The 72,089-nt window shown below is 42.8% G+C and overlaps 1 protein-coding gene across 3 annotated transcripts; it reads left to right on the top strand.

The window, feature by feature from the left end:
- The first annotated feature begins 27,837 nt into the window (after positions 1–27,837).
- LOC112250522 (leucine-rich repeat transmembrane protein FLRT2-like) lies at positions 27,838–61,637 on the top strand. Of its 3 annotated transcripts, none has more exons than XM_024420741.2 (2): positions 27,838–28,185; positions 55,653–61,637. In XM_024420741.2, exon 2 carries the CDS (start codon positions 56,164–56,166, stop codon positions 58,177–58,179), a length of 2,016 nt encoding a protein of 671 aa, XP_024276509.1. In that variant the 5' UTR covers positions 27,838–28,185; positions 55,653–56,163; the 3' UTR covers positions 58,180–61,637. The 3 variants fall into 3 exon arrangements, with proteins under 3 accessions (XP_024276509.1, XP_024276511.1, XP_024276510.1); XM_024420743.2 differs by lacking the exon at positions 27,838–28,185 and adding an exon at positions 52,571–52,930; XM_024420742.2 differs by lacking the exon at positions 27,838–28,185 and adding an exon at positions 52,937–53,414.
- Positions 61,638–72,089: the final 10,452 nt, after the last annotated feature.

The raw sequence follows: 72,089 nt of genomic DNA, 5'->3' as shown, positions 1-72,089 counted from the left end.
AATTGGTGGCTGACTAAATACTTTTCCCCCCCCCCACTGTATATACAGTACCAGTCAAAATGTTGGACACACTTACTCATTCAAGGGCATTTCTTTATATTTACTATTTTATATGTTGTAGAATAATAATGAAAAAACACATATGCTGAGCACTTGTTGGCTGCTTTTCCTTCACTCTGTGGTCCAACTCATCCCAAACCATCTCAATTGAGTTGAGGTCAGGTGATTGTGGAGGCCAGTTCAACTGATGCAGGACCCCATCACTCTCCTTCTTGGTCAAATAGCCCATACACAGCCTAGAAGTGGGTTGGGTCATTGTCCTGTTGAAAAACAAATGATAGTCCCACTAAGCACAAACCAGATGGAATGGCGTATCACTGCAGAATGCTGTGGAACACATGCTGGTTAAGTGTGCCTTGAATTCTAAATGAATCCCTGACAGTGTCCCCAGCAAAGCACCCCCACACCATCTCATCACCTCCTCCATGCTTGACGGTGGGAACCACACATGCGGAAATCATCCATTCACATACTCTGCATCTTACAAAGACAAGATGGTAGTAACAAAAATCTCAAATTTGGACTCATCAGACCAAAGGAGAGATTTCCACTGGTCTAATGTCCATTGCTCGTGGTTTTTGGACCAAGCAAGTCTCTTATTCTTATTGGTGTCCTTTTGTAGTGGTTTCTTCTGAGCAATTCGAACATGAAGGCCTCATTCACGCAGTCTCCTGTGAACAGTTGATGTTGAGATGTGTCTATAACTCTGTGAAGCATTTATTTGTGCTGAAATTTCTGAGGATGGTAACTCTATAATGAACTTATCCTCTGCAGCAGAGTTAACTATGGGTGTTCCTTTCCTGTGCTAGTCCGCATGAGAGCCAGTTTTTTGCGACTGCACCTGAAGAAACTTTAAAAGTTCTTGACATTTTTTACATTTTTCAGGGTACTAGCTCATGGCGCTGGTTGAGAGAATGTCAAGAGTGTGCAAAGCTGTCATCAAGGCAAAGGGTGGCTACTTTGAAGAATGATCAAATATAAAAATTATTTTGATTTGTTTAACACTTGTTTGTTTACTACATCTTATTTCATAGTTTTGATGTCTTCACTATTATTCTACAATGTATAAAATAGTACAAATAAAGAATCCTTGAATGAGTAGGTGTGTCCAAAGGTTTGTGGACGTGCGGCAAGTGTGTGTGTCAGAGCTGTGTGTAAGTTGACTATGCAAACGATCTGGAATTTTCAACAAATTTAAGGTTTCTTGTACAAATAAGTGATGCAGTCAGTCTCTGCTCATCACTTAGCCAAGAGAAACTGGCATGCACAGTATTTATATTAGCCCTCTGTTTACAATGAAGAGCAAGACGTGCCACTTTGTTCTGGGCCAGCTGCAGCTTGATGACTACAGTGCCTTGCGAAAGTATTTGGCCCCCTTGAACTTTGCAACCTTTTGCCACATTTCAGGCTTCAAACATAAAGATATAAAACTGTATTTTTTTGTGAAGAATCAACAACAAGTGGGACACAATCATGAAGTGGAACGACATTTATTGGATATTTCAAACTTTTTTAACAAATCAAAAACTGAAAAATTGGGCGTGCAAAATTATTCAGCCCCCTTAAGTTAATACTTTGTAGCGCCACCTTTTGCTGCGATTACAGCTGTAAGTTGCTTGGGGTATGTCTCTATCAGTTTTGCACATCGAGAGACTGAATTTTTTTCCCATTCCTCCTTGCAAAACAGCTCGAGCTCAGTGAGGTTGGGTGGAGAGCATTTGTGAACAGCAGTTTTCAGTTCTTTCCACAGATTCTCGATTGGATTCAGGTCTGGACTTTGACTTGGCCATTCTAACACCTGGATATGTTTATTTTTGAACCATTCCATTGTAGATTTTGCTTTATGTTTTGGATCATTGTCTTGTTGGAAGACAAATCTCCATCCCAGTCTCAGGTCTTTTGCAGACTCCATCAGGTTTTGTTCCAGAATGGTCCTGTATTTGGCTCCATCCATCTTCCCATCAATTTTAACCATCTTCCCTGTCCCTGCTGAAGAAAAGCAGGCCCAAACCATGATGCTGCCACCACCATGTTTGACAGTGGGGATGGTGTGTTCAGGGTGATGAGCTGTGTTGCTTTTACGCCAAACATAATGTTTTGCATTGTTGCCAAAAAGTTCAATTTTGGTTTCATCTGACAAGAGCACCTTCTTCCACATGTTTGGTGTGTCTCCCAGGTGGCTTGTGGCAAACTTTAAACTACACTTTTTATGGATATCTTTAAGAAATGGCTTTCTTCTTGCCACTCTTCCATAAAGGCCAGATTTGTGCAATATACGACTGATTGTTGTCCTATGGACAGAGTCTCCCACCTCAGCTGTAGATCTCTGCAGTTCATCCAGAGTGATCATGGGCCTCTTGGCTGCATCTCTGATCAGTCTTCTCCTTGTATGAGCTGAAAGTTTAGAGGGACGGCCAGGTCTTGGTAGATTTGCAGTGGTCTGATACTCCTTCCATTTCAATATTATCGCTTGCACAGTGCTCCTTGGGATGTTTAAAGCTTGGGAAATCTTTTTGTATCCAAATCCGGCTTTAAACTTCTTCACAACAGTATCTCGGACCTGCCTGGTGTGTTCCTTGTTCTTCATGATGCTCTCTGTGCTTTTAACGGACCTCTGAGACTATCACAGTGCAGGTGCATTTATACGGAGACTTGATTACATTACATTATTGTATTTATCATCATTAGTCATTTAGGTCAACATTGGATCATTCAGAGATCCTCACTGAACTTCTGGAGAGAGTTTGCTGCACTGAAAGTAAAGGGGCTGAATAATTTTGCACGCCCAATTTTTCAGTTTTTGATTTGTTAAAAAAGTTTGAAATATCCAATAAATGTCGATCCACTTCATGATTGTGTCCCACTTGTTGTTGATTCTTCACAAAAAAATACAGTTTTATATCTTTATGTTTGAAGCCTGAAATGTGGCAAAAGGTCGCAAAGTTCAAGGGGGCCGAATACTTTCGCAAGGCACTGTAGGTCTTTCTTTGCAGCCCTTGAGAATAATGAAGATTAGACAAAACTAGAACCTCTGGACTTTCTTTTTGGAGTGTGTTGTCAAGAAATCAGAGCATCTCTTTAATATGGATATACCTCTCCCCATCTTTGCAACCATTTAATCAGTTTACAATCTAAGGTAACACCGAGTAATTTAGTCTCCTCAACTTGTTTAACAACTCATTTATTACTGGCCACCTATCCCAAAACTGACTCCAACTCCTTGTTAAGGTTTTCAGTGACATCATTACCTGTGGCTGCTGACACGTATATGGTTGAGTCATTAGCATACATGGACACACAGGCTTTGTTTAATACCTATCATTGGTAAAAATAGAAAAGATTTGAGGGCCTAGAGTGCTGCCCTGCGGTACACCACACCCTACATGTTCGACATTACAGAGGCTTCCGTTATAGAAAACCCTCTGAATTCTGTTCGATAGATAGCTCTGAATCCACAATATGGCAGAGGTTAAAAAGCCATAAAACATACATTTTCTCAACAACAGGTCATGGTCAATAATATCAAAGGCTGCACTGAAATCTAACAGTACAGTTCCCACAATCTTCATATTATCAATGTATTCCATCCAATAATCAGTCATTTGTGTCAGTGCAGTACATGTTGAGTGCCCTTCTCTATAAGCATGCTGAAAGTCTGTTGTCAATTTGTTTACAGAGAAATAGCATTGTATTTGGTCAAACACTATTTTTTCCAACAGTTTGCTAAGACCTAACAGTAAGCTGATTGGTCAGCTGTTAGAACCAGTAAAGGACACTTTACCTCTCTTGGGTAGCGGAATGGCTTTGATTTCCCTCCAGGCCTGAAGACAAACATCTTCCTCCAGACTAAGATGAACCATTCTTTATGACAGATAGGAGTGGCCACATCCTCAGTATCTTTCCATCCAAGTTGTTAATACCAGGAGGATTGTCATTATTGATCAATAACAATACTTGTTCCACCTCACACACTAACTATTAAATTCATAATTACAATGTTTTTCTTTCATTATAATTTGGAATTATAATGAAAATTATGTCTCACTGTTCATTGTTGGCATTTCCTGCCTACGTTTGTCCACTTTGCCAATGAAGTAATCATTAAAATATTTGGCAACATCAAATGGGTTAGTGATGAATAAGCCATCTGATTTGATGAAAGATGGAGTTGAATTTGTCTTTCTGCCCATAATTTCATTTAAAGTACTCCAAAGTATTTTTTTCCATAATTCTTGAAATCATTGATCTTGGTTCATTATACAGTTTACTCCTCTTTTTGTTGAGTTTAGTCACATCATTTCTCAATTTGCAGTAAGCCAGCCAGTCAGATGTGCAGCCAGATTTATTAGCCACTCCTTTTGTCCCATCTCTTTCAACCATAGAGTTTTTCATTTCTCATCAATCCATGGAGCCTTAACACTTCTAACAGACCGTTTCTTAGCAGGTACATGTTAATCAATAGTTAGAAGAAACAATTTCATAAATTCATCAAGTGCAGCGTCTGGATGCTCCTTATTAATCAAATTAGACCAATAAATATTTATAACAATCTTTACACACTATTTTAGGCCCAGTGAGTGAGGGATAATTCCATCACTCTCTCTGTTCCTCCCCAGGTCAACGGCTCTCTCTTCAAGAGCAGTGTAAGCTAACTAACACACTGCCCTTTCCCACCTGGACAAAAGGAACACCTATGTGAGAATGCTATTCATTGACTACAGCTCATCGTTCAACACCACAGTGCCCTCAAAGCTCATCAATAAGCTAAAGACCCTGGGAATAAACACCTCCCTCCGCAACTGGATCCTGGACTTCCTGACGTGCCGCCCCCAGGTGGCGTGCCGCGCTGACCCTCAACACAGGGGCCCATCAGGAGTGCGTGCTCAGCCTCCTCTTATACTCCCTGTTCATGACTGCATGGCCAGGCATGACTGCATGGCCAGGCACAAATCCAACACCATCATTAAATTTCCAGATGACACAACAGTGGTAGGCCTGATCAACGACAACAACGAGACAGCCTATAGGGAGGAGGTCAGAGACCTGGCCATGTTGTGCCAGAACAGCAACCTCTCCCTCAACGTGATCAAGACAAAACTGATGATTGTGGACTATAGGAAGAAGAAGACCGAGCATGCCCCCATTCTGCCGTGGAGTAGTTTGAAAGCTTCAAATTCCTTGGTGTCCACATCACCAACAAACTAACATGGTCCAAGCACACCATGACAGTCATGAAGTGGGCACGACAAAACCTATTCCCCCTCTGGAGACTGAAAATATTTGGCATGGGTCCTCAGATCCTCAAAAGGTTCTACAGCTGCACCATCGAGAACATCCTGACTGGTTGCATCGCTGCCTGGTACGGCAATTGCTCGGCCTCCGACCGCAAGGCACTACAGAGGGTCCAAGCTTCCTGCCATCCAGGACCTCTGTACCAGGTGGTGTCAGAGGAAGGCCCTAAAAATTGTCAAAGACTCCAACCACACTAGTCATAGACTGTTCTCGCTGCTACCACACAGCAAGTGGTACCGGAGCGCCAAGTCTAGGTTCAAGAGGCTTCTAAACAGCTTCTACCCCCAAGCCATAAGACTCCTGACCATCAAGTCAAATGGCTACCCAGACTACTCGCGTTGCCCCCCCTTCCCCTCTCCACACCACCACCACACTCTGTTGTCATCTATGCATAGTCACTTTAATTAACTTTACCTACATGTCCATACAACATCAACTAACCGGTGCCCCTGCAAATTGACTCTGTACTGGCACCCCCTGTATATATTGTTATTTTTTACTGCTGCTTTTTAATTACTTGTTACTTTTATCTCTTATTCCTATCCGTATTTTTTTTTAACTGCACTGTCTGTTAGGGGCTCGTAAATAAGCATTTTACTGTATTCGGCGTATGTGATTTGATTTGAACTAGATGTACTCTTCAATTGTGTATCACTGCGGAGGAAGAAGCCATGCAATAGAAACTGTTGTTTTAGCACAAGGACTCCCAGAGGGAATGTCCCTCAACAGTATACAATGAGAGGTTCACACTATAGCTCGCATTTACCTCTTCATTTAGTGAGGGATGAGTTCATCTCTCTCGCTCTCTCTCTCTCTCTATCTGCATAGGCTCCTTGCTGTGTTATAGGACAGCATAGTGCTATATAGATTTTTTTAAAGCTCTGCTAAATAGCCTTCACAGTTTATAAAACAGGTCATTGACCTAGCATGAGCTGAGCTTCAGGTGATATTCCTGAATGACATGCATTCAATGCTACAGTGCATTCGGAAAGTATTCAGGCCCTTTCACTTTTTCCACATGTTGTTACGTTACAGCCTTATTCTAAAATGGATTAAATACAAAACAATCCTCATCAGACTTCACAAAATACCCCAAAATGAAAAAGTGGAAACATGTTTTTCGATATATTTGCAAATGTTAAATAATGAAAACAGAAATACCTTATTTACATAAGTAATCAGACCTTTTCCTATGAGACTCGAAATTGAGCTCAGGTGCATCCTGTTTCCATTGATCATTGAGATGTTTGTACAACTTGAATGGAGTCCGCCTGTGGTAAATTCAATTGATTGGACATGATTTGGAAAGGCACACACCTGTCTATATAAGGTCCTACAGATGACAGTGCATGTCAGAACTAAAACTCCTGAGTCCTGAGGTCGACGGAATTGTCCATAGAGCTCCGAGACAGGATTGTGTCAAGGCACAGATCTGGGGAAGGGTACCAAAGCACTTCAGCAGCATTGGATGTCCCCAAGGACACAGTGGCCTCCATCATTCTTAAATGGAAGAAGTTTGGAACCACTAAGACTCTTCCTAGAGCTGGCTGCCTGGCCAAATTGAGCAATTGGGGGAGAAGGGCCTTATTCAGGGAGGTGACCAAGAACCTGATGGTCACTCTGACAGAGCTCCAGAGTTACTCTGTGGAGCTGGGAGAATCTTCCAGAAGGACAGCCATCTCTGCAGCACTCCACCAATCAGGCCTTTATGGTAGAGTGGCCAGACTGAAGCCACTCCTCGGTAAAAGGCACATGACAGCAAGCTTGGAGTTTGCCAAAAGGCACCTAAAGGACTCTCAGACCATTATAAACAAGATTATCTGGTCTGATGAAACCAAGATTGAACTCTTTGGCCTGAACGTCAAGCCTCACATCTGCAGGAAACCTGGCAACATCCCTACGGTGAAGGATGGTGGTGGCAGCATCATGTTGAGCTGATGTGTTTCAGAGGCAGGGACTATGAGACTTGTCAGGATCAAGGGAAAGATGAACAGAGCAAATTACATAGAGATCCTCGAGGAAAACCTGCTCCCAAGCCCTCGGGACCTCAGACTGGGATGAAGGTTCGTTACCTTCCAACAGGACAATGACCCTAAGTACACAGCCCAGACATCGCAGGAGTAGCTTTGGGAAAAATCTCTAAATGTCGTTGAGTGGCCCAGCCAACACCCAGACTTGAACCTGATCAAACATCTCTGGAGGGACCGGGAAATAGCTGTGCTGCAACGCTCCCCTTCCAACCTGGCAGGCTTGAGAGGATCTGCAGAGAAAAATGGGAGAAACTCCCCAAATACAGGTCTGCCAAGCTTGTAGCGTAATACCCACGAAGAGTCAAGGATGTAATCGCTGGCAAATGTACTTCAACAAAGTACTGAGTAAAGGGTCTGAATACTTGTGATATTTCTGTTTTTTATTTTAATACATTTGGAAACATTTCTACAAAACTGTTTTTGCTTTCTAATTAAGGGGTATTTTGTGTAGATTGATGAGAAGAAAAAACTATTTAATCAATTTTAGTATAAGGCTGTAATGTAACAAAATGTGGAAAAGATCAAAGTGTCTGAATACTTTCAGAATGCACTGTAAATACTCACTTCCATAGGGTTCAGTCTAGATAAAACCATAATGTATCTGTACCATTTGTTTGAAGAGAATCATATGTTATATTATTCTTTAAATGTGCATCATTGGCTCACATATCCCATATCTTCTGTGGCTTATCTCCTATGGCTTACACTTAAGATGTACTCATGTAGCTGTTAAACTCTACTTTCATAGGAAGCATATTATGCATGTAAGATACATTCTGCAGTATCTCTCTCTCTCTCTCTCTCTCTCCATTTGAGCCGAAAAATAGTAGAAAACGTCATGAGATTTCAATTGATTTTATACTGAAAACAAACAATTCATGGGAGGACTGACTGGGTCTTTTGTGTGTGATGTTCCCCACTCTAAATTTACATTATCTTTATATCCTAAAAAAGACATTGATATCAGGTCAAATATTTCATAGAGTATATAGGTATGTTGGCATCTCACATATTTTAGCCTGTTAGTTATGTCAAACCTGAGAGCATTTTAGTTCTCCTATCCATTCTGCCACATGGCTTGCGGTACTTGCATGATTCACATTCTAGGAAAAGTGCATAACATTTTCAACAGGTGGCTGGCTCTACGTGGTGATATAATGGCATAAAATCCAGCCCAAATCAATATGTTTTTAGAAAAATGTGTGTACTACAGAGGAATGTAATTGGTTCTATTTGAGACAGCGCCCACACCTCTCTCGCTTGCTCGCTCTCTCTCTCTCTCTCACAATCTCTCGCTCATTCTCTGTCTCTCTGCATGCAATTGTGTCTCAGTGTGGCAGATCAGTGCTTTCTAAATTGTTTATCCAAGTGAAAAAGCACAAATATTTTATATCATTTGAGAAGATACATGATAAGCCAATGAAGCATGACTCATATTACAGTGTGCAGAAATTAAACCCAAGCTTGACAAAACCAAAATAAGCAGCTTTGGGAACACTAATGTACCCCGTCGATAAACAAAATGGTAGATCATTACCTAGGATTCAATTTACATTTCTGTAACCCCCAAACTAATTTCCTGATTATCTTGATTAAGATGCACATAGTTTAGGATAATGTTTTGAATTAATATTTCATCAAATGTTTATAGAACAACATTTATAGCTACTGTAGTCCTTGGTGATACACAAAAGCAGAGATATTGTGTGTGTGTGTGTGTGCGTGGAAGTGTGTGTGTGTGTGTGTGTGTGTGTGTGTGTGTGTGTGTGTGTGTGTGTGTGTGTGTGTGTGTGTGTGTGTGTGTGTGTGTGTGTGTGCGTGCGAGTGTAGGAATGTGCAGACAGGAAAACCTGCAGGGCAGTTCTAATGCTCCCGAGACTAGTGTTGCTATGACTGAGGCAGGCAGGGGAGAGGGGGTATAGACTTGTCATACCTGAAATAGACCTGATATATTTGTCTCCTTCCTTAAATCCCAAGCTAACATCAAGACAAAGTATAATATAAACTGAAACACATGTTCAAATCAAACCCCCCTCTGTCTGCTCTCTAGATATAAATTGGGCAGAAAGATTTCACATACTGCTGGCAACTTGCACACCTGAGCGATATACTTAATCTACTCACCTGAAAATCAATGAAAGTGTATCAAGTCATCCCGAACGCAACATGAACTCTCAACCTATTCCCTCGATGGATGCTCTCCAATCAAACTGAATAGCGTGTGGTTTTCCCTGCAAACACATGTTACATGTTATAGTCGCAAATCCTAATAAATGTACATCTTTAATTTGCACAGTACTTCCACAAATATTCATATCTAAGAAATCCCAACCTTTGGGATGTTAAACGGCCTAGCTGTTAATCCGGAGTTAATTACAGTAGAGATGTGTTCACAAAGCTGCCTTTGTTGTACTTCAGGAGTTTACACAATCAGACTGACATGTCTGACTGTAAGTCACTTTGGATAAAAGCGTCTGCTAAATGGCATATATTATTATTTTGTTCAAGAGGTGAACTTGCCTAAGGCCGAGTCTTTGACAGCTTTAACTCTCACTGCTGTTAAAATGGCCGCTTTTTCCTAACAGTGAAACAACGAAACACAGTCAGCAGAGAAAAAAACACAATACAATAGCCAATAAAGTTATCACTTAACCCTTGGACCTTATAAACAAAAACACACATACAGTATGTAGCATCTTATTTTGATCACCCTGTTGCAGGAAAACTTTCCTGCAATGCAAGACATTTTAAACTTGTGGTGTACTTCAGGTTTAAAAAGGCTTCTGAAGCTTGCAATTTCCACAAAGATATCCATTACATTACCAAAGGAGCGTAAGGGAATCCAAATAAATAAATGAATGAATGGAACATGTGTGGTCTGTCTTTTCACATGGCTATTTAGGGTGTTAACCATATTTTCACTGAATAGACAGTGTATTTTTATAGTCATATCTTCTTTAGATTTCAATCTTTGAGATCAATGGCCAAATGATATCAGCTGGGAAACAAACCCAACATGTATAGAATATATCCATAGTTCTAAACACCATGAAGAATAGAGAGGGATCTTTTTGGATACATTGATAATTGGGATCAACCCTCTATCACTGGGTAACCGGAGACCCTTTATAGCTTATTGTCCTTCATATCCTCGGCTAAGAGAACAATGGACAAATTACATTAAATGACTTCATAGAATAGCCAAACAGACACCATTGATTGGCTTATTATATGGCAACTCCCTCTAACATGGGGTTGGTGGCACGTAGCTGTTGATGAGACCAAAACAGATTCCTGTTGCCATAGGGCAGGCATATGTGTGTAAACTGAAATGGAAGACCTGGTTTCAAATACTATTTGAAATCATTTCAAATGCCTTAGCTATGCTTGATTAAGCTTGCCTGTTTCAATGGCACCAATCGATGGCACCAATACAAATGCTTCCATCTGGCACTCCAGGCAGGTAAAAGCAAACACTCAAATGATTTGAAAGATTTCAAATAGTATTTACACCCAGGTCTGGTAGTATGCAGCCATGGTCCCCCAGCTGCCCATGCAGTCATCCTTGCCCTGCCTTTCCTCCGGCCGCCATCACAGCAGCTGAGGATCCATTTTTAAGAGTGATGCATTCAACAGCTGGTGTTGCCGAGCCCAGGTCTGGTAGAGGTGGATGAGGAGGAGAGGGGGAGGAGGAGAGGGGGAACTGTCTTTGGAAACACAGGACATGGCACATGTCTGACTGTAGGCAAGCAGCCAAATGGGAAAACAATGTTGAGGAAGGAACATGGAATCTCAATCTTCCTCTCCCTCTCCCTCTCTCTCTCTCTTTTCACATACAGTACATGAATAGATACCTGCCATCATTCACCCTTCGTGTAGAATAGGCTCCTGGAAGCCCTGAGAATAGTTGCGTGCTATACCCATGTGCTGAATGTTTTGGAAAACTGAGAAAGAATTTGGCCGGCGTTCACAGCGTACTGTCATTGCTGGCCAGGTGTGGACATGCTGAGACAATGCACCACTTGTGGTTTTGATACATGAACTGCTCCAAAAACAAGAAATGTGAAAACCAGTGAATGGTGGACGCAAATCCTTTTTTTGTTTTGTCCTGGGCCCATTTTCCCAAAAGTGATGGAACAAAGTCTTACGAGTGTTTTAAAGACGCATCGTTCTAACAACGGCCGAAGGTGGAACAACACCACACAGATAGTCGGATCAGCTATCTATATTCAATTATTACCTTAGCATTAGAATTATTTCACAATACTGATGATCAGCTCCTAGAGAGACACAGTTGAAGTCGGAAGTTTACATACACCTTAGCCAAATACATTTAAACATTTAAACTCATTTAAAGTTTTTCACAATTCCTAACATTTAATCCAAGTAAAACTGCCCTGTTTTAGGTCAGTTAGGATCATAACCTTATTTTAAGAATGTGAAATGTCAGAATTATTTAAAATCAAATCAAATGTATTTATATAGCCCTTCGTACATCAGCTGATATCTCAAAGTGCTGTACAGAAACCCAGCCTAAAACCCCAAACAGCAAGCAATGCAGGTGTAGAAGCACGGTGGCTAGGAAAAACTCCCTAGAAAGGCCAAAACCTAGGAAGAAACCTAGAGAGGAACCAGGCTATGTGGGGTGGCCAGTCCTCTTCTGGCTGTGCCGGGTGGAGATTATAACAGAACATGACCAAGATGTTAAAATGTTCATAAATGACCAGCATGGTCGTATAATAATAAGGCAGAACAGTTGAAACTGGAGCAGCAGCACGGTCAGGTGGACTGGGGACAGCAATGAGTCATCATGTCAGGTAGTCCTGGGGCATGGTCCTAGGGCTCAGGTCCTCCGAGAGAGAGAATTAGAGAGAGCATATGTGGGGTGGCCAGTCCTCTTCTGGCTGTGCCGGGTGGAGATTATAACAGAGCATGGCCAAGATGTTCAAATGTTCATAAATGACCAGCATGGTCAAATAATAATAAGGCAGAACAGTTGAAACTGGAGCAGCAGCACGGCCAGGTGGACTGGGGACAGCAAGGAGTCATCATGTCAGGTAGTCCTGGGGCATGGTCCTAGGGCTCAGGTCAGTTGAAACTGGAGCAGCAGCACGGCCTGGTGGACTGGGGACAGCAAGGAGTCATCATGTCATGTAGTCCTGGGGCATGGTCCTAGGGCTCAGGTCCTCCGAGAGAGAGAAAGAAAGAGAGAATTATGGAGAGCATATGTGGGGTGGCCAGTCCTCTTCTGGCTGTGCCGGGTGGAGATTATAACAGAGCATGGCCAAGATGTTCAAATGTTCATAAATGACCAGCATGGTCAAATAATAATAAGGCAGAACAGTTGAAACTGGAGCAGCAGCACGGCCAGGTGGACTGGGGACAGCAAGGAGTCATCATGTCAGGTAGTCCTGGGGCATGGTCCTAGGGCTCAGGTCCTCCGAGAGAAAGAGAGAATTAGAGAACGCACACTTAGATTCACACAGGACACCGAATTATTTCAGCTTTTATTTCTTTCATCACATTCCCAGTGGGGTCAGAAGTTTACATACACATACTGTCACGCCCTGACCATAGTTTGCTTTGTATGTTTCTATTGTTTTGTATAGTTTGTTCAAGTGTTCTCTGTTCATTAAATTCACGATGAGCACATACCACGCTGCATTTTGGTCCTCCGATCCTTCCAACTACTCCTCCTCAGACGAGGAGGACGACGATAGGACAGAATCACCCACCAACCAAGGACCAAGCGGTGTGGTAACGGGCAGCAGCGGCCAGCATCACAAGACTCCTGGACATGGGAGGAGATTTTGGATGGCAAAGGACCCTGGGAACTGCCAGGGGAATATCGCCGCCCCGAAGCAGAGCGGCAGCATTACGAGGAGCTAGCATGGCAGCGCGGCTGGAAGCCCGAGAGGCAGCCCCCCCCAAAAAAAAAAGTTATGAGGGAGGTGCAGTGTTGGCCTGTCGGGGAGTTGATGTCACCTGGGTCAGCACTCCATACTCGTCCTGAGGTGTGTGCTAGTCGTCTGGTGAAGACTGTGCAAGCCTCACGTAGCACCAGGCCTCCTGTGCACCTCCTTAGCCCTGCACGTCCTGTGCCAGCTTAGCGCTACAGCGCTCCTAGCCGTGCTAACCGTGGCGGGCGTTGTACTGGACTGGGAGATGTTTCGTATTGCGTCAGACAACAACATTGATGAATACGCTGATTCGGTGTGCGAGTTCATTAGAACGTGCGTTGAAGATGTCGTTCCCATAGCAACGATTAAAACATTCCCTAACCAGAAACCGTGGATTGATGGCAGCATTCGTGTGGAACTGAAGGCGCGAACCACTGCTTTTAATCAGGGCAAGGTGTCTGGTAACATGACTGAATACAAACAGTGCAGCTATTCCCTCCGCAAGGCTATCAAACAAGCTAAGCGCCAGTACAGAGACAAAGTAGAATCTCAATTCAACGGCTCAGACACAAGAGGCATGTGGCAGGGTCTACAGTCAATCACGGACTACAGGAAGAAACCCAGCCCAGTCACGGACCAGGATGTCTTGCTCCCAGGCAGACTAAATAACTTTTTTGCCCGCTTTGAGGACAATACAGTGCCACTGACACGGCCTGCAACGAAAACATGCGGTCTCTCCTTCACTGCAGCCGAAGTGAGTAAGACAATTAAACGTGTTAACCCTCGCAAGGCTGCAGGCCCAGACGGCATCCCCAGCCGCGCCCTCAGAGCATGCGCAGACCAGCTGGCCGGTGTGTTTACGGACATATTCAACCAATCCCTATACCAGTCTGCTGTTCCCACATGCTTCAAGAGGGCCACCATTGTTCCTGTTCCCAAGAAAGCTAAGGTAACTGAGCTAAACGACTACCGCCCCGTAGCACTCACATCCGTCATCATGAAGTGCTTTGAGAGACTAGTCAAGGACCATATCACCTCCACCCTACCTGACACCCTTGACCCACTCCAATTTGCTTACCGCCCAAATAGGTCCACAGACGATGCAATCTCAACCACACTGCACACTGCCCTAACCCATCTGGACAAGAGGAATACCTATGTGAGAATGCTGTTCATCGACTACAGCTCGGCATTCAACACCATAGTACCCTCCAAGCTCGTCATCAAGCTCGAGACCCTGGGTCTCGACCCCGCCCTGTGCAACTGGGTACTGGACTTCCTGACGGGCCGCCCCCAGGTGGTGAGGGTAGGCAACAACATCTCCTCCCCGCTGATCCTCAACACTGGGGCCCCACAAGGGTGCGTTCTGAGTCCTCTCCTGTACTCCCTGTTCACCCACGACTGCGTGGCCACGCACGCCTCCAACTCAATCATCAAGTTTGCGGACGACACAACAGTGGTAGGCTTGATTACCAACAACGACGAGACGGCCTACAGGGAGGAGGTGAGGGCCCTCGGAGTGTGGTGTCAGGAAAATAACCTCACACTCAACGTCAACAAAACTAAGGAGATGATTGTGGACTTCAGGAAACAGCAGAGGGAACACCCCCATCCACATCGATGGAACAGTAGTGGAGAGGGTAGCAAGTTTTAAGTTCCTCGGCATACACATCACTGACAAACTGAATTGGTCCACTCACACAGACAGCATCGTGAGGAAGGCGCAGCAGCGCCTCTTCAACCTCAGGAGGCTGAAGAAATTCGGCTTGTCACCAAAAGCACTCACAAACTTCTACAGATGCACAATCGAGAGCATCCTGGCGGGCTGTATCACCGCCTGGTATGGCAACTGCACCGCCCTCAACCGTAAGGCTCTCCAGAGGGTAGTGAGGTCTGCACAACGCATCACCGGGGGCAAACTACCTGCCCTCCAGGACACCTACACCACCCGATGCTACAGGAAGGCCATAAAGATCATCAAGGACATCAACCACCCGAGCCACTGCCTGTTCACCCCGCTGTCATCCAGAAGGCGAGGTCAGTACAGGTGCATCAAAGCTGGGACCGAGAGACTGAAAAACAGCTTCTATCTCAAGGCCATCAGACTGTTAAACAGCCACCACTAACATTGAGTGGCTACTGCCAACACACTGTCAATGACACTGACTCTACTCCAGCCACTTTAATAATGGGAATTGATGGGAAATGATGTAAATATATCACTGGCCACTTTAACCAATGCTACCTTATATAATGTTACTTACCCTACATTATTCATCTCATATGCATACGTAGATACTGTACTCTATATCATCGACTGCATCCTTATGTAATACATGTATCACTAGCCACTTTAACTATGCCACTTGGTTTACATACTCATCTCATATGTATATACTGTACTCGATATCATCTACTGTATCTTGCCTATGCTGCTCTGTACCATCACTCATTCATATATCCTTATGTACATATTCTTTATCCCCTTACACTGTGTATAAGACAGTAGTTTTTTTTTGGAATTGTTAGTTAGATTACTTGTTCGTTATTACTGCATTGTCGGAACTAGAAGCACAAGCATTTCGCTACACTCGCATTAACATCTGCTAACCATGTGTATGTGACAAATAAAATTTGATTTGATTTGATTTGACTGGTCAGGCACCGTGTTATGCGGTGGAACGCACGGTGTCCCCAGTACGCGTGCTTAGCCCGGTGCGCTACATCCCAGCTTCCCACATCTGCCGGGCTAGGGTGAAGATCCAGCCAGGGCGGATGGTGCCAGCCCTGCTCTCAAGATCTCGAGTGCGCCTTCACGGTCCGGTCTATTCAGTGCCACCTCCACGCACCAGCCTTCCGGTGGCAGCCTCCCACACCAGGCTGTCTCTCCGTCTTTTGCCTACAGGTGCTCCCGCCTGTCCAGCGCTGCTAGAGCCTTCCTCCTCTCCAGCGCCGCCAGAGTCTCCCGTCTGACCAGAGCTGCAAGAGTCTCCCGTCTGTCCTGAGCTGCCAGAGTCTCCCGTCTGTCCTGAGCCACCGGAGCCTCCTGTCTGTCCTGAGCTGCCGGAGCCGCCAGTCTGTCCTGAGCCGCCGGAGCCGCAAGTCTGTCCTGAGCCGCCGGAGCCGCCAGTCTGTCCTGAGCCGCCGGAGCCGCCAGTCTGTCCTGAGTCGCCAGTCTGTCCTGAGCCACCACTCAGCCAGGAGCTGCCAGAGCCGCCAGTCAGCCAGGAGCCGCCAGAGCTGTCAGCCAGCTAGGAGCCACCAGAGCCGTCAGCCAGCAGGAGCCGCCCTTCGGTCCGGAGCCGCCCTTCAGTCCTGAGCCGCCCCTCAGTCCGGAGCTGCCCCTCAGTCCTCAGGGTTGCCGCTCAAAGGACGCTACTAAGGTGGACTAAGACTATGGTGGAGTGGGGCCACGTCAAGCGCCAGAGCCGCCACCGCGGACAGATGCCCACCCAGACCCTCCCCTATAAGTTCAGGTTGGGGGGGGATACTGTCACGCCCTGACCATAGTTTGCTTTGTATGTTTCTACGTTTTGTTTGGTCAGGGTGTGATCTGAGTGGGCATTCTATGCTGGATGTCTAGTTTGTCTGTTTCTGTGTTTGGCCTGATATGGTTCCCAATCAGAGGCAGGTGTTAGTCGTTGTCTCTGATTGGGAACCATATTTAGGTAGCCTGTTTTGTCATTGTGGGTTGTGGGTGATTGTCTATGTTAGTTGCTTGTGTCAGCACAGTTCTTATTATAGCTTCACGGTCGTTATTCGTTTATTGTTTTGTATAGTTTGTTCAAGTGTTCTCTGTTCATTAAATTCACGATGAGCACATACCACAATGCATTTTGGTCCTCCGATCCTTCCAACTATTCTTCCTCAGACAAGGAGGACGACGATCGTGACACATACTGAATTCGTATTTGGTAGCAATGCCTTTAAATTGTTTAAGTTGGTTCAAATGTTTTGGGTAGCATTCCACAACATTCCCACAATAAGTTGGGTGAATTTTGGCCCATTCCTCCTGACCGAGCTGGTGTAACTGAGTCAGGTTTGTAGGCCACCCTGCTCGCACACGCTTTTTCAGTTGTGCCCATAAATCTTCCATGGGATTGAGGTCAAGGCTTTGTGATGGCCACTCCAATACCCTGACTTTGTTGTCCTTAAGCCATTTTGCTACAACTTTGGAAGTATGCTTGGGGTCATTGTACATTTGGAAGACTCATTTGCAATCAAGCTTTAACTTCCTGACTGATGTCTTGAGATGTTTCTTCAATACATCCACGTAAAAATGTTCATCCCTTGAGACGCCATCTAGTTTGTGAAGTGCACCAATGCCTCCTGCAGCAAAGCACCCCCACAACATGATGCTGCCACTCCCGTGCTTCAGGGTTGGGATGGTGTTCTTCGGCTTGCAAGCATCCCCCTTTTTCCTCCAAATATAATGATGGTCATTATGGCCAAACAGTTCTATTTTTGTTTCATCAGATCAGAGAACATTTCTCCAAAAAGTATGATATTTGGCCCCATGTGCAGTTGCAAACCATAGTCTTGCTTTTTATGGCAGTTTAATTAAGAGCAGTGGCTTCTTCCTTGCTGAGCAGCCTTTCAGGTTATGTCAATATAGGACTCGTTTTGCTGTGGATGTGGATACATTTGTGCCTGTTTCCTCCAGCATCTTCACAAGGTCCTTTGCTGTTGTTCTGGGATTGATTTGCACTTTTTGCACCAAAGTACGTTCATCTCTAGGAGACAGAACGCGTCTCCTTCCTGAGCGGTATGACTGCTGCATGGTCCAATGGTGTTTATACTTGGGTACTATTGTTTGTACAGATGAAAGTGGTACTTTCAGGCATTTGGAAATTGCTCCCAGGAATGAACCAGATTCTGGAGGTCTACAAGTTCTTGGCTGATTTGATTTTCCCATGATGTCAAGCAAAGAGGCACTGGGTTTGAAAGTAGGTCTTGAAATACATCCACAGGTATACCTCCTGTAAACTTCTGACCCACTGGAATTATAAGTGAAATAATCTGTCTATATGTCACGACTTCCACCGTTGGCTCCTCTCCCTGTTCGGCGGTGCTCGTCGTCGCCAGTCTACTAGCTGCCACTGATCCTTTTTCCTTTTGTCTGTTTTGTGTTTCACCTGGTTTATTAGGGGGTGTATTTAAATCTTGCCATTTCCTCTGGGATTTGTGCGGGATTGTTTCGGTTGCATTTTCTTGGGTTTTGTTCAACTTCTTGACGCTACCCATCCCTGTCGCGGGATCATTTTCGTCAGCAACCGCTGAATAGCATAGCGCCACAGTCAAATAATATTACAAAAAAATATTCATGTTCATGAAATCACAAGTTTAATATTGCAAAACACAGTTTAGCCTTTTTTTAATTCACCTGTCGTCTCAGATTTTGAAATTATGCTTTACAGCGAAAGCAATCCAAGTGTTTATGTAAGTTTATCGATAGCCTAGCATAGCATTATGTACACTTAGCATCAGGAAGCTTGGTCACAAAAATCAGAAAAGCAATCAAATTAACCGTTTACCTTTGATGATCTTCGGATGTTTTCACTCACGAGACTCCCAGTTACACAACAAATGTTCCTTTTGTTCCATAAAGATTATTTTTATACCCAAAATACCTCTGTTTGTTTGTCGTGTTATGTTCAGAAATCCACAGGAAAGAGCGGTCACGACAACGCAGACGGAAATTCCAAATATTCTCCATAATGTCCACAGAAACATGTCAAACGTTTTTTTTATAATGATTCCTCAGGTTGTTTTTCAAATATATATTCGATAATATATCAACCGAGTGTGTAGGTTTTTCAATAACACCTGCCGCTTTACTCTGTAGCGCAAAACTCACTCTGAGAGCCCCCACCGATCCCACTTACGCAATGTGATCTTTCACGCTCATTTTTCAAAATAAAAGCCTGAAACTATGTCTAAAGACTGTTGACACGTTAGCCATAGAAAAAGGAATCTGGTTGATATCCCTTGATTTCAATATGATTGAAATATAAATGCCTAGACTGTTTTATTATTCAACTTCGTTCTTAAGTTATCAGAGGTTACAGGGAGACAGATAAACATATTGTTTCTACGTTTAGCAGATATCTTCTGTGTACAAAGTGACACGCAGGGCAAACAAAAAATAATCTAACATCACACTCAGCTGTTCTGCGAGTGGTCTGAGGCAGTCTGTAAATAACGAGTGTTTTCAAGTGCAACTTTACTAATGATGGTTTTGGGAAAAAGCTCAGAGATTTAACAATGTTCCTGCAAAGGGTCTAACAGTGAGCTTAGCCTTCAAATGCTTTTGGAATACAGAACCCAGTTGTGTTTACATAGGATTAGCCAGGGTGGTGTCAGGTAGCTGAAAAATATGCCTGTCTGTCTGTTTCTAGTGTTTATGGACACAGAATTAAGGAAATGGGTGAAAGAGAAAGAGCGATGCAGAGCGAGAGATGTGAGGGAGCATGCTTAAGTTAACCCTAACACAGAACACGAGGTCGATAACATTTCCGGCCTTAAAACAATCTCAAAACTTTCACTTCAGATCTCCATCGCAACTCAATCACCCCTCTACCAATGCTCTTCAGAAGCTGTGTGCAAGGTGCCCAATTTCAACAAGTGAGGTTGTAGATACTATGTAAGGTATAAAGTGGGTGCATGCCTCATGAAGGTGTGGCTACGGAAAATATTTGTCAAATGGAAGTAAATCACAGGGTGCTTCTGAACAGGAACAGGAACATTGGGGACAACCTCTGTATCACTGCCAGCTAGCATTCAACTCAGTGAGAGAGAGAGAGAGAGAGAGAGAGAGAGAGAGAGAGAGGGAGGGAGAAAGAGAGATAGGTGAGAAGGAGAGAGAGACTAGGTGGAGGGAGGGGGAGAGGGAAATAGAAACAGATTGGTGTGAGGGAGAGAGAGAGAGAGATGGGGTGAACAGGGGAAAACAGAAAGAGAGAGAGGAATAGAGATAGACATAGATAGATAGAGATAGATAGAGAGAGAGGGAGACAGAAGGGGGGAGGTACAGATGGGTGGCTAGCTAGAGGTGATGGTTATTCATATCTCAGGCCTCCATCTTTTCATATTTCTATTTTTTCCTTCTCTCTCTCTCACTTTGCCTCTCTCTGGTCTGCAGACTACAGACAATCTCAAAAGCTTATGTATTAAATCTATTGCAGCCACTCGGATATCATTTAAGATTTCCCATAGTAATGACGTGTAGAGTAGCCCTCAGATTAAATTGCAAATACACGTTTATTGAACTGGTTACTGTCCGGGCAGGGCTGTTGTATAATGTCTATTATCGGGACCTTCCTGTAAGCTCATATCCGTAGTATGCTTTGTTATTGTTTCAACTGCTGATTGCCACTTTAAAAGGGACGCATTCAGTCATATCCTCCATATATATATTAGACTCCCTGCTGATTGGAAGAAAAGGGTAAAAGATTGAGCTCAGGGAACGAGAGCCAAGTCAGCGTTTACTCACTCACTCAAGAAATCATGGAACTCATTTAATCAAAGTGTAAGATCGAATTCTGGAATGAGCACGACTGCAACTCCTTTTAGGTTATTTTCTGCTGCATCCCAAAACAAGAAATGAATATGTTCCACTTTAATAATACCTTGCATTGATTATACACATGTTCCTCCAGTAAGTTTCTTTTTTCAAATAGATGGATTTTATTTTATTTTATGTCTGGTTTTTCTGGGGGGGGGGTTAAAAGAGCAGCGCTGTCACATCCCTTTTGTGAGACACGCACGTACACGCACACACATGAATACAGACACGCACACACACCCACACACATAACCTCCGGCTGCCCCGGGTGCATCTATGAATATTTTAGTGAGTCAAATGGATATCATATCTGACTGAGTGGACCTGGTACAGGCAGTAACACCACAGGTGGGGCATAAGCAAGAACCAGTTCACAATGGCCAGGCCTTGCTGCAGGGTTCAAACAGTATTTGTTTTATGGTTGTTGAATATTTGAGCGTTTGTCTGAGCTTGGCCTGGAGTGATAGATGGGCAGCGTTTGGAGTTTTAATGACAATTTCGTTGGTTCCATTTCGCCAGACAAGCTCAATCAAGTCCTTAAATACTATTTGAACCCAGGAATGCTGTCCATGTTAACAGAACACAATGGCTATGTATCAGATGATTCTCTGCTCTCGCTCACACGGAGGAACACATCTAGAACAGGATTGGCCCGAAAGCCTTTACAGTACAGGCAGTTTCACACAAACCATGCATTAAAGATTGCAAAAAGTACAATGTCATTTTTATGAAAGAGAAATGCACAAGGAGGGAATGTGATACTTTATTTGATAATAGTTTCCTTAATTTTAGGCAAACGGGAAAACTACACTTTGTAAACCGTAGCCCAGACCTTAAACTCGAGGTCGTACAAAAGCGCAGCGTCAATTATTTGGATATGAGAGGTCCATTATTCGTGGCGGAGGACGCTGAATCTGTTCATGGTTCTTAACTACAGTGACACACCAGAGTTTACAATGCAGCACTACTCGTACTTCTAAGACATCCTCATCTCCCTTCTCATGAAAATAGCGTATTTTCTCAGAGAATTCACCATGTTTCAACACACTGGCTCGCTCACACACACACAAAGACACTGCAACACGAAAACTAATATGAGTGACATTCCAGACGCATACAGTAGATGCCTTGCGGTCCTGCTGAATTTCCAGGGAGCAGGCACTGTCTGTCTGCCGTTAGTGTAATAACTCATAAAAACCTCTCACCACTGCTGGTAAAGACATTTCTAAAGTAAATGTGGCTCTGGTTGACACCGCAATGTGTGTGTAGTAGGACCGTTGTCAACATGGCACCGCCTGTCAACGTACTGTAGTCATCCTCAGTGTCGCCACGGCACCGCAGTGTATTCTAATCTCTTCTGCAGCTTCGACACAGCAACGAAAACGGTGTGACGCGGCGAACGACGTGTCTGTGTGCTACTGTTGAACATGATGAGGCCCGATGAGGAAACGTCTGGACCCAGTTTTAGAATGCTAGTTTGTGTGTGTATACTGTGTGCATAGCCACGGGAAGTAGGGGTGCTGAGGGTGCTGTAGCACCTCTTTAAAAAAAATCACAATTTTTGTTTATTTATATATATATAAAGTAGTACACTGGGCCTTTACAACTCCTGCTGCAGACCGATATAGCCGGGAAAACAATTTTTCTCTCACAAAAGTAGCGCACTGTGCCTTTCCTACCCTTGTATTCAGGGCTGGTCTGTGCCATTCTGAGACAACAACAAAAAATAACTAGAATAAAACTAGAATCGTTCCAGTAAGTAAAATTATGTTGAAAACATGTCTAAAATATGTATTTCCTAGACGTGTAAATTGGGTTCAATTTAGGTTCTGAGTAAAAGGTGAAAAGACGTGTTTTCCGGACGTTGAAATCAGGTTCATTTTCGGTTCTGAATGAAAGACCAGCCCAAAAGCCAACATCCGTGGACGTGGAAATGGAAATGGAGGCTGGTCTGGACTGCACCAAGAAAAGACATCCAAAAGACACGCACCGTCGGTCCGTGCATGTTTACTTGGGTGTAGCCTACCATATCAGCCTGTAATGGAATTTTATGAATGCACATCTGTGTTTGTTAAACAGGCTGTTGCTTTGGCTTTATTAGCCCTAATTACTGTAATCAATTTGGCTATTTAAGATTTAAATACCAGCTAACCAACTTTATCAGGAATTATCCAGAGCCTATTTGAAATGTGTTTACACACTGGGAAATCCATGATCATTTTTTTTTTAGGTATGATCAGCTCATCAAAAAATATACAGATACAAACTTGAAACCACTGATCATGACAATTTATCCCATGATGTGAAACTCCAGGACTGCAGTTGTGAGTAGCCTGATTTTGCATTCCATATTGGCCATTTTACATTGGCCTGTCCTGTTTTTAGGATATATTGTTTGTTAACAGGGCAGCACATTTTGCACTTGATTGTGCGCCATTTATATTAGGCTTTTTGATGAGAGAAATCTGCGTGATGAAAAAGTGTCTGACCGTCTCATTGCATTGTCATACATTTCTCCAGGCTGTAGGCTACAGAAAAAGCGACATGCTCTTTCTTCCATATACTATATCTGCAACATGATTTATGATAGATAATTTCTTTGACGGAAGGTTGGTGGAGTGTGGCAGCGATGCGTCTCTCCAACAGCTTGTCCGCTGGGAATGGACAAGCGGAAATATTTTGCGGCCCTTGCCTTTGACAATGAGGGCACTGCTTATCACAGGGCAGCATCAGAGAAATTGTCATCGTTTATTCAGCAGAATTCTGGGAGATTCTCTGTGTGGTTGGAGATGCGTCTTGGTCAGTTTAGCTCCGAAAAATGGCACCATGATCAATCTACCACCGTAGGCGGTCGCCTAATCCTGCCTAATGAGTGATGCCTGTGTTAGCAGAACAATATATCCCTCTGCAGCACGGGAAATATTTATCTGCTTCACAAAAGTAGTTCACTGGGCATTTACTACTCTTGTATTAGGGGACCGATACAGACGTCTGCAAATCCCCCCCCCCATCACCCCCAACCCCAAGATCTTCCCGCGGCTATGTATGTGTGTTTACATGTGTGCGTGCGTGTGTGTATTCGGACTAAGGTGGGGGGTAGTGTTAAATTGATGAGGGATAGGGCTTAGGCATGGGTGTTGCGTGCTGACTAGAGAATCAGGAGGGTTTTCTTTTTCAGTAGTGTGCCACAAACAAGTTTACGACGTATCCATTCCATATGGTTTGTCCAGGAAACAGCCTTTATTAATACCGTTAAGAGCACGTCAAAGAGTGACTTATGGGCCAATGGGAGTGAATATGAAGGTACATTGTCCAGGCAGATCGCTCAAGGATTGCTTCGAAATTGGACGTCTGCCTATCTCCTGAGCCGCTAGGGGCAACAGTCGGCGCTATTACCATCAAGTAGGCTTGGGTTTTGCTGGGGCTTTGTGGATGGGTGTGGCAGATGAGCATAATTCTATGAATCTGAATCAGAAGGTTGTGTGTTCAATCCCAGTGGTAGACACTCATTTTTTAAAAATATATATATTATTTGAACCCTATCCCAAACCTTCACGCTTACCTTAAACATTCAGAATGAGTGCCTAAACGTCATGTTTTAAACCTATCCAAACCCTTTACCCTTAACCTTTAAATTTGACATTTGGAGAAACGTCTAATTCTGCAGTGAGACTGTGAGAGGTTGTTGACATTGTTGGTGACGTTTAACAAATAAAAGAGGGAGTAAAAAAAAGATGGAAAGAAAAACATTCTCAGGGGGCCCCGTTGGCTTTCGTACGAAGACCATATGCCTCCTCGGCCTGTCAGGAGAGAATTGAGATGGCGGTGGGCCCCTTTGGGGTTCGTACGAAGACCAAATGCCTCCTCAGCATAGCAGGGAGATGGTGGTCATGTTAGCGGCCATGTGTCCAGGTGTTGTCTTTTAATTGGCATTTCCGCAAGTAATAAAGATTTTAATTTGCTCTTGCTTTTAAAGTGCTTTCATGCTGTCTCCAAAATGATGTAATTTGCCAGGCGTCCTGGGCAGGGTAGCAGCGGCCTCAACCCTGCTTGCATTGGTGGAGAGGTGTGCACACACACGCATGCACATGCGCACACTCTCTTCACTTAAAGGTTGTGAGCTCCCGGCGAGAGGCCACTGTCGGGGATTTCCAGGAATATGTTTTCACTTAAGACTCAAAACACCATAAAGAGAGGTAGTAGTTTGCACAATAAACGTACACTTTCATTTCATTTTGAGCCCTTCCACTGCGGTTTCAGCTGGTGGCTTATGTTTGTAATGTATAAGAGAGCTGGGGGGGGGGGCAGTGTATAAAACAAACGTTTGATAATTTGAGGTTATGGAATTTCCTTTGATGTGTGCAGTGGGGTTTGTTTCTAGTTGTTGGACAGAGATAGGGAATGTGTTTGTTTACCCAACATCAAACCTTTGCTGCTTCCTATAAACCAAGACAAAACACTTTTGTTTTCATCCCAGTTTAATAATTATAATTTGAAACACCTTTAGTGTAAGCAATTTAAACGGGAATCAGGCCCACAACATGTTTATGACTTCTCACCATAGCAACCTGCCATGTCTAATCTTAGTTAGTTTGAAAGCTCCCTCTCTCTCACCCTTCTAATCAAGATTCAGGAAGGAGATAGGTCTCCAATTACTTATATGCTAATGACCTGAGAGTAAATATACAGGGATGTTATTATTTAGGGGGGGGGGACATTTTAAAAGTTATTTTCCTGTTTATGTAGTGCGGATGCCTAGGGGACATGACCAGAGCTAAGTGTTAGTAAGCTGGGCGTGTCGGGACGTGTAACACCGACCTGACTCATTTGGCTGAGACAGATCAGGTGATTCACCAGAGGATTAAACTCAACCTCAAGTTCAACCTGTCAGGCTGTGACAAGGAATTAACATAGAGTACAAACTACATTAGATCAACACATAGCTAGGTACTGGAAACGGACTCAAGACTAAGTTGACACTCAAACAAAGGTTTTTAGCATCAAAACTATATTCTGAGAAACATACAGTTCAAATATGGCAGCAATTAGACAAAACATGGCTTGAAAAGTAAGAAGAAACTTTAAGTTAAAAAAATTAAAAGCTTTTTATAACTTGTTTTAATCTTTTTTTTTATGCCTGGCACTGTTTTTAAATGTTAGACCTCCCCTGTGCCTATCGGAATTCCAGGAGCAGCAGCATCGCCAAAGAACACAAAAACAAGCTGTTCGCTATCACCGCATTCCCATGGGATTGGACCCACCAGGGTGTGCCCATCCCGCACAAACATACACATACACACACACACACACACACACACACACTTCCATCCCGTAATGAGGTGGGAGTTTACAGTCCCAAAAGGCCTCAGAAAGGAGGCTATCTGTGCGAGCGATTAGCCAGTCCCGCTCTTGAATCAGCCACAAGAGAAAAAGGGATCAAGATTCCTGAGATGTGGGATGTGGGGCCTGCAGTGTTCATTCACACACTTCCTGTGAAGTTCCCAGAGGCTCTGAAGCAACGCTGATCTGGCAGTTCGAAGCTGAAACAGCAACAGCAGGCAGGGAGAGTAAACAAAGCCCTGAAAAAGAAACAAATAAATGCTCCAACCCCCTGTTACCAGCCCAGTAAGTTATGATTGTTTTGGAACTGATATGGGATGATGAGTTAGTTCATTTAAGTTTTTTCAGAAACCAGTTTGTTCCTTTCCTAATTGGCAAGTTTTGTATGGATTTAGCCTGAAGAAAATATGACTAACACCAACAATCTCACACCTCTGTCCTCTCTCCTCAGGTGGAACGGAGGAACATAAAAGAACTATAGAAATCATCTAGTTAGACAGGAGAGGCCCCAGTTCCAACAAAGCCGGCGCCTGTCATTTCCCCCCTCGAGCATTAGACAGTAAAACACACACCTCGGCTGCTGTCTCTGTTCAAAGCACAGAGCCTGTGCAGTTTCTGAGCGAGGGGTAAATCGACAGTGGGTTTTGAGTGCTAAATGCGCTTGCTAAATGCGCTCTGTCCTCATGTTCATAGCCTACAGCTCTCAATCCACCTGGGCGCTCCTCTAGCCCTGCGGCATGTCTGACTCCTGACCTTTCTAAGGAACTGTATGTTATGGATGGCCCTCCCTTCAGTAAAATATATTTTTACCCAACCCTCCCTGCACACGCAAAAAAAAGCCAATAACATGTCTAGCATTTACACTCTCTTCTTGTACAGACCAGAGCCTTAGGTATGCACTTTCAGAAGCTGTTCTTCTTCATGTCAGCATTACATGGCAACGTAGCAATTTTGATTGTGCACATGGCTGTGGGCTAGTAGGTTGTGGGTTTCGACGACCGCCTCGGACAAGAGCAGGGGGGAGAGATCTTCTTTGTAGGAGAAAAAATATAAGATTCATGTAATTCGATGTAATTTTACATGAGCAGGTTGACGACTATTGGAATGAATCTTGTCCCGGAGGCAGAACTGAGCGATTTCTGCATTGCAAAAATTATCTGAGCATGCACTTTGTATAGTATAACTATAGGCATTCTTTCATTTTATTGAGGCCAAAGGCACAGGGTGCACCTGATTTTTCGCAGCCAGCAGAGAATCAGGGATGAGGGGCAGAATTGGGCAATTTAGAAATGTAATCGATTACAAATTACATGACCCTCTACTAGACAAGATTAAAAAAATACTAAACCCTTCCCCTGACTGAAATTGGAAAAACATGGCCCTCCCCCATTTTTCTCCAGGTCCCAGTTCCAGAAATGTCAAACAGTCCCTAACTCCTCTTTTTTTTCTCAGTGAATCTCTTGGAACTCCCCCCCATCATTCCCCTGATAACTCCCCCAGGTGCCCTCTGGTACCCTCTGACCTCTCCATCGCCTCTGCCTCTCCGTGAGCCTGCTCTCACATTCCTCCAAGACACCCCAGCCCTGAAACACGAGACCACGGTGAGCTCATCGCCACTCTCAGGAGTTAAACAACATAACAAAAAAAGACAACCATTGTTGGACGGGTTCGAACTGGTTGCGTGTGTGAAGGTTCAGGCTGCTCAGGGGTTAAGTTACATACACTCCTCACACAAGAGGAGGAAGCGAAACGACTGCCGGCGTCCTGCTCTGTCTCTCTCTCTTTCAGCTCTTTCTCTCCCCTCTGACTGGTGCCCGTAGTTTCCTCCCGACACACGTCTGCCGCTTGCTACATGCTGCCCGACAGACACTGAGCTCTTTTAAGATAACGAGCCCTCACTACCCTGCCGTCCGGGAGCTGTCCTGGGATGCGTGTGTAACTCCGGGAGGTCGCCGCTCTCTCTCTGACCCTGATTTGACCACCAGCTGCCTCAAAAACGGTAAGAGCCCCTCTTCTAATGAGTGTCTGACAACATGTGAGAGAAAGTGAGAGAGAGAGAGAGCGTGAGAGACTAACAACACCCCACAGCACTTAAAGCAAAGCTCCAAACTCAAACTCCCTGGATCTTTGTGATTCAGGCTGAGATAGCTGGGAGAGCAGAGAAGACACACTTAATCGGTGCAATCATAATTAAACCAATCAGTGCGTCTGCATAAAGAGGGAGAGTTTGAGTGAAGGAAGAAAGTACTCCCGAAAGGGAGCCACTGGATCTGAATACAAGGAAGCTATTTCTAAAATGTAAATGGTGCTATTAGATACAGTAGTCTATGCATTTTTAAGGCATTGGAGAAAAAAAATCCAGTTCATTGACTGTTGTACAATTTGAGCCATGTATTTTTGGCCAGTGAAACTTGTTTGTGTAGTGTTTCCTACGATCATTCCCTTGTGAAACATTTCAGAAATATTGTAATGCGTTCAGACAGAGCAAACCTAGAATGACTTATGGTATTTTTATAGCCTGATAAAGTAGGGTATTATTCTGGGAAGCTGAGAAAGACAGGCTCTTAGGAGTAGCCTGGAAATTGTGAAGATACATCGTAAAAGCTGGTACACACTTTTGATATCTTGTTTAAATATTTTTGAATCACTTTCCAAATGAATATTATAAAATATTTGGTGAGGCGTAGCAATAATTCACTGCTACTTATCAGTGAGAGGTGTTGTTCATTTAATGGGCTTTTATCTGACTGCTGTATATTCTTACGTTAAAATCAAAATGATCAAGAAAAACATTTAGACGCATTAGCCCAACCGTGGAAGAGCTCTGGTTGTGAATTAATTAAAAAAGGATAAAAAAGAGGATATGATTTGATAGAGATACCTTTAGATACCTTCTTTTCACACTTTGTTTGCACTGGGGGTTCTCATACAGTTTTAATTTCAGTGAAAAAGCAGGAACTCATAAGGCCCCTGCCAAAACTGCAGTTTGATTATTGAACAATTATTGATCAAACCCCACAAAATGTTCGTAATACTACCATGTAAAATTGTATTATCCCTCCCTTCAAATAACACATTTCTTCAGAAACCAGAACTCTATTCACATACTATTTAATCATGATGTAACTATGACATCAGAACAACATATTGCTACTTGCTACGTGATAGGAGCATCAGGTTTGGTAGCAGGTTTGATACCACTACAAAGAACAGTTACAGGTCTCCACATAGAATACGTCATACCAACCCTCGCTTTAGGTGCCTCGGTAGTGCATGACCTAAATCTCCATCAGTGTCTTGAGTCATATGACTGTCGGGAAACTCAGTCATGAATCAAGCATTGTCTAGAGCAGCAACTTGGACTCAGGGCACAGCCCAGAAATGCGGGTAGGGAGGCCAGGGAGAGCAGAGCATACATGGCAAACTGAGAGCCTGGCATAAGGAACCGTACTGAGTTATAACCTACTGCCTTCAACACTCACCTTCTTCTGGGCATCAGAAAAAGGGGGAGAGAGAAATGGCCTCCCGCAGACGATAGAAAAATAGAACCGAATGCATCATGTGTAATTGACCTAAAAAGTCTATATGTGGAAAAATATACTGTACTAGAATCTGAGCTAACTTTTCCTTGGAACTTGATGACAGATTAATGTAAATAAAATACAAATGTTGTGTGTCTGAATAATTGAAAAAGTATTATCCTAAAATAGTGCATAAGCATAGTACGATATATCAAATAGTTTGATTATTTACCTTTTCACCATCAGCCACATATAATTAGTTCCCACTGGGCACAGACATCAATTCAATAGCTAGTTTTGATTTACATTTGGTTTAGTTGTCAATTAATGTGAATTCAACGTGAAATAAACAAAAAATGTCACGTGTCATTGGATTTAGGTTCAAAGTTGGGTGAACAAAAGACAAAACTCCCATATGTTGATGACTTTCTTCAAATCCAATCGGTTATCCACATTGATTTAATATCATTACATTGCATTTTTTGTTTGGAATGACATAGACGCATCAGCGTCTTTGATTCCACCAGTTATTGCCCACTGGGTTGTTTCAAAATTGAGCCCAATACCAGATTAAAAAAATATGAATTTTGTTTATTTAGACGTCAATGATTTTTATTTATTGATAGGACTATAAAAAAAATAAAGATGAATCTATAACACAAAAACATTATTTTATCTGATTCTAACCCACTTTCAGATTAATCACTTAAAATGGTTTAGCCTTCTCGTGATAACTGCGCTGTGCGCGTCCTCTCTTGGCTGGAGCATGGATATCCAGAGAGCAAAGTAGTTTGTGACTGACTGAATTCTGAGAGCCATTTTATTGGCTGTGAGCAGCAAGTCTGGAAGGGCCATTGTTGTTTGTTTTGGAACGTTCAGAAGGCGGCCAAGAGAGCACTCCGGAGCTCCGAGCTGCCAGCAGCCAAGGCTTCCCGCGCAGTCTCTCTTGCTCTCGCTCTCTCTCGCTCTCACTCGCTCTCTCTCTCTCTCTGTCTCTCTCTCTCTGTCTCTCTCTTGCGCTCTGTCTCTCTCTCTGCCTCTCGCTCGCTTTCGCTCGCTCTCGCTCTCTCTCGCTCTCTCTCGCTCTCTCGCTCTCGTTCTCACTCGCTCTCTCTCTGTCTCTCTCTCTCTCTCTCTCTCTCTCTCTCTCTCTCTCTCTCTCTCTCTCTCTGTCTCTCTCTCTCTCTGTCTCTCTCTCTCTCTGTCTCTCTCTCTGCCTCTCGCTCGCTTTCTCTCGCTCTCGCTCTCTGTCTCTCGCTCACAAGCTCTATATTTTCTCCTCTGTCCAGCCACCGTCATGGACAGGCATCACGTCTCTGACCACTGCCCACCGACTCCCCCTTCATGCCTTAGTGCCTCTTCCACTCTCAATCAGACACTAAACCATCAGTCATTATTCATGTTGCTGTTGCAACATCTATTCCATTCCATATCATTCATCGCGGATATAGTCTGAATTCATTGAGGTTTAGTCAACAAATACATTAGCACATATCCAAGATAAACTTTGTGGACCTTGTGCAAGCCTGGCAGGCAGATCTCTTATCCATGTGGCCCGTGATGTGGAGTGTGTGTGTGTGTGTGTGTGTGTGTGTGTGTGTGTGTGTGTGTGTGTGTATTGCTTTGGCAGTAGCCCAACAGAGTGCTGTAGGCCTGGGCAGCAGTGTGATCACCTCTCTGCCTTTTATCAGCCAGAGGGAGAAAGTACTCTCCCCTCTCCCTGCCTATCTACCAGCAGCCAGTAATACCAGCCAAGCCACTCACATTTTCACATGACCCACAGACCTGGCCTGGAGCAAAGCAAGGCTAAACTATCATATCCCACGACACACCTTATTTTTGATTGTCAAAAAAATGGACAGTCCTCCAGCTAAACATCTGAGAGAAAGCTTTTGACAAGCCAACTTATCTCAGGCTTAAAAATCAGGTCCACAAAACTGGTTGACTGGCTGGCCTCATTTATATTCTGTCAGAGCTGTTCAAACTTAATGAGTCAGATGTGTTTTTGCTCCGAGAACGAAGAGAAAGTGCATGTGTTTGAATAATCCACATCAAACGAGGCGCTATGTCAGGGGAGGGTTACGCATATATTTCCCTAGTTATTCCCATCCAACACCAGTAAGCAGGACAGGAGCAGCGATGACAGGAAGAGGTATTGTTTTGATCAGGCAGTAGGAGAGGCAGCCAGGACCAGGATGTTGTTTTCCTGCATGGGGCAGCTAGGACATATGGAGGATATTAGGCTCTGTTATTTTTCTCTCTCCGCCTGACACTGCAGCCCTAGTGAAACATGACTCAGGATGAATGGGTCTTTTAGACCAGTGTCTGTCTTCCCACACATTGTACTGGGATTTTTTTTTTTTTTAAGAAACACGTGCATGAACGCACTCAGAAACGCACGCCCACACGCACACACAGAGAGCTATCAGATACCTCACGCTGACCCAGCTCTGCCTCTCTCCCCTCCCAATCCTTTATTGGTGGTTTCTATTCCCCATAATGTTATCCCTGATAGAAGAGAAGAAGAAAAAACATCCTTCTGTCTGAATAAAGATAAACAAGACATTGACTGACTGTGGTTATCTATATTCCTAAAGTAGGCTACCATCCCGAATCGGCTAGTTGGACTCAATGAAACAAAATGCGGCCACAACCATTTATTTACGAACTCAATCAGGAAAAGTGTAATACACAAGGTGTAATTTCAAAAATCTCTGGTGCATCAGCAGTTTTCCATTTGTTGTGTCAATCACTCAGTTATCCCATGTCAGCAGTGCTCTGCTATATGCAGAGGGGGTCCAGATTTAGAGGGAGGGGCCAATACGCAGAGGGGGCCTATTCGCAGAAGGCGCTCCCAATCCAAATCGCTCTTAGGGCCCCACACGGGCTAGAGGCGGCACTGGTTTAGGCCCAGAAGGGCCCAATTGACTCTTAGGGCCCATATTCAGACCCCCTTTGTTTTGATTCTGTCTGAATCGCTGCGGGTTGGACCTCCTTATTAGATTCTGTCTGCGTTTCCACTTGCGGTGCAGACAAGCCTCTGACAGCCTTTATCCAGTTACATCTGAGCCCAACAGCGCTGGGGCTCACTTTTATTCTGCCATTATGAGGGCAGAGGGCTCCTAATGCATATCGCTAATGCCACCTGGAGTTAGAGCAAACAGGGCTGACTGCCACACAGCGGGGCTCCAACGCCACGGCAACAACCCACCGTTTAAACTCAAACAAACTGCAGCCAACCAATCAGAGGGAGTGTCTCAGCCTTGGGCTGACCAGGGTGATTTTAGCCAGTGAGAGTTATAGAGACATATTTAATGGGCTTACTCGCATCTCTCTTGGAGGGTACAGCAGATCAGGGCTGTCATTTGCTGGAATGTTCTTGTTCCTGAGAGTTTTTTTTTTGCTGCATCGCGTGATGAAGTAGTATCGCGTGATGAAGTAGTTAGACTACACATGTCAAGGTTCATCTATCCCTGTGTGTGTGTGTGTGTGTGTGTGTGTGTGTGTGTGTGTGTGTGTGTGTGTGTGTGTGTGTGTGTGTGTGTGTGTGTGTGTGTGTGTGTGTGTGTGTGTGTGTGTGTGTGTGTGTGTGTGTGTGTGTGTCTACGTCTGTGTGTATGTTCAGTCAGACCGTACAGAGACCTGTAGTTCTGAAATCTGTATCGTGTCCATTAATTCAGCACATTCGAGGTGGGATCGGATGGCCTTCCCAGAATCCCCCAGGGACCCCGCCGTTTCTCTTTGAGGGTGCCTTGTCGTCCCCACATGATACAGGATTCAATTTCAAACTCCTCAGCATATCGCCCAGCAATTGCTTTCTACTGCAATTTATTATGGCACATTAAAAGATTCCAAGAAGTGAGTGAGTTTGTGTTGGCACTAAAACAACGGCGGTCAGTTACATCTCCTTCACACTCAGCGTAGCTAGAAGAGTCACCCTTTATTGTTTCTGCTGAGCTCTAGCTGTTGCAACATCAAGCCCCTAAAAAAATCTGTCTGTTGCCACTTTTCCATAACAATATCAAAGAAGAGGAGATGGCTGTGGGCCCATTGGTTGACCTGGTCTCCTGGGGCATATAGGCTTACCGGCTCAGAATATGCACTGAGCAGCATCAAAGCCCAGAGCGCTAAGGCTGATAGCTTGTGGTGACATTGCACTGTGGGACTGAGGCAGTCTCGGCCACCATTACACGTATGCCCTGGATCAGCCAGTTAGAATCAATTTTCCACCCAAGATGTCTCCCTGCTTCCCACATGTTGTTGAAGCATATGGCCCATTGAAGTGAGAGGAAAGACAGACAGAGGGAAAAATAAGTCCAGTGGCACTGCTGAAAAAAATACAGACCGACACTAGCCTACAGGAAAAGTGCACTAAACTGAGAAAAAAAACGATACAAAAAGGAAAGAAACAGAAGCAGTTTTTACTAAGAACATTTCGAGCAAAACCAGTGAATTCCTACTGGATTAAAACTTAAAGTTGTCCTCTTACTGTGTAAAGCCACATCATGATCTACTAAACCCTACTCTCATCTCCATACAACCACATAGGCTGTGAATTTCAACACTACTTCTGCTGTAGCTATTTTCAGAACATAGGACTGTATCAATTCAAGATTTCTCATCGGTAGGCCTTTGCAAGTCGACATGACATTCCTGGGCGCGTCTGTTTTGTGCCGCGCTATTTCAAATGCACTCATGAGTGGAATTTGTTTTGCTTCACTTGAATGTTGCAAGTCAAATGCCATGGAAAAGAATGCTTTAAAACACGCTCATCCTGGGTGTGGTACGTCAATGAAAAGAAATCTGACTGTGTGTGTGTGTGTGTGTGCGCGCGCATCTCTGTAATATGGCTTGGGTTTGTGGATGCACTCCCGCGTATGTGCATGTTGATGTGCCTACGTGTGCGTGCGTGTGCGTGTGTGTGTGTGTGTGTGTCTTGACATCTATATGTAAAAGCCCATTACGCAGGGGAATATGTCTATACATGGAGACAATAGGGGTCAAGTTTTCTCCTTTTACACAGAGCAAACGCTCACTCAGGGAGAGGAGATGAAGTGAGGGCCCTGAGAAAATAGTCCCCCAGTGTCTACTGTCTATATAGACTACAATACCAAACCTGTCACTGGAACCAGATTAGAAAATGATGAAGCTTGAAATGCCCGTTGAATAAATGTATAAGGCATTTTTACTCGATATTCTTCAAGAATCAATGGGTATATATCATTAAATTATCAAAACATTTGCCTTTGACCATCCCTCTTTGTCATTTTTTTTTTAACTCCCTTATATAAAAAACAGTATCTCTAGAATTGTAAAAGTATTAGGATGATTGGAACATTTTACTGTGGATATACAGTAGCTGCCTGTACATTAATGTACTTGATTAATAAACAATAAAAGGAGTTAAGCAATCTAGACACACTACACAGAGAGACGTCTGAATCCAAATTAGACTCAAACTCCACATACTATATAAAACAAATATAGTTGACATTTCCCTTATAACTAAGGAAATAAAACAACAAAAAAGCGTTTACTAAACTATCTAGCCCTTAACTAAGGACAAAGGTGTTATTTTTCAAATCCTTGAACAAGAAACAGATTATGAGGTTTGGACGTTATTCAACAAACACACCGCTAATTACTCCATCAATTAAAATCATTAGCGTTTTTGACACTACATATTTAAGTGCTCATTACTCGTGCTTTAGGTTAGCATGAACAAATGTACCAGTACACTGGAGTATGCAAGGTAGTGTGTTTTTCTTCTCCGATGCATCCGACACCACCACAGTTTTTCTCTGCAGATGTTCACAGCCAAGAAAAAAGAAGAAGCCATATCAACAACCTGAACATTCTCCTGCTGTCACAACAGAAATCTCCATAATGAGATATAATAAGCTTTAGGGTTTTGGCCGAGTACGCCACATATTTTTCTGTTACAGACTCGCATTAACTCTCTCCATCTGCTAACACTCGTAGAGTACAGCGAGCAGCTCGGTTTTCCTTCCATTCTCTGGCATTCTACTATGGCCTGGTGGAGAGTAGGGAGAGTTATGTGGCTGTTGATGAGTTGTGCTGAGTTAGAGCTCCGGAGTGAGCGGCCTTGGACCCTGTTCCGTTGGAAGACTATCAGAGTGCACAGTCATTAGAAATCCCTCATTTTCACTCCACAGTGTAAAAGCCAGAGTGGCATCCGCCTCAATAAGCCCAGCAAAAAGAATCGCCTCCATTGGAGGAAATTGGCTGTGGGTAAAGAGGGAGAGTTTGAGGGTGAAGTTATTCTTTGGTATTTATCGGCTCTGGCTGGCTCGGTAAACAACGCTAGGGAAGAATAAAGTCAGGCTTTTTTCCCCAGTAAGTACTGTGAGTATTAAGGAGATGACAAGTAGCTTTTATAAAATCCTTTAATGACCACAGAAAGGATCCCTGTTGAAATGTATATTTTCATTAATCAGGCCCTATGCTATGGCACTATTCTATAGGCCTACTGTGTATCCTCGACTGAAGCCATACTTTACTATGCAATTTACTGTAAACGGCTGAATGACAGCTATATCAAACTAATTGTTGTGTTGTTTTAAAAGCTGATTGTCTAGTGACAGGAAATGCTTTTATTAATCTAGGCTTTATAGTTTTTTTTTTGTACAACTTCTTTATCTGGTAAGAAAACAGGTATTGTTTGCATTCAGAATGTATCTTCTCTGAAACCAGAGAAAACACTGCTGATTGATCTCAGTTAAATGAATTCCCGTTCACCTGATACTAATCCAGTAGATGATTTCATGGTCTTCCCGAGGGCGTTTTTCCGCAAAAGAGCGTATTCTCAATCAACATGCCTTGAGACACTGATCAGCTCATGACACAGAAGGTCAATTATGTGCTTTAAACCTTAATAGACCAATGAACTACTTGTGAAAGGGAACCTGATCCTAGATCTATCAACTTCTCGGTGTAGAATTACTGTATTATGTTAGCTTCAACAGAGCCAATACTATAGGCTCTCATTGTTGAGTTAAACTGAACAAGTGAGTAATGGAGCAGTTGGCCTTTGTTCTACTTGGGGGTGACAGAGGAGGGAGGGAGGGTAGGGGTAGATGTTTGGCTACGCAGAGCAGGAAGAAAAAAAACGCTGCTGCATTGACAAGAGCGAACGGGTGTAATTGCTGCCTGGGAAGGGGAAGTGTGAGAGAGGGAGAGCAAGGAATTACCTGACACTCGGTGTGTGTGTGTGTGCCTGACACTAGGCTGTTTGTAATTAAATGCTGTCAGTGAGCCGGATAGGTCGGAGTGCGTTGTGAGATTAGTAGGCTCAACTGGGCACGCTCAGTGGCGGTTCTGTTTGCTCTACCTCACCCTGCCTTGTATCCAGTGTAGAAGCCAAGAAAAACTCCAGCAAGAGAAGTGACAGGTCTCTCCTCCTCCCTATCACCATTGTGATCTCTCTCTCTCTCCCCCCACCTCTCCCTATTCTTGGCATAGTTCAGCTTGGATTCCTCTCTGTAAGAGTAATAACTGACTGTGTTTCTGAAGTGCTCTGATGAATGCTGGGGAGTTGAAAGCACTACTTTCTCTGACACCTGTAGGCAGTGGTGTGTGTGTGTGTGTGTGTGCGTGCGTGCGTGTGTGCGCAAGTGTGTGTCTTAGCACTCATCTGTGTGTGTGTCTGTACGCGTGCATGTGAATGAGTGATTACCTGTGTGCACGCATGCGTGCCTGCGTTTGTGAGCTTATGACCCATACCCAAACTGACACAATTCAGTTGGCCATACTTCCTTTTCACGTAATCTCGTTCCTCTACTGGTCGGATGAGCATAGGGTTTCATAAGGCAAGATGGAAGAGAGCCTGTCTCTTGTCAGAGATAGCACTCACCTGAAACAATGTTTCAGGTGATAATAAAACCGGTTTAATTGAGTTACTTTTCTCTCAACTTCTTTCTCTTAGTTTCTAGCAAGTCAAGCTAGTTCACACAGAGCAGCTAATGATAGCTAACTAATTAAAAGCTAGGCTAGGTTGAAGATGGTGTAGCTACACCTCATAAACAAATGTCATGACCATCACAAGAAACTTTTCCGAATTAAAACGTGAGGCTACAGTCATATAATATAATTGGCTTAACATCCAATGTTGTACGCAACGGACTGCAAATTTGGGATGTGAATGGGGCGTTCCATTCTTGCATGCGTGTGTATGTGAAGACAGCATAAAGGGCTCCATTTATAAGCTATTCTTGTTAGCCAATCAGTTGAACTGGACCGAAGCCAACGCTCAAGTCCTGAGGTGGGTTTTCTAACACAACCCCTGTGCCACACGACAGTTACCGTTCCCCCAACAAAGTCCAGACATGCACAGATAGCTAGAGAGGAATGTGCTAACACTCTCCTTCCAAAAGATACATTTAAGAGGACATTGTTTGATCCTACATCTCTCTGGCAAACTGCCTCCCCCACAAAATATCTCTAAAACACTTCCATGTGCACATCTAGAGCATTCCCCTGTTCTGACTACCAATCCCAGGCTTTTCACCTCAAAGTCACTGGACGCCCAGGAGAAAACAGATACTCATGAGAAATACCTGCTCACTCTAATTGGGGGAAAGGGGGATATATTCAACTGACATGTGTCTTCAGTGGGTTAACTGCCTCGCTCAGGGCAGAACAACAGATTTGTACCTTGTCAACTCAGGGATTGATTCGATCCAACACTCCTACCTGCCATAACAGTTTCGAATAACGCCGGGGGAATTTTTGACATGCCTCACACGTGTTGACTATTGTTTTTGATTTCTCAGGGAAACAGAGCCAAGGTTGTTTTATTACAGTCATAATCTCACACTGCAGACATATCCGTGTCTTAAGGGGACTTTAGATGCTTTAACAACAGTTGTTGGGCAGGACAGACCTCGATGTCAAATAAAAGTGTCGGATCTAAGGTCGTGGGGAGAACAAAGGGGTTCACTGTTTGTGGGAATACCACTGCACCGTTTCGCGGACGCAAACCTACCGACCTGCGGTTTAAATGAGTTTGTCTTTGCCCTTTTTTTCAGTTTGTTTTCCTCGTGCCTGCTGTTAATGTGAATGTGGTTCAGCAAAACTGCGGCATGCACAGCAAAATTACACACACCGCTTTGACAGTGCAGTGATCACGCTAAAGCCACCCTAAACCACCACATTAATCATAACAACAGTCTCAACAAGTAGTTCGGCATGACAAATGTGTGTGTGGGCAGTGTGTGCACACGCACAGCAGGGAGGACATGGCGCTTAGTATATGCACTACACACATCAAGATTGTGTTTAATCAGAACCAGGCTTGCTTGCTGTATGTGGCGAAACATTGCATAGAACACGTGGGCTGAATGGCACATCCATACAACAAAATCTGATTCTTGTTCTCAGGGTTCTAAGAATGTTTTTTTTCTTCTTTCTGACAGATCACAATAGTACACAGTACTAGCAGTAAATACACCACGCAGAACAAGGATGCTGCTGCATCTAAATATAACACAACATAGTCTCCGCTCCTTTTGGTGTACAAGAACATGGAATTGATGCATGAATTTTCTTAGCATCGTACTCCTAGATATAGGATTCAATAGCGAAAGCATTTCAAGGCACAAACTAGAAACATCGGTTTAGAAAGTAAAAAAAATTCCTTGACGAATGTCAATATGCAGAAATTGCTCCACAATTTCCTGTTTGCTAAAATTCGAATAGTTCGCCTAATTTCAGTTTGTGACAAAACAAGCAGACGTGTAGAGAATCATTGTATAATCTAAAACACTTGGAAATATCAAAAATATTGTATTTCCAGCTGTTTGAAGCTGGTGTACAAAACGGAAGAACGGGAAGCATAGAAATAGCGAAAACCATAGAACAAATCTCTTCTTAGACTTGCTTGCAATGAGAATGACCGATATAGAACTCAAAGTTCTATGTGAATTTGGTCTGGTTGTCCAAAAAGTTACATATTGCAGCTTTAAGTTCGGAAAGAAAATGAAATGTGACAAAGCTAAAGAGTTCAGTCTTGCTTCGAACAGATGGAAAATCTAACTAATGGAACTGCCCCCATGGGCAAAACCACATAACATTCATATCAAAGCCAATACATCTACCACATGAATTTCTAACCATGCAATCAGGGCCTTTGGCAAGTCAATGAATACTGTTGATCAGCCAGACGATAAGGGGCACCAACAGTGCACTGGAACTTCGTATGAAAGCAATGTTCTTATGAGTTATAAGACTGTTGATATCAGACCTTAGTTATAGGAATATTGTCCTATCGCAAATCTCTGCAATTTAATCTAGGAGCAACAAATCAAACCCATGACTGGAAGTAAAAAAGGGAGAGAGTTTAAACCTCCAAAGAGTTGACAGTCCGTATCATTGACAAGATTACATTGAGTATCTGAGAGGAAAATCAGTACGTTGTTGCTTTGTGTTTACCTTAACCCTACACAACTGTAACAACATACTAATGGTATTATCATTGCTGCCACTGCATTGCAAAGTTCCTTGTGTTGCTTAGTCTTCGATCATCTCTTATTGCACTTTCATGAACATATTTCACTTTCCATTAACCCTTAATGATGACCAGTTGTCCAGCCGTCTTCCACTTCCTCAGTAAAGTGTTGTTTTGGGCAGTGGCCCTTAAAAATAACTCATGAAACTAAAACTATGATCACTCAATTTATCTTAATGCAATCGGACAGGTTTCCCCACTGTTTTTTACTTACCTGGAACAAGGAAATGAATCTGGAGTTTTGCATTATGAACGGCGAGAGAGAGAATGGACCGGAGGTCCCGAGTAATACAAAATGAAGTCCTGAATTATATAGCGGGACTCCAGCTACTGAACTTTGCTACAATACCATTTTTAATTTATTTTGTCATTTTTTTTGGAGTGGCCTGAGTCACCGCTGACTGACTCCCGGAAGAATAGAGCGAGGTGATTCTGGCACGCTCCCTGCAAAGCTGAGAGGAGAGATATTAGCCATATGTGATTAATTTACAGCGCTATGCTTCAATTAATCTGCACAGGGTGGCAGGCACCAGGGTTGGGCCCTGTTCCACCTGCGAGAGAGGGATGAGAGAAAGAGAGTGAGAGATGAGAAATGGGAGATGAGAGAGGTGGGTGTAGAGAGAAAGATAGTTAAAAGAGTTATCTTTTGGGGCACCGCAGCCCTGTGAAGGATGAGGGACGAAAGGGGATCCTTTTAAATCGATAGATCTTACATAATCACTCACTCACACAAACCCCATTCCCTCCTTCTCTCCCTACTCCTCTTCCGTTACTCTCCATCTCTCACTCTGCCCTCTTCCTCTCCCTCTTTCCCTCTGGAAAGAGTACACTAATACAGAAATATAATAACAGAAGGTCACACTTTATTTGGATAGTCCGGATGCATACTATCTGCTGATAAGCAGCTGAGGTTATTGTTTAGAATACGTTTTAGGGAATGGGTTTATTTTAGGGTTAGGATTAAGGGTTAGGGCTAGAGCTAAGGTTAGTAGATACTTAGTTGAAATGTTACTGATTGTCTGTAGCTAGTCTGTAGGATATCAACAACCCCAAAATCTACTATCCCCCCAAAAAGTGTTACCTAATATAAACCTGGAAGAGGGCAGCACATGTTCTGAAGGCGCTGTGTGATTCACCAGCCTTGTCCCAACAGCAACTGGGTAGTGTAGTGCTTCTAATCTTCTGATGTTAGAGATCCATAGGAGACCGCCTGAGGATGTTTGCGAGACTATTTTCAAATGGGAAGACTCTCACTGTGGCAGTAAGTGAAAGCTAAGGGGTAGAAAATGGTAAATGCGAAAACCACAGTGACCAGATGGTACAGATTGGTATGTGAGGGCTATTGCCTTAGCGAAAGCTATATGGGGTAAATATTTTATTTGCACATCTCGGTAATCTTGTTCAGTAGGGAGTTGGGAGAAGGCGGTAAAGGTCTCGTGAACAAAGAATGAGATATTACATATCATTAACTCATCTAGGAAATACCAGCTACTAAACAGGTTCTAGGGAGGTAAACGTATAGAATATAACTATCCTAATTTCACAAATACTGTGGATTACGTTTGTGTTGTATCAAAATCCTGCACTATGAGATTTAAAACAAATATTCTCATCCAATGCCCCACATTTTTAGCAAAAAATAATAAACAATAAATACATTTTGGGGAGTCTTGCCTGTTTTACTTGTTATTTTGGCATTAATACGTGTTAAATATCAGTTTGCAAACAATGTAAAAAAAAATATATATCATTGAGTTAATAAAGCCGCATACAAACATGATCTCTTTTATGTTTTCTTGAGTAAGCCAGCTCAGTGCTTTCTGTGGTGGTGCAGCAAGCCAGCAGAAAATACAGAGCATTGGCCGTGAATGGCTCAGTGTTCTGTCACTCATGGGGAAACGACGTCACCGTGAAGTCTAAGGGGAGACTTCAAAAATTCAAGCTCTTTGGGTGCTGACATAGCGATTCATTGGAAGTGCCCATCCAAGAAGTCTCAAGGACATTGGCCACAGATAAAATGTCAAATCACGTTATATGTACAGTAGCTTTGATTGGACTGATCATGTCAACATCATACTTTCAAAATCTTAGCTAGCACTCATCATTTTGAATCAAGTCACTAGCAAATCTTTGTCATATGAAGAGAAATTATTGATCAATTGTATTGGTGCTCATCGGCCATTAGACATAAACATTACACAACAATTTGAAAATCGCAAATTCAACAATGAGTGGTTTGGAAGGAAGTGAGCACAGCACAAGGTGAGTTCAAAAATGTATTGTATGCTGCTGCATAAATGATGTACTATGCCAGAGAGATATGTGTACTGCAGCTAAGAAAGTAATACGAAGTGTATGTTGGGTAGTAAGATGTTAGTAGACCACATGCCTCACGCTAATAATTTGGTCCATTTTACCGCTCTTAATTTTTTCTACTGTTTTGACTTGGTGGTGCACGTGCACATGTAGCCTATAGCCTGTTTTAGAGAAATGTAATCATCGAATATTGTAAGAGCTTTCATTGTCTGCTCGTATGACCCTGTTATTTATCCTACGGTTCTGACTTGGTGTACAGGGAGAATACTGTCACTGTACATTTCAAATTATATTGACAACGTCCGTCTTAGCTCGCTCATTAATGTCTTAATCAAAATTACGGATTGCCTCTTATCCGCTCGTCGTCCCCTTATGTCAATTGTCAGTAGAAATCACATTTGTTTCAACTATTCAGCCATATCAGCTATATTTTTTTTTTAAGTAGTAAATGAGGCGGAATGAACTGTTTCGCTACCAGACAAGACTCCGCTGATAGCCAGGTGTAGCAGTGGTAAAGTGTTGGGATATCTTTATGTACAGTAGGCCCTAACAGTTTGTGGTCACCGTTTGTCACCGTTACAGTGCAATTAATGTATTGTTAAGTGTTGTGTAGTGGCTTTGCTGGAATGCATACATTTTTTTATTATTATTATTATACATTATTTTCACCACCAAGATGTAAATACTGAAATCACCACTGTTCTAATCAAAAGATAAATATGTAATCTGCAAAAAAGAATTTGCATCCCAATATTACACTTTATATACATAACGAAACACTGGACTTTCAGCGTCTTTATTTAAATTGTTAATTCATTATGAAATTATGTCAAATATTAATAATTTTCCACCCATGAGGGCAATAGGTAATTTGACTGCAGGACAGGGCTACCCAAAGTCCTGTATTGTTGGAGGGAAGAGTTAGATTGCGAAGAACAATAAGAAGCCCCACAATGCAGCCCCATACGGTATCCTGAGAAATGTACTTTATCTTTTCAATCAGTCTTAGAACAGTTACAACCCTACACAAGCGAATTAGCACATTAAAAATCGGGCAACTAATCTACTGTTACTGGGTCATGCTGAGTAGAAAACCCAAGACACAGAAGACTAGAACTATAATTAGGATGTGCACACAGACACACGTGCACACGCATGCACACACACACACACTCCATGCTACAGACATCCTCTGGGGATACTCTCGGGAGAGAAGCAAGCAGTGATTTTGGACACACAAATTAAATCACTAGTTTAATTGATGTCGCAGGGTCTTTCTCCACCCTCCCCTAATTAGGAGTCAATGCAATAATGAATCAACTCATCACGAGAATGCAAACACATTGAAATCTAAATATAGAGAACAGACCTGGGTTCAAAGACATGAGTATTTAAGTATTTGTCTATTCAATATTTTCAAATGATGTGGTGCCGAATCAATCATTTTTATTTGAAGTATTTCCAAATATTTTCCTATAAATAGCCTACTTTTTGACTTGTACTTGTTTCTAAATGCATGGGACTGTTTAAATATTTGGACATTAAAATATACCTATCTGCATATTTTCAAATACCTTTAAATACTTTTCATAGGGTATTTCCAAATACTTTACAATATTGAAGTAATGTAATTTGTTTTATATATATCCAAATACTTACTTTGAAATCTATGTGAAGTGAAAGTAAATCAAATCATTGAAATAGTTTGAACACAGGTCTGATGGGGAAATGTATTAATATAGAGGTAAACTCTGGGTTGTGAATTAGTGAATAAATCTTTGGACAGGTAAGGCAATCCAAAAATAAACACTATTTGTCAAAGATACCTTCTATTTCCAGACTATAGCCTATCTTATTTGACCATGCCAGGGCAACTGGCTTTTTGGGTCCAGAGTTTTTTTTATGGTCAGTTCACAAAGCAGGTAGATTGTTCAAGGTTGATGTCGAAATTATACTAGGGGAAACAGTGAGTGCGATTCCTATCAAGTAGGCTTGGGTTTTGATAGGGCACTAAGGATGGGGATGTAGGATAGTTGGAATCCCATGGCTGAGGATCAGAAGGTTGCGTGTTCAATCCCAGTCGTGGACACATTTCTTTTAACCCAAACCGTAACCCTTACCTTAACCATTCGGAAGGAGTGGCTAAACTTAACCTTTATCTTAAAAAGTTGACCTTTGTAGAAATGGAGTGACACAAAGCAGCAGAAGTCAACTCAGGGTGGCAAAAACACTTCAAAATTCAACATTTGGAGAATGTGGCTGAACGTCTAATTCTGCAGTGAGACTGTGAGAGCTTGTTGCACAAAGACAGGAACAACTCCTGGCCCTATGAGAGCTGAGCCATATGATGTCAGCAGATCTTTCAGGCAGTAGTAGCCAGCCATGTGTCCATCATGCAGACATACTGAGAGGTGAGGTCTGGACAACAGCAGGCAGGCAGAGACTCAGAGAGAGAGCTATAGCCTGGGAGGTAGGTGCTAGCTCAAATCCACATCCAGGCTATGAACAGCTAGACTAAGACTTCCTCTCCATTCAGCTCAGGAGGGGAAATTCACCCCAGATGTGACTTCAAACAGAAAGAAATCCGGAGGGATTGGAGGTAGGATAAGGCCCATCCTTTGCGTGACCCAAAGACCTGTTCCTGGCATCGCTCTTTCTCTCTCTTCATCTTTCTTTCTATATCATTCTCTCTGTCAATCTGTTTATTCTCTATCTCTAGAGAATATCTATTTCTCGCCCTGTCGTTCCGTTTCACTCTCTCTCTCTCTCTCTCTCTCTCTCTCTCTCCCTCTGTCTGTCTGTCTACCCCCACTCTCCCTCCCTTTCTGCCCTCTCTCTGCAGTAGGCTACTACAGGGACCAGCTTGTTATCAGTCAGTCTGTTTCTCCGGTGTGACATTATCACAGGGAAGCCTTCAATAAGGGTCTACGGCTACCATTTATACTCCCCCATAATTCACATCATGTCCATGTGAGAGCTGAGCTCCTGATGAATTGACTACCAGGTTGTTTGAGCCCTGCCTCCTCCTTCCTCCCGCCCAACAGTTTGACAAGCAGCTTTATTCTCTTAAAAGGAACTGTAAGCTTTACAGGTTTCTCTTTATTTCATTTAATGGAGCGCCTATATAACACCTGCAGTACATCGACGGAAACACAGTCAACAACTGATACGGCGGTTGACTGTTGAAAATGGGGCTTTTTCTTTGGTGGGAGTTGTGCCGTAAAAATGTAACAATGGTAGATTTATAATTGACATGCATAAAAATGATTAAGGAAAAATGTAATTAATCAACTGTAAGCTTAGAAACACTGTTCGGCGTTTCTCCCAGTGTTGAGATTATAACGTGTGGTCAACATGACCCACAACCCAGTTAGGCTCTATGCTATTCTGTCACTGAGAGATGCACAGTGGTATTGGAGACAATTCCAGAGAGGAGTGTGTAAAGATGAAGGAGGAGACCTGAGGGGGATGAAGTTTTGTCACAAAGTTACTTTCTCTGCCTATTATGGTAAATATTCTCCATCTGCTGCATTGTTTGTCTTAAATCTTCTGCATTTCAAATGGAACAGAAACCTTCAGTCGAATATCAGGAAGTTTGCGGTTAGGTTCTGTGGACACGCAGCTTGATATTAGTACCTGTGTTAAGGGTCACAGTGTGGTACACAGAGTGACGGGGATTGAAAGTATCAAAGTTAAACAGAAGTGAAACACAATATCAGCAGGTTAAGCAGGTTCAGGTAGTCAATGATGATTAGCCTATAAAGAACAATAAAAGGATGTGTGTGGGGGTTCACTGGACCTCCTCCATCTGTCTTCAAGAACTAAAAGCTGCCAAGAGGAATGGAAATACTTTAGGTTTAGGAGATTTCCCCAGATTAGAGATGTTTTCTCCCTGTGAAAGGTACTGTGTTGCATTGGAAATTGAAATCACAATCTGTCAAAAATTCAACTTTGAAAGTAATAATGATTGGACCACCACACTACACCAATAAATCCTACTCATCAAACCCACACAAATTAAACAGGCCTATTTATATGAATTTGGAGGGAAGAAATTCTTAACTATTAAGAGGTTAATGCATTAGAACTCTCAGTAAAGGCTTCAGTCATACAAAAGCTATAGTCAAATCCAAACTGGTTTTTTAGCAGATTAGCAAGAATGGATCACCCCGTGTTCAAGAATGGTTCACCCCGTGTTCAAGAAATGTTCAAGAATGGTTCACCCCGTGTTCAAGAATGGATCACCCCGTGTTCAAGAATGGTTCACCCCGTGTTCAAGAATGGATCACCCCGTGTTCAAGAATGGATCACCCCGTGTTCAAGAATGGATCACCCCGTGTTCAAGAATGGTTCACCCCGTGTTCAAGAATGGCCATTTTTACCTTTATTCAGATTACAACCTCTCACTTTCGGATATTTGGAAATGAAATCATCTCTGAAACATCTCTATTTTTAGAAAGTTGCTTGCAATTTCAGTTTATTCCTCCAGAAAAGACAGAACAAACATGACTTCAAATATTATGTTTAAAGTAAAATATAAGATTACGGTATAATCTTTTGTAAACTATATCATAAATAGGACTGGAGGAGTTATGTTGCACATGCAGCTAACAAAAATATACTGAAATGTCTGCTCTATCCAAAATGACAAAAAACCGAATTGCAGCAAAAATGGAAGAGGTAAGTGTAAGAGGGAGAAAGTAAGAAACTAATCTGTCTGTAACAGTGGGTGAGTGATGGGTGTGGAGTCAGACACAGAGAGCAAAAGTAAATGGGGAACAACGCTTTAATGTCCTCTACAAAGTAACCGGTTCAAACATGGGTGAAGCCCTAAACACAGGTGCAAAACAAACCCAAAACCTTAGTTACAAAACCCGGACAGCAAAAACCCAAAAGACAACGATAACCACAAACGTAACTATAACAACAAGCCCGCACAAACACCAGCAGGCTAAACTAACTTAAATAACACCCATCCCAAAACCCCAACAAGGAACAGGTGAAAACAATTAGACAAAAACAAACGAAAAGGAAAAAGGAATCAGTGGCAGCTAGTAGACCGGCGACGACGACCGCTGAGCGCCACCCGGACAGGAAGGGGAGCCAACTTCGGTGGTATTCGTGACACTGTCAGCTCTGCAAAAAGTACCAAAATTGGTTAAAGAAAATTGTGATAAATAAAAAAGTTTGCCAGTTTAATTAAGGACCAAAAATTGACAGCTGTGCCATACAGATTGCAAAATAGTTGGGAAGAGATTTACAATGTACCTGGCACATGGCTTATGAACTGACACACAAAATGACTCTGGATACAAAACTTCAAGTTTTTCAATTTTAAGTGATCATACAAAACTCTTGCAACCAATAACAAAAAAATATATATATGGGGGATACAACCATCCCACCTCTGCAGATGTTGCTTAAAAGAGACAGAATCATTAGATCATTTGTTTTGCTACTGTCCATGTGTAGCTTGTTTTTGGTCACAGGGTCAGGAATGGCTGAAGAATTGCAACATTCAAATGGAGTTAACTCTGCAAATAGCACTGCTGGGTGATCTAAAAAGTCAATCAATCAATAATATACTGTAATAAAACTCTTAGCAAAAATGTTTATCTTTCATTTATAATCTGTAAAACCTATGAGAATAGAAAGATTCAAAACTTTTGTGAAACATCAGAGCACAGTGAAAAATATATGGCAAATAGAAATCACAACTGGATGGTCTTCAGAGATAGATGGGAGGGGTTGAGGATAGCTGAAGGACCGGACTAAAAACAAACAAAAGTTAACTAATGTAAAATATACTGTGTCCATAAAATGTATATAGTATGTATAAGATTGAAGTAGAAACCTACTGTAAGTGCTGTTGTCCATTAGTTTACTCCAATTAGGGTAGGGATGGTAAGGTTAGAGGAAAAAATATACATACATACACTACTGTTCAAAAGTTTGGAGCCACTTAGAAATTACCTTGTTTTTGAAAGAAATTCTATATTTTGTCCCTGAACATAACATCAAATTCATCAGACATTGTTAATGTTGTAAATGACTGTTGTAGCTGGAAACGGCTGATTTTTCATGAAATATCTACATAGGCGTACAGAGGCCCATTATCAGCAACCATCACTCCTGTGTTCAAATGGCACGTTGTGTTGGCTAATCCATGTTTATCAATTGTAAAGGCAAATTGATCATTATGAAACCATTTTGCAATTATGTTAGCACAGCTGAAAACATTTGGGCTGATTAAAGAAGCAATAAAACTGGCCTTCTTTTGATTAGTTGAGTATCTGGAGCATCAGCATTTGTGGGTTCGATTACAGAATCAAAATGGCCAGAAACAAATAACAAATAATAGAAATGTAGGCTATTCCATGCGAGAAATTGCCAAGAAACTGAAGATCTCGTACAAGGCTGTGTACTACTCCCTTCACAGAAAGGCGCAAACTGGCTCTATCCAGAATAGAGAGAGGAGTGGGAGGGCCCGGAGCACAACTGAGCAAGAAGACAAGTACATTAGAGTGTCTAGTTTGAGAAACAGACGCCTCACAAGTCCTCAACTGGCAGCTTCATTAAAAAGTACCCGCAAACCACTAGTCTCAACGTCAACAGTGAAGAGGCGACTCCTGTATGCTGGCCTTCTAGACAGACTTGCAAAGAAAAACCTTCTCAGACTGGCCAAGAAAAATAAAAGATTAAGATGGGCAAAAGAACACAGACACTGGACAGAGGAACTCTGCCTAGAAGGCCAGAATCCCGGAGTCGCCTATTCACTGTTGATGTTGAGACTGGTGTTTTGCGGGTACTATTTAATGAAGCTGCCAGTTGAGGACTTGTGTGGCATCTGTTTCTCAAACTAGTCACTCTAATGTACTTGTCCTCTTGCTCAGTTGTGCACGATGGTCTCCCACTCCTCTTTCTATTCTGGTTAGGCCAGTTTGCGCTGTTCTATTAAGGGAGCAGTACACGGTAGTGTGTATATATATATATATTATTTTAAATATATATATATGGGGGATTGGAAATGATGCAGACAATGACATTGATAGAGGCCAAAATCTATTTACAATATTAAAGCTGATCCACGCCTTAATACACACAGATGGGCATGGTAGCTCAAAAGTAGCTAAAAGTAAACTGGTATTAACACTGGCATACACAAATATACATTAAACATTATTTCAAACAACTGTAAAAACTTTTCTTGACTTTAGAGAAATATTTTACATCTGCCGTTTCCAGCTACTATAGTTAATTACAACATTAACAATGTACAACTCCATCATGCCAATTTCCATCCACTGGAATTATGCTGCAAAACATGCAAATTAAAATGGTCTATTTTCCCCTGCATTCTTCATGTCTAATATATAATTCATGCTGTGTACAGTTGTGTGATTTATGGATAAATAACATTTTGTGGACAGGACATGGCAAAGCAGTCCATCTTTGGGATGTTGCTGACAAAATGAAACATGAAAGGCAGAATGAATCTCACAAAATTGTCTCATGGAGAGTCGATAATACAGAAAACCAATGGAATCGCCATCTGCTGGCTTCGAGTTGACTTTTCTTGCTTGGGCGGAGCTCCAAAGGTGCACATCGCATTAGTGCCGTAGGCGCAACATTGCGTTAGGACTAAAAATGTCAGCAAGCACTGGTGACAAAACACAGCAGCATTCTGGTTTTCATGGCATTTCTCTGCTATTTTGAGACTAGCTAAATCTGCAGCAAGGGCAGAGAAATGGCCATATCAATATTTTTTATTTTTTATTTTTTACATTTCAGAAGTGATATTTGGCTGTAAGGCTAGCATGAGGGACAAGATGTAGCTAGCCGCAAAGAGGTTTGTTTTGAGAAATGTCTGCTAACTTTGTATGCTGCTAGGTATAACCAGCTAGCTACTAGCTAGTTCAATTTCTCTCACAATTCTAAAGCCAACATTTTTAAAAATAAAAACAGCATATTATTGACCTGAAAGGTTAGTTGTGCTAGCTTATCCAAGGTCAGTGACACATAGAGAAATGATATACTGTCTACCTATTGAACAACTGCAACCTTTTTGCAAGTAACATTGCAAATATTATTGAAATAAAATAAAATTAACCTCATTTTTTATTTTTCAAACTAAATTACAAAGTTGGATTTGCACTAAACGATTGTATATGTCAGCACTTTAAAAGCATGTACAAAATCTGGTGTAAGGTTTGCCTTACATACATTGTCTACTGGTATCATTCTACATTAAGAACATGTACATTCTCTACATGTAAATGTGTGAGTTTAGCTATTCTCTGCCTCAGCTGACGGGTGCCCATAGGCCAGTAACAACATAGCATGGCAGCAACACAACAGCACAAAACATGGTACAAATATTATTGGGCACAGACAACAGCACGAAGTGCAAGAAGGTAGAGACAACAATACATCAAGTAAAGCAGCCACAACTGTCAGTAAGAGTTTAGATTAAAAAATAAATATACAGAGAGAGCGTAAAAATCAAATAAAACGATTGGACATCTTACAGCTAGACAAAAATAAAATGTTAATTTGAGAAAACAACACAGCGACAGAACCCTTTTTATTGCAGGGTTGTGATTAGTCATTAATCAACACTGACACCAGTTCATTTTGAATAATAGCTTAAGAAATAAAACAAGTTTAAACACTTCATATTTAAAGAATCAATACTTCAAAATGTACAAAAAAAGATAACTCATGTAAAGATTAGATAACTTAGTCTAAACAACAATAGATAATTGAGTAGTAACAAGTAAGCAATTATTACTGAAGCATCTTTTCAGGTGGAAAAATAAAACTCCACAACAACGGTGGCCAAACGATCCGTGATCTACTGGGTGAGCAGACTTCTATTCCAGCCGAGCATCAACTCGATAAGTTGAATCAGGTGTGTTATTGCTGGGTTGAAACAGAACCCTGCACACCCAGCAGATCTACAGCAGGCCTGCTCCAATTGTAATAGATTTATACATTTTGTGTGATGTTTAACCATATGTTTTTATACAATGTTTGCTAACAAGGCTAAACCTACACATATAACCCATGGCATATAGGATCCAACCATAAGGCGCTACAGAGGGTAGTGCATACGGCCCAGTACATCACTGGGGCCAAGCTTCCCACCATCCAGGGCCATATAATAGGCTGTGTCAGAGGAAGGCCCAAAACATTGTCGTAGTCATAGACTGTTCTCTCTGTTACTGCACAGAAAGTGTGCCAAGTCTAGGACCAAAAGGCTCCTACTCCCAAGCCATAAGACTGCTGAACAATTAATCAAATGGACACCCGGTCCATTTACATTTTTTCATAATGTCCTCTCACAAAATGACTTGCCCAATCCAGTAGCCTACACTTTCCCTTTACTGACAGCCAGAGCTGCAATTTTTGTTTTTAATTTACAATCATTCATCAAGAACTCTAGCTAAACAGGTGTAAAGTCAGCTACCTAGTTAGCTAAATAGCTGCTCAGTTGAGTTAGCCTACAAAGTGGCCCACTGTAGCCAGCAATCTAGTTGGCTAGTGAGCAAATAATACATCTTTTTTAAACATTTTATAAATGCATTTATTGACTTGAATAGGTTTTTGGGCATCCAATAGCCATGTGGATGAATGGAGATGAGGCAAAAAGTGTTGTCACCAGAGCGGTTTAGAATGTGTTTACCAGAATTATTCACTTTCAATAAAAAAAATATATGAATCGCAAACTGTAGGCCACACTTGATAACTTTAAAATGAGCATGAAAGGGTGTGCAAAGCTGTCATCAAGGCAAAGGGTGGCTACTTTGAAGAATCTAAAATCTAAAATGTATGTTGATTTAATTAACACTATTTTGGTTACTACATGATTCCATATTTGTTATTTCATAGTTTTGATGTCTTCAATATTAATGTACAATGTAGAACATAGGCAAAATAAAGAAAAACCCTCGAATGAGTAGGTGTGTCCAAACTTTTGCCTGTAAATGTAGACAGAATTAAGCATAGAGGTCTGCCGTCCTGAAAACCGAATAGAAATGTGAAGTGAGCATGGAAATGTAGGCTACTTTATCCAGGTCAGTCTAGTCGTTGTGTTTTGGACCATTGCTAATAAACTATTGTGTATAGGAAAAATATATAGTGACAAATGCGTAGGCTGAATATAAAGTTCTCCAGAAAAACAAGAAAGTTGAAATTCCCTGATAACAGAGGAAGTATGAGGGCAGCAGTGTTGGGAGGAGCAGTACGTGGCTCCTAGCCATCTCTCTCCGAGCTGCACCGGGAGACGCATTCTTTATTCAGGGAAGGGTAGGGTAGGAGGGACCTGAGCGACGATGGGAGAGGGAGAGAAGAGAGCGAGAGAGAGAGAGCGCAAGACAGAGGTGAGCGGTGCACTGCACACACATCACTATCAACGGAATTCATTTTAGCAAACATCTCTCTGGGATTCCGAGCATAGAAGGCAAGTTTATCGTCCCCAAAACAACCCGGATACCTTGGCAAGTGCGTGTTCACTGTTTCGAGAGAAGTCGGTGCTGCCTCTGGTCCATATAGTCCCACTCTCCCGCTCGAATGCATTGCCCAAGGTTTTGAGGCGGGCTGAGCTCAGTGTAGTCATAGGTTGAGCTGCATGCCCCGGAATTTCAGAAAAGTGCGGACAGAGCAGAAGATTGTTCCCCGACTCAGGCAGCATGCTGTCCGGTAGACCCACGGGTGGCATGGCGCTTGGAAGCGATTTGCACAAACAATACCGAATGGCGCTGGATCATTGCGCACGGTCATATTCTAGGATTGCATGAAGGATAAAGAAAAGAGTTGAACATGGTAAAGGGGCATACAATGAATATGGATAAAGCCTCGTCTAAGGTAGGCTACAGTAGCCCAAATGTTTAATAGCAGCATAAAGGCTATATAAACAACTATACTACAACTTATTTAAATAGTTTATAGTTTAGAGTTCTAGGCTGTATGAGTAGATTGAACTAGATGTGATTTATTATGGATATATATATACATAGATGCACTGCCATTGTTAAGAGCTATGGTGCTAATTTTATTCCCAGCCAAACTGCTGCCTAATATATTCTATTCTCCTCACAACACTCTGCTATCTCTAAAGGAAATATGGTCAATTTGTAAATTCTCAGTTCGTTTTCTATCGTTTATTTATCAATCCATTATTAGATGTCAAAGATCAATGCTTAGCTACAAAGCACATTGCTTTAGATTTTTGTTTTTCTTCAGAGAAAAGCAAAGCCTCCGTTTGCATTTGCAATCTCAATGCTCAGCACGGCTCTCAATCCCTTTTGTAATAATTCATTCAATTGAACACCACTCGCTGGGCTGCCTTTGAAGTAGCCTACACCTGATCCGCTTCTTATCGCCTTTTAAATAGCCTATCCTTTTAAAAACTTTTAATTGCGTTTCTGTCGTTTAATCCAGTCCTAATCGGATTGAACCTGGCCTCAACCGAAAAACGTTATTTTATCTGTTCACACATACACCTTGCTCTCTGTCCATGTCGTTTTTGGATTTGGATACATGCAAGGCCAACTTTATTGTGTCCATAGGAAAATTTTGTTTCGCCTTGCTGAGATGTATTTTTACTCCACAATTCATTCCAATGTCCACAGTCTTTATTTATGCAGCTATAATCATTTGAGATGTTTTTGCTGTGGCAGCACATTTATTGCAGCTTGTGGTATCTCCTTATTTCCCCTGAAGCTTATTTGATTAAATGAAGCTCTTTTCAATTTAGAAAAGTAGATCACAGATGTATTTCATATTGTTTTGCTTCATCCTTATAAGTAGCAGTGGTGCCACATCTCACCACTCATCAGGCTATAGAGCAACCTATAATTGCAGATAACCTTAATCTCCCCCTATGCCCGTACCTCCTATCCTATATGACCTACGCCCTCAGACCATCAAACCCATTATTTATTAAATGTATGGGCCTCTTGAGCATTGACATGTGCAGTGTTCCTGTTAAGTTAAAAGCACCGGTGACAAGCAGTATCTTTCAATCTTCTGGATAGAACATGCTTGATGGGCAACTCAAATACTGGGATGTGGGGAGCTGAGGCCTTACTGTAACTGGGTGGCCTTGTGCCCACGCTAAACCTCTAAACCATTTTGAGAAATAGTCCAGTATCGATCATTTATCGCAGGTGGAGGAGCTAAATTATTTTCCAATCCCATTCCATTTGACAGGCTGTGTTTGTCACTCTGGGATTGGTATAACGTCCCACTATACATCCCCCACCCCACACACTCCCCTTTCATTTCATTTTTGCGGTGCCTTATATCATGTATATGTGCTGGAGATGGTTGGTGGTTTGTCTGGCCTACTTATGTAATGTGCATGGTGCACCTTAAGAGGCAAAACAACACCTCTCTCTGTCTACTGTAAGCACAATGTGTTTATCAGCTCTAACTTCAAAGCACTGTCTGCTCTAACAAAGGCAGAGAAAAAGAAGAGACTATTTTCACACAAGTCAAAGGGCTGCCCAATAAGTCTTTCAGGCAGTATTTTTTTGCTTTCGGGCAGTATTTTTATCTCCTTTATGTTGCTTTTTCTCATTTTATGTCTCCGTTATGTCTAATTTATGTTTCAGACAGTTCAAAATAATTGCAATGTGTGTATTAGCGTGTAGTTCAGCACTGAGGCATTGACTTGTTGTTGTAGAAAGCGCAGAATATCCATGCTGTTCTAGCAGCTATTATATTCTCTCCTCTATGACTGAGAGGAAGGAATGAAAGCCCCTTTATGTCTGCTAAACCGGATGTGCTAGAGCGCTCCTGCATTTTTATCAGATGGTCTGAAATTTTGAAAGAAATAGCCTGTGCATAAATTTCAAAGGTGTCAGTGTGTGTGGATCTGTGTGCGGGTTAAGTATGATTGTGTGTGTGAGAGAGAGTGTGTGCCTACGATCTATGTGTTTATGGGTCTGAATATGTATGTGAAACAGAGTCATTTTTCAGCCTTTGTGTGCACGTGAGTTATAGACAGCTCTTTTTTTCTCACGGAGAGAAACAGACCACCCCTGACCCGAACCCCCCGAACCCCCATTTATCTCACCTTTCTTTTGTCTTGTGGAACAGGTCTCTGGATCCAAATGTCACACCACCTGGACGCTGCCCCGGGCGGGGACCAGCAGTGTGTGACGTTGACGGGCGTGTGGCGAGGAGAGGAGAGAAGGAGGCCCCGGACACGGTAGCTCTCAGCTGGGACTTGGCATTAAATTGGCCCAGGCTTGGCCCTGTGCTTTGAGGAGGAGCTGAGATTGTGGAGCCCTGCCATGGTCTAATATATCAGCATGGATGGAGTCAGAGTCAGCTTCAGTCAGAGAACCTGCTCTTCCTAATGCGACACTCTTTCCTCTTAAAGCTGAGGACTAACCAATTACAGGGGGATTAAGCCTAACCCTATGGCTTCCTGTTCTACCACCCCGCGAAGAAGTGAACTGAGCATTATCAAACTATTTTAGAGGACTTTCATTTTTGTCTACTATTTTGGGGGATTTACTTCATCGCCTTCAAACCTTTTCCCTTTTTAATACATTTTATTGTGTGTTGCTTTTTGAGGCCGTTCCCCTCCTTCTGTTTTTCCACTATGGAGTTTCAGGTCAGGCTGTGGAATAAAAATTGGGGTTCATTTCTGCGTTTCTGGTTGACAGTCCTCCTGAGCCTCAACTTGCACTTCAGCCGCCCCGCAGCCTCGTGCCCGGAGGAGTGCCGCTGCGACAAAACATTTGTTTACTGCAACGAGCGGAGCCTGACATCGGTACCTCTGGGGGTGACAGAGGGCTACAAGATCCTCTACCTCCACAACAACCAGATCAACAACGCTGGGTTCCCATGGGAACTACACAATGTGGCCTCCGTGGAGACAGTGTTTCTCTACGGCAACCAGCTGGATGAGTTTCCTCTCAACCTGCCCAAGAACATCCGGGTTCTCCACCTGCAGGAGAACAACATCCAGACCATCTCCAGGGCTGCCTTGGCCCAGCTTCCCCGCCTAGAGGAGCTCCACCTGGATGATAACTCCATCTCTACCGTGGGGGTGGAGGAGGGGGCGTTCCGGGAGGCCGTCAGCCTCAAGCTGCTCTTCCTCACCAAGAACCACCTGAGCAGTGTCCCCATTGGTCTTCCGGAGGACCTCAAGGAGCTGCGATTGGACGAGAACCGCATCGCCATCATCGCTGAGGAAGCGTTTCAGAACGTGACGCGACTCCAACGCCTATTGCTGGATGGGAACTTGTTGACGGACGAGGGCGTGGCCCCGGGGACGTTCCAGGAGCTGTCCACCCTCCGGGAGCTGGCGCTGGCTCGTAACTCTCTGACGTTCCCCCCACCCCTCCTCCCGACCCAGTCCCTGGTCAAGCTCAGCCTGCAGGATAATCAGATGGACCATATTCCAGTGATGGCCTTCTCCGACCTTCAGAGGCTCGAGAGACTGGATATATCCAACAACCAGTTGCAGACACTGACACAGGGGGTCTTTGACGGCCTCATCAGCCTCAGACAGCTCACCGTTCGGAACAACCCGTGGCGCTGTGACTGCACTGTCAAATGGGTGGTGGTGTGGCTCAAGTCACTGCCAGGCTCCATCAACGTGCGCGGGTTCATGTGCCAGAGCCCCGAGAGGGTGCGCGGCATGGCAATCAGAGAACTCACCCTGGATGCTATCCAGTGCTCAGGCGGGACAGACCTCCAGCCTGACCTCTGGCCCACCCTGCGCTCTACGCCCCCACACCCCCAACTCCCCACCACCGCCTCCACCACCTTCCTTACCACCGCCATGACCACTTCCATCCCCATCTCCACATCCTCCTCTTACCTCACATCGCCCTCCCTTCCCCCTGCCCTGCCTCCCCACCCCGCTGGACCCCTGCCCCCTTACGAGGATCCCCTACAGATATCCTTCCACGTGGTCAACGCCTCCTGCATCGATGTGAGCTGGGCTTCCTACTTCACCGTTACGGCCTACAAGGTGACCTGGGTCAAGATGGGCAAGAGCCTAATGAGCGACGTCAGCCGCGAGAGGACGCTGAGTGGGGACAGGCGGAAGCTAAGCTTGACCAACCTGGAGCCCAAGTCAGTGTACCGGATCTGTGTGTATGTACTGGACACCCTCAACTCCTACCGCCCAGGTGAGGATACAATATGCTCAGAGGCCAGGACCAAGTCGGCCTCATCCAACTCCAATAACAACAAGGCCACAGGGTCAGAGCAAGCCCAACAGGACGCCCACTCCACCCTCCTTTTGGCCGGGGTGATCGGTGGGGCCGTCCTGGTCGTCCTGGTAATACTGCTGAGCCTGTTTTGTTGGCACATGCACAAGAAGAGCCGCTCGGAGTCGTCCAAGTGGAAATACAACCGGGGCAGGAGAAAAGACGACTACTGCGAGGCAGGTACCAAAAAGGATAACTCTATACTGGAAATGACTGAGACCAGCTTTCAGATAGTCTCGCTGAACAATGAGCAACTTTTGAAAGGGGATTTCAGGATTCAGCCCATCTACACACCCAACGGAGGCATCGGCTTCAGAGACTGCCACCTCAGTGACAATAGCATAGCCTACTGCAAGAGCAGCAATGTTCCCAGCACCGAGTTCTGCCACACGTGATGCTTCTCACAGGATATTCCCACACTGGTTGTCTGACAGAAAGAAACAACAAAGTAGTTAAATATACTGTACCATATATATTTCCAAGTTCTGTCTACGATGTAATTTATACTGTGGACAATAATGTGGAATTCTATCTGCAATCTTTTTTATTCTTAGTAAAAAAAGGAATACATATGTTTTTTTTAATCAGCGGGATTTAAATACAGTAAGTGGTTTTTGCTCAAGTATTGTCTGTACATAGAAATTTGTACAATATGGCACGCTGGGTTGGTTCTGACGAACGGTGTCCTGTCTGTCAGGTTTTTGGGTTGTTGGGCGCTATGAGGGCTGGGATTCTTTGCTAACCACAGAAGCAAAAATATGGCCTTTGTGCAGAGCCACCCCCTCACAGAAACACTAGTTAAGATAACACAGTGGTCTGGGAAAACTAACACTGCTGATTAGACTGCAGTGGAAAATAAGCACTGGTGGTATTTTTTTTAAAGAATCAAAGTGCACTTCCTAATGCAACAGAGAGTGTAAGCAGCCATTCAAATGAGCTTTTTGTGGAAATCCCATCAGAGGAATGGGCACACTTTTCAACACCCCCTTTTGCCCTCACAAGACTAAGTGAACACGTTTGAATGTGGAAGGGATGGGAGGAAGACTACCTTAACAGGACTAAGTGAACACTTTTCAATGTGGTAGGGATGAGAGGGATAAACCGCCACTGTTGGATATAGATTTGCCTCCAATGATACAGGAGTTTTTTCTCTCCAGTTGTGGCCACTAGGGGGCATGTTTTCTCAGTCAGTGTAGAGTAGAGCGAGGTATAGGTAGTCTAAGAGATCCCTTACCTCCAGCATCCCATGAGTCCATTACCTCAGATGCATTACATTACTCATTCTCAAATGGCATTGTTTAGAGTATTAATGGTCGCGGAGCTACTTATGGAATCATTTAAATTGAACAGTGCTCAGCTCTGTTGTTCAGCGGCTAAATGATACAGATATTATCATGGCGGAGGTCCATGAGGTTGCGTTGCGTGTCTTGTCTTTGCCGGGTGGTGTCTGCCGTGATGATGAATGTGGAGGAGATACACTCACAGTTATACATTCCTCTGCCTTTCTTAAGTCCTTTATTGTTAAGTACTCAAATGAAAATTGAGTGAATCAGAATAAACAATCAAGGCGTTTATCTGTTTATCTGCTTTACAATGTGTTGATAGAAGGACTTTCCTACTGTAGCATGTGATGTGTTTTATTGTCTACATGGGATTGACTATTCTATTGATTAATTGATTGTTTGGTTCGAGCTACACATTCATCATCAATTCCAAACAATGTTGGCTCCCAGTTAGGAATGCCTGGTGCCACTGAGGAGTCTTTGTTATGCACGTCTTACTCAGACTTTATTTGCTTTGACAAGATTTTATTTTGCAGACCGAGTTCAAAGAATCCACCCCCCCCCCTCTGCCCCGCTCATAATCCTCATCCGAAAAAGGGAGAAAATATGCAGACGTTATTTTTCACTTGGCCGTTCGAATCACAAGCTGGGAGAGGGAGAAGAGTGCGCGAGAGAGAGAGAGAGAGAGAGAGAGAGAGAGAGAGAGAGAGAGGGGAAGGTCAAATGACAAGAGTTAACCATTCACAGGGCACCAAGTCACTGGGTTAAATACAGTGTAAAACCACGACATTGCATTGGTTTGGCTAGAATTTGAAAGTATCAATAGGAAACACCATTTTAAGGGTGGAACTCTCGTTTTGTGCTCGGCTGTTAATGGACGTTGTCTCTCTTTGAAGAATTGCCATGCCAGTGCACATCTGCCGTTAGTAAGAACTCCTTTAGTAGATCCAGAAATAGTAGGTAGGGAACTTATGACGCAATAGACACTATAATGCCATTATTCACGTTGATGCTTAAGCTTTCATGTGTGCTTTCATAGGGTTTTGAGTCAAATTTATATTCATACATCAGAAATACATTTGTGTCATTTAGAAATAACAGTTGCTCTTCTGTGGTTATCAAAGTGTCTCCACTTTGTCTACGAACGTACACATATCTGTTTATCAGCCTGTGTTAAAGCCCCACCAGCGGAAGCTGACCTGAAGTCAGTTTGATACACATTAGAAGTTACGTCCAATAAACCCCACTGGCGTAAACTAACCTAAGGTCAGTTTGACACTGCTACATGGCAAGTTATGTAAAACATCCCACCAACATTTACTGACCTAAGGTCACACTGCTACATGGCCGTAGTGCTTTAACAGGTTATGTATCCACTGAACACTTCATCCTACCTGCCTGTGGCAAAGTCGGCCAGTCTGACAATAATCCCATACAGCAAAGTATCTTTATTTTCATTAGTGATTAGGATTTAAATGTAATGTTAGTCTTTCAGGCCAACCTGTTGCAACACTTTTCCCCAAATTAAAGAATGTTCCAAGAAGTGATAGAGGTCCATTTATTGCCTTACTTTTATGCAGTACTGTACCGGCTAACTGCACTTAGTTTGTTCAAGGACTTTTTCAGAGAAGAAGCAATTTATAAACTGTGAAAGAGACAATGACAGTAATTGAATAGTTACTGTATGGAAAGCACATATTTTCATATTGGTGAAAAAACTACGAGTGACAGACAGCAATAGACCCAACACATAATTAATGAAAGCCTGTTCATTCGTAACGACGCCCTCGAGTGGTGCTGGGTAATGATACAAAGTGACTGAGAAGCCTTGTTGTTTGTTTGTGGCAGTACATTACTCTAAATTCCCTCCCTCATTTGAAGAAAGTACACAAACGCAATGGCGTGACCAATGGAATTAGACCGAACACATTAGAGAAAGAGGGAGAAAGAGTGAAAAAAAAGAGAGACTGCAACCTCTGTTTGTTACTGTTTCAGGCTTTGATAGTAACTTCCTTTAAGCTCATTCATTCTCATTGGAATAATTATGTTAAATCACTGAGAGGTCAAATCAAAATAAGCACCCAAGTGAATAAAATTGAATACATTTTAAGTCGTATTTACACCTTGTAGACCAACATTAAAAGTCTTCAGAAAACTAGAAGTCTTCAGCAAACAATTCATGGGTGTTTGAAGTAATTAGATTTTCTCTTACAGCTGCTGGGTCGAATTAATGGAAATACTATGAACAACGACAGGTTATTTGTTCATGTATCATTTGACAGAAGAAAGTATGCTGAAAATTAACAATGCGTGTCATTTGGCTTGGGGTTCTTGGCTATTATGGCTTTTCATTTCGACATTGAGTTGTTTTGACTTTAACAACATAAACTAATATGCTTACTTAGGAACCAAAGTTACATTTCTTTTCTCATGATAAAATATTGTTGTTGTCCCATGTATGTGCCTTGAGGTTAACTTACGATGTAAAGTCCTTGAAACCTTTAAATGTTTTTGCACAAAATGTAAATATAGAAGTTAAGCTTTTTGCAAATAAAAGAGCCATTATGTGATATGTGATTTGATATCATTCATTGTCATTTCTGTCAGAAGATTATAGGCCCATTGAAACATATCATTAACACTCCCCTCCATATTTATTTGGACAGTGAAGCATTTTTTATTTGTTTGGCTCTGTACTTAATGTGACAGTATTACCATAAATATCTGTTTTACCATTTAGAAAATAACACACTTTATGTATTTGGACAAATTGACTTACGGTGTATTAAAGTAGTCAACAGTTTAGTATTTTAGTCGCATATTCCGAGTACACAATGGCTACATCAAGCTTGTGACTACAAACGTGTTGGGTCGCAAAGATCATACCCCCCTCAAAAAAAAATGCTAACATCCCATGTTATTGGTAATGGTGAGAGGTTAGCGTGTTTTGTTGTAACCTCTGTAACTTTCTCACTCATCATTATTCACGATTTTTCTTAGTCATGGCATTGTCAGGACTAATTTAGAGTTCAGAAAAATCCTATTTACAGTACTCCGGTCATCAATCACCAATCAGTTCCTATTGAGCAAAATATAATCCGAATCAACCAAAACAAGATATAAATGTATCCAACAAGTTTGTAGAGTCACAAGCGTGATGTAGTCATTGCGTGTTATAAATATGGGATCAAATACTACAGTTTTTACCACTTTAATACACAAATAAGTGAATTTGTCCAAATGTTTATGATTTCTTCAAATGGGGGTTTTTAGATATGGGCTGGCAGGTAGCCTAGTGGCTAGAACGTTGTGCCCGTAACCGAAAGGTTGCTGGATTGAATCCCCTGGCTGACAAGGTAAAAATCTGTCGTTCTGCTCCTGAACAAGGCTGTTAACCCACTGTTCCGTAGTAGGCTGCCGTTGAACATAAGAATTTATTCTTAACTGACTTGCCTAGTTAATATATGTTTATGAAAAACCTTCAAATTAAAAGGTGACATCATCTACTGTCGCCTCATATGAAACATTTGATTTCAAATCCAAAAATGCTGGAGTATAAAGCAAAAAAATAACAAATCTTCAAACGTCGAAATAAATAGGGAGAAGAGTGTATTTTAGATGTCAATCGATGTACTGAAGAGGTACTTTTCCTGGACTTGTACCACTGACCTTGTTATCCTGCATGGGGCTGTGTGTGTGTGTGTGTTCTCGGTCAAACACTGGGCCTTTTTACCTATCTAAAGGGATATATACTTATTCTTATTTGACCTTTCCATCCACTTATTCCTCCAGTGTGTTACCAATAGTTATCCTTCACACGTCACAGTATACTGCTTAGCTTTCAGTTGAACACAGTACTGTTCAACACAAGTGCATCCCTATTTAAATGCTATATTCCTATCCACAATGTAATGTTTTTTTTTTCTCAACAGAAATCTAACATTCCTGCCCACTTCTCCACAATGCCTTTACAACACATTAGCCTAATCTTAATTCACTCTGACAATTAACCACACACACCAAACGTTATTGCTAATGACTCGGATATCCGTAATATCCCTGAATTAACAGACAGTGTGCTGGCAATGGACACCACGTTCGATAGACCTAGATCTCATGAAATATAAATCCGGCATTCTGAATCATTAAGGGAACATATGTATTCTCATATTCTTCCATCAGAAAAATTACATTTTGTTCTGGTCTGTATCACTGCTCATGATTGGTGGTAACATGGTCTCATTAGAATAATGTAAAAAATGACATTTAACCATTGTAGTTACAGTACATGTCACCTCAGATTACATTACATATTACATTACATATTACATATTAATCAGCATACACTTGAAGTCGGAAGTTTACCGACACCTTAGCCAAATACGTTTAAACTCCGTTTTTCACAATTCCTGACATTTAATCCTCGTAATAATTCCCTGTTTAAGGTCAATTACGATCACCATTTTATTTTAAGGATGTGAAATGTCCGAATAATTGTAGAGAGAATTATTTATTTCAGCTTTTATTTCTTTCATCACATTCCCAGTGGGTCAGAAGTTCACATGGAAGTTCACACACTCAATTAGTATATGGTAGCATTGCCTTTAAATTGTTTAACTTGGGTCAAACATTTCGGGTAGCCTTCCACAAGCTTCCCAAAATAAGTTGGGTGAATTTTGTCCCATTCCTCCTGACAGAGCTGGTTAGTAGGCCTCCTTGCACGCACACACATTTTCTATGGGATTGAGGTCAGGGCTTTGTGATGGCCACTCCAATACCTTGACTTGTTGTCACAACATGATGCTGCCACCCCCGTGATTCACGGTTGGGATGGTGTTCTTTGGCTTGCAAGCCTCTCCCTTTTTCCTCCAAACACAATGATGGTCGTTAGGGCCAAGCAGTTCTACTTTTGTTTCATCAGACCAGAGGACTATCTTTGTCCCCATGTGCAGTTGCAAACTGTAGTCTGTTTTTTTTAATGGGGGTTTTGGAGCAGTGGTTTCTTCCTTGCTTAGCGGCCTTTCAGGCTATGCCGATATAGGACTCGTTTTACTGTGGATAAAGATACTTTTGTACTGGTTTCCTCCAGCATCTTCACAAGGTCCTTTGTTGTTGTTCTGGGATGGATTTGCACTTTTCGCACTAAAGTACATTCATCTCTAGGAGACAGAACGTACCTCCTTCCTGAGCGGTATAACGGCTGCGTGGTCCCATGGTGTTTATACTTACGTGGTACCTTCAGGCGTTTGGAAATTTCTCTCAAAGATGAACCAGACTTGTGGAGGTCTACAATGTTTTTTTCTGAGGTCTTGGCTGATTTCTTTTGAATTTCCCATGATGTCAAACAAAGAGGCACTGAGTTTGAAGGTAGGCCTTGAAATACATCCACAGGTACGCCTCAAATTATGTCAATTAGCCAATCAGAAGCTTCTAAAGCCATGACATAATTTTCTGGAATTTTCCAAGCTGTTTAAAGGCACAGTCAACTCAGTGTATGTAAACTTCAGACCCACAGGAATTGTGAAACAGTGAATTATAAGTGAAATAATCTGCCTGTAAACAATTGTTGGAAATATTACTTGTGTCATGCACAAAGTAGATGTCCTAACCAAGTTGCCAAAACTATAGTTTGTTAACAAGAAATGTGTGGAGTGGGTGAAAAATAAGTTTTAATGACTCCAACCTAAGTGTATATAAACTTCCGACTTCAACTGTATATCTCCCAAGCCCTTAAAATGACTCGTAACAGCAAACTGGAAATAGTTGAACCAGTCAATGGACTCATTAAATGTAACATTGATGTCCAGTAAGTGTAGTCAACTGGGATTCCACTTGAGCAGTTTGCCTGCCAAAAGCACTAATTCTGACTCAATTCCCCTGATTCCATCCCCTTCAATAGGCTTTAATTACAGCCTGCATGGAGGTGAGGCCTTGCCCTCTGTTCCTGTTCTGTAGGGTTAATTTGAGTCACAATGGGTCACTGAATTTCTACCCGTCTGCTTCCACTGAAGAGGGTCATCATCATTAGGTACAGGGAGAGAGCAAATCCACTGAAGATCATTGCCTTGGCATCCCGCTCTGGGTGAAATCATATGAAAACACAAATGAGTGGAGACATTTGTAAGTAGGCTACCGCTTAGTGAGTAAAATGTTTTGGCCCAGGGGTTGATAGGAACATGGAGTTTTACTTTATTTTGAACTACTTTTCCTAAATCTCGGCACTGGTTTTCCTAAAAGCTTGCTTTGCACAAAATAAGATGCTGGTAGCTGTAACCACAAACTTTACCTTCATGGCCAAAACATTGGATTCCATAGAAATCCCAAGGCTACCTATTTCTGAAGTTTACGCAGTAAAATAAATATTTAAGAACAAGTGTACTCATCTTTATGCAACCTTATGCTTTGAGATGTGAGGAAATGCCCACCCAACTACAAATTACCTGTCTGGAAATTACTAGTACTAGTAAACAAATGTATACAGACCGTTCCTTCCAAGGTTTCTACAACTGGATTGAAAATATGAGCAATGTAACCCGATGGAGATTACCGACTAATATACCCTATTTACCAGAAAGGAACACTCGTGTGAAAACATGACAGGTTTACAGCCACCAAAGAGACTTGCTTTCAGAACCCAGTAAAAAATCTCTTCCCTACTTTTCCAAACATACCGTCCTCAAAATACATTCTGTTTCGCTTCTCAGAACTTCCACAAGCAGACGCATCCCAGCTACTCCCGGACCTAATTGGCGACAAAATGTTTTTCTGAATAAAATAACCGTCGAAAATCTGCTCCAAGCAGTAGTTCCCCAGAGACCCAGCTATGGCAGTGCTGAGGCTGTCAACATCTCATGGATGTCTCTCCAGTCCCTACACTCCCAATAACAACCACGGGCTGCCGTGCTCCATCCATACTCCCCATCTCATGAACGGCTGTCTTTACCCCACTAAAATCAACAATTTTACTGTGATGTTTTTGGTTGCGGTAGAACATGTAGAATTGTCCCTTTTGGAATCCAGAAGTGGATTATAAGAGAACATTAAAAAGCACTGGCCTAAATTCATGTTATGCTTGTCTTGAACTAGATCAAACCTCACTATTATGTATGTCTCTAGATCAATCGTCAGAATACTGTATGTCTCAGAGTCCCTGAGTTACATATTTTTCCAGTGCTGCTAAAATAGGTCTCAAGTATGTTAATTACCTCTGTGCTAAATAATTGAATAACACAGTTGGTAAACGATTAGCATATTCCATTCATTCAGTTGATTCATCTATAACCCGTTTAGCATCAGTTAGCATACTGACATCAGAATAGTATCAATGTCATCTACGCATTTCTTATTGGTGCAAAATGTATCTTTCCATCTCAGGTGTTGGATTACAAGAATGTAATTGTTTTTTGGCCATTACCTGCTATAGCTTATTATAATCAGGTAATAAGCACTCTGTACTTGGAAAGATCACAGGGAAATTGATTATTTAAGCAATAAGGCCCGAGGGGGTGTGGTAAATGGCCAATATACCACAGCTAAGGGCTGTGTCCTAGCACTCTGCGTTGTGTCATGTATAAGAACAGCCCTTAGTCGTTGTATATTGGCCATATACCACAAACCCCCGAGGTGCCTTTATTGCTATTATAAACTGGTTGCCAATGTAATTAGAGCAGTAAAAAATACATGTTTTGTCATACCCATGGTATACGGTCTGATATACCACGGCTTTCAGCCAATCAGTATTCAAGGCTCGAACCACCCAGTGTAACAATGTGCACTGAGAAGCAAGTTCAGGGAGTGAATCTTTTAATAAATAAACGCAACATAATACAAAACAAGAAACACGAACAACGCACAGACATGACACAGGAACAGAAACAAGAACGCCTTGGTAAGGAACCAACGGGAGTAACATATATAGGGAAGGTAATCAAGGAAGTGATGGAGTCCAGGTGAGTCTGATGACGCGCAGGTGCGAGCAACGTTGGTGACAGGTGTGAGCCATAACGAGCAGCCTGGTGACCTTCGAGGCCGGAGAGGGAGCACATGTGACACCCCGTTAATAATGAACTATATGGAACAGAAGAATGAATCAAATGCATTGATATAATAGAATAGAACAAGATGATAAATATAATACAATAATAGAATAGAATAGGAGAATGATTGGAGTGTGTTGTGTAAATGTTCCATTTGACTGTCGTTCCGTATGTGTTGAGGGAGAGAAAAAAACATTAATGTCAACTGCCTCTTGAGTTTTCAATGGAAAACACTACTGAAATGCAACAGCAGAAGATGCTCATTTCCGGGAAGCTTTATGCATGCAGAGCCAAAATGAAGCACACTGGAAATAAGGAAATTCAAATGCCCAAATTGCCTCTGCAATAAAGACATTTACATTTAAGGCTGCAAAAAAGTAATGGACTGCTAAATGTGTACCAAGCATTTAAATAAATAATTAAACTTAGAGCAAATTCCCTGACAGACTCCTAGATTAAACTTTTAACTCTCTTTTTCCCCGGGACAGCATGGAGCATGGTAGGAACTCCATATGTGCTGGGCTACAGGGTCAAGGGGGGGGGAGGTCACAATTCCAGGTGGGACAGAGCAGCTGTGACCTTGACGCACCATTTGGGAAAACCCGTAGTGAAGGAAGACGTTGATGATTAGTAAGAGGCGAAAGGTCTCTCATCGCTTTCAGAACGACAAACCAAGAGGTGAACTCAAACATTTTGCTCTTGTTTTAATGTTCTAAAAAGAACAGTTTGTTTACAGTGAGTGCCAGATCAATTAATCGTCAAAATTAAACTATACTGTACTTTTCAGCTTTGTTACAGAGAAACAACAAACTGCGAGAAACACCATGGAAATGAATGGGTGTTACAGTACCTTCAGTCAGACCTCAAAATGTGTAGCTCCTGTCGGACGTTTTCTGCAACAGCTTTGAAACTGTCCATCTCCCCCTCATAAAACTACCTTTTCTCTCATTTGATTTTTCACAAGAAAACATTCCTTAGAGACTACAGGCCAACAAGCTAAAAAAACAACAACAACCAGTCAAAAACAATCTTGATCCAAATTGGAGCCCCTGATGATTGCACTGTACTGAGAAGACTGGGAAATACAATGGAGCTACCGTGTATTGGGGTATCTATCCCTTAAAATAATATGAAGTACACTTGCATTAGAGGAGATTAATGTTACATTAGAGCAGTGCGGAAGGGCTAACGATTAAACATTCACATTTACACAAGCTGTTATCATCGCTCTCTCTGTCCCTCTGTCTCTCTCTCTATATATATATTTGTCTCTCAATCACACTCTCTGTATTTCTCTCTCTTTCTCTCTCACTGTTAGCACTAGAAGTAGCTGAGACAAAAACCAGCCTAGTGTGAACACTATCCCATGAGAAAACTACAAGAACATGGCTTGGGGTGGAAAGGTGGCGTTAGATCACAGAGAAAAAAAAGAGTCCACTCCTCCTCATACAAAACCCAGACTCTTGTCTCACAGCTGGGGGAAAACCCATGGTCTCACGGCTGCTTAAATGTAACGACATGCACGCTCGTTGGTAGACTTCTGGTCCAGAGTGCACATTACATGTTAATGAGTTGGAACACGGACAGCGAAGCAAGAGGCTCAAACTGCCAATTAGGCATATGCTGCAGACGCTACTCGTGTTTCAGATAGGACCATCTGATAGCGATTCAGCTTGGCGCACGGATCTGACTCCCTCCATGAGACGTGGAGACGCTCCAATGGTGAGTCATTAACCACAGACATCCCTTGAAACCACTTAAGAAAAAAAGGGGCCCACTGATTGGACGCCACTCATTCAAAACCTCTCTCTCTCTCTCATTCATCCAGGCCCCTTCCCTCTTCTTACTGTAAGCACTTTAACCCAGTGCTTATCTTAGATTTAGTGACACAAAATGTATTTTTCTCCCATCACTGTTTTGCTTTAACTCTGTAACCCGTTATTTGAAAAGTTTCATATGAACAAATGTTAATTCAATGTTAATGTTAATTTTGGCTTGTGTCAAACATCAGGTTTAAAAAATGCCCTGAAGTCTTTGCAAATCAAAAGACTTTATACTGCTAACTCAAATATACATGGGTCATGTTCCGCTGTGCTCCAACAGTACACCTACTTTCTCAACAGTGGTATGACTATCTCTCAGACCGAGGTTGTTTTCCTTGACCATGAGGCCAGTGAACCAACATCCAAACCCTATAAGGGCTCTGTGTCATACAAGCTCAGACTAGGACCTCATATCACTCCCTGCGTTGTTAGAAGTTCATTTTCTCCCGATATGCACACAGTAAAATTGATAGTGACAACTCAATTTTCCACATTCCAGGCCCCTGCACGGAGCGGCGTCCCCTCAGTCCAAACCGCACATATCTGCAGACAACCGACCGGCCGCCTTGCCTTGCATGGAGAGAGAGGAGAAAGTTGGTGCCAAAAGCAGTTTGCTCGGCATCCCTTTAACCTTGGCATGATTACCTGTGAGGCAGTTTAATTTAATCAGTCTCCCCCTCGTTCGGCTTGGAGCGAGCAGTGGCTCATTGTGAAAACAGAGTGAGAGAGGCAGAGAGAGCTATGCCGGGTGTGTGCGGCAGTACAGCAGTAGGCTATAGCACACCTCGCTGTCTCTGTAACAGAGACAAGGTTAGCGATTGAACAGATCTCCAGGGACCCTCTGCCTCCTCCTTCGCCTCTTATCCACACAATGGGCTGACAGACAGAGGAATTAGCCCCACGCCAGGCATCTCCATCAAACAGGCCCGTCATTAATTATGCCATCAATCATGGCCTGCATGACATGCAGGTTCACAATTAGCGGCTATTGGAATGTAGCTCGGAGTCTTTGGGCATCGTGCCACATCTCCAGCTCCTTGGGGAAATAAAGGCCATAGATAGCCTATACACTCTGGAAAAAGGTTCCAAAAGGGTTCTGCGGCTGTCCCCATAGGTGAACCATTTTTAGTTCCAGGTAGAACCCTCTGTGGAAAGGGTTATACATGGGAACCGAAAGGGGTTTAATCAAATGCATTTATAAAGCCCTTCGTACATCAGCTGATATCTCAAAGTGCTGTACACAAACCCAGCCTAAAACCCCAAACAGCAAGCAATGCAGGTGTAGAAGCACAGTGGCTAGGAAAAACTCCCTAGAGAGGCCAAAACCTAGGAAGAAACCTAGAGAGGAACCAGGCTATGAGGGGTGGCCAGTCCTCTTCTGGCTGTGCCGGTCGGAGATTATAACAGAACATGGCCAAGATGTTCAAATGTTCATAAATGACCAGCATGGTCAAATAATAATAATCACAGTAGTTGTCAAGGGTGCAGCAAGTCAGCACCTCAGGAGTAAATGTCAGTTGGCTTTTCATAGCCGATCATTAAGAGTATCTCTACCACTCCCGCTGTCTCTAGAGAGTTGAAAACAGCAGGTCTGGGACAGGTAGCACATCCGGTGAACAGGTCAGGATTCCATAGCCGCAGGCAGAACAGTTGAAACTGGAGCAGCAGCACGGCCAGCTGGACTGGGGACAGCAAGGCGTCATCATGCCAGGCAGTCCTGAGGCATGGTCCTAGGGCTCAGGTCCTCCAAGAGAGAGAGAAAGAGAGAGAGCATACTTAAATTCACACAGGACACTGGATAAGACAGGAGAAGTACTCCAGATATAACAAACTGACCCTAGCCCCGACACATAAACTAGGGCAGCATAAATACTGGAGGCTGGGACAGGAATGGTCAGGAGACACTGTGGCCCCATCCGATGATACCCCCGGACAGGGCCAAACAGGAAGGATATAACCCCACCCACTTTGCCAAACCACAGCCCCCACACCACTAGAGGGATATCTTGGTCCTAGGGCTCAACCACCAACTTACCATCCTGAGACAAGGCCGAGTATAGCCCACAGAGATCTCTGCCACGGCACAACCCAAGGGGGGGGGGGCGCCAACCCAGACAGGAAGATCACATCAGTGACTCAACCCAATCAAGTGACGCACCCCTCATAGGGACGGCATGAAAGAGCACCAGTAAGCCAGTGACTCAGCCCCTGTAATAGGGTTAGAGGCAGAGAATCCCAGTGGAAAGAGGGGAACCAGCCAGGCAGAGACAGCAAGGGCGGTCCATTGCTCCAGAGCCATTCCGTTCACCTTCACACTCCTGGGCCAGACTACACTCAATCATATGACCCACTGAAGAGATGAGTCTTCAGTAAAGACTTAAAGGTTGAGACCGAGATTGAGTCTCCCACATGGGTAGGCAGACCATTCCGTAAAAATGGAGCTCTATAGGAGAAAGCTCTGCCTCCAGCTGTTTGCTTAGAAATTCTAGGGACAATTAGGAGGCCTGCGTCTCGTGACCGTAGCGTACGTGTAGGTATGTACGGCAGGACCAAATCAGAGAGATAGGTAGGAGCAAGCCCATGTAATGCTTTGTAGGTTAGCAGTAAAACCTTGAATTCAGCCCTTGCCTTGACAGGAAGCCAGTGTAGGGAGGCTAGGACTAGAGTAATATGATCTAATTTTTTGTTTCTAGTCAGGATTCTAGCAGCCGTATTTAGCACTTTATCCGGGTAGCCGGAAAGTAGAGCATTGCAGTAGTCTAACCTAGAAGTAACAAAAGCATGGATTATGGAGCATGGAGTTTTCTGCATCATTTTTGGACAGAAAGTTTCTGATTTTTGCAATGTTACGTAGATGGAAAAAGCTGTCCTTGAAACAGTCTTGATATGTTCGTCAAAAGAGAGATCAGGGTCCAGAGTAACGCTGAGGTCCTTCACAGTCTTATTTGAGACGACTATACAGCCATTAAGATTCATTGTCAGATTCAACAGAAGATCTCTTTGTTTCTTGGGACCTAGAACAAGCATCGCTGTTTTGTCCGAGGTTAAAAGTAGAAAGTTGGCAGCCATCCAATTCCTTATGTCTGAAACACAGGCTTCTAGCGAGGGCAATTTTGGGGCTTCACCACGTTTCATTGAAATGTACAGCTGTGTGTCATCCGCA

This window comes from Oncorhynchus tshawytscha, linkage group LG05 (genome assembly GCF_018296145.1).
Source record: "Oncorhynchus tshawytscha isolate Ot180627B linkage group LG05, Otsh_v2.0, whole genome shotgun sequence".
In the NCBI taxonomy this organism is placed as follows: Eukaryota; Metazoa; Chordata; class Actinopteri; order Salmoniformes; family Salmonidae; genus Oncorhynchus; species Oncorhynchus tshawytscha.
Note: the sequence above shows the minus strand (reverse complement) of the source record. Positions and strands in the feature narration are given on the sequence as shown.

Bases quoted from the DNA above. Each gene is read 5' to 3' on its own strand.
- LOC112250522 (XM_024420741.2), top strand. From the start codon at position 56,164: ATGGAGTTTCAGGTCAGGCTGTGGAATAAAAATTGGGGTTCATTTCTG.